A 72,089-nucleotide genomic window follows, 5' to 3' on the forward strand; every position below is an offset into this window, starting at 1 on the left:
GAGATGATTACTAACAAACCAGTCACCATGGCAGCATTCTGTAAAGTGGCAGCCCCCACGGCATGCATTGATTGGCTGGCAGAGCAGAAGCATGGCTGTAAGGTTTGCTGTTCTCTGCAGGAAAAGCTGCAGGACTTGATCACTGTACATCTTTCATAACCCTCACGTACATCGAGAGCACATTTTTACAACCTGCATTGTCTGCACCAGCTTTCCATCTGACAGTTGTTTTCGTGATAGTGGTGTTGCATCGTGAAATCATAATGCGTCATGACCAAATGCCATAAAATGCAAAGATTGGCAGGTAAATACAGTCTGTGTGTAAGCAAGGCAACTCCAAGATCAATCTTGGCGTCATGGCCTTTCAGCAAGAGCATCTGAGTCCACCTTCTCATGCTGCGTTACATAACGGGAAGATAAAAATTGTCTGTTAGCTGCTGTATTAGTATAGAACCTCGTACAGACACTTGAAAAGTGTATTGCCTGAGATGTGGTGTGTAACAATAATAGGTTAACCTGTAAAAAAAGTTGCAAACAAAAGTGCACAAACTTGAAGAAGTAGATGGGACAAGTTCTTGGCTTGAAACGTAGAGTTCTCGAGTATTCTTCCTTTGTCATCTGTACTTGTTCATTTTTGGTTCACTTCTGTGCTGATCACAAACTGAAGTACCTTGATAGGTCTCAAACGTCATAGTGTGCTACTGCGTCGCTGATACCGTTGGCCCCTACATCAGTGGTGCTAGTGCTTCCAAGCGCCAATTGAACCAGACTTAGCTGCTTTAGTCAATCAGTCCACACTGTTTTGGGAGTGTCTCTGTAGAAACTGCAATCCGAGTGTGATCAGCTACATACGACTTCTGATAGCACCCAGACTTCCTGAGGGTGAATTATTGCTGTAATGTACATAAAAAAGCATTCCATTGTTTTGAATGTGTAAATGTTGATCATTTGTCTGTTTTATCATCATCGATATTCATAAACATTAGAGGATGTAATTTTATTTCAGTATTACATTGAACTATCAAAGGAGATTATTGTAGGGTACATATGATGTGCCAGGATGTATTATTGTTCAAGTAGGCTTCACTTGGCCTCCGGGTATATGCTCATGCTTTTTGAACTCCGTGCCTCACAAACGCGGACAGCAGTAGACTGCATTGCATTACTCTTAAAGAACTGTCGAATAAACCTAGCTAGTTTAAGGAGCTTTACTTCGTCTGCAATGGCTTTAATAAAAAATGAGATAGTACAACCTCTTGAAAACTTAAATGTGCTTATATACTAGCAGCGGGTTGCCAGTTCAACATTTAAGAAAAGCTGAACTGTGTGACCTTTGTTTACGCTTCTAATAAATAGTCTGCACGTCACTGCTAAATCAGGAATTTGTAAAGTGTACTTTAGCAGTGTGGACCAGCTGTTTCCTTTGTTTTTTAATGGTTCATTTAAGTTCTTTTTTGTTGCTACATTTATGCTGCCTGTGATTGACAGTGTTGGCTGTCTCGTTGCTGTGTGGTTTGTTAGACCAAAACCACGCTTGTGTTGAATGGTAATTATCTGAGCTGCATGAAAGTCGCTTTGCTTTCAACTTCCTAGATGTAGACACGAGCAGTATTGTTAGAGGTACGGTACCACTTTCTGGCGTTGTTCATGCATTTCGTAGGATCCATATTAAGGGCATAGATCGGGTATTGCATACCAGGGGCATTCCTCTCCTGGGATGAACATTTTTTGGGGTTAGGGTCAGAAAAGTCTTTCCAGTTTCTTCTGACAACTTCATCAACTTTTTCTTTCTCATTCTAATTCAGAACTAAAGTACTTGAATGCCTAAGTTTTAATGTACACTTTGTTTTATGCTTAACTAGATCACTCCATGACATGTTAGTTGAAGTGAGACTTAAAAAAATTCATCAGTTGGCTTAGGCAGTGATTAGACCTCTAAAACAATTGTGCAATAAACAATGTTAAAATTGCAGCACAATTCCACTTACACACAAAATTTAAGTATAAAGGGAGAAAGTCCCTTTTTACCCTTGTGTAATGATTAGTACAAATATGCCCCGTATTTAAGTAACGAGTCTGTTTTCATAATGGTACAATGCGAATGTAAAAGCCCGAAATACAGGAAGTAGACCTATTGTAAACTCAGCGGAGGTTGGGTGACGAGCCTAATAATTTTATACTTGTGCTCGCTGGGGCAGATTGATGTGATGGTTTTGATGTGGCCCGCTCATGTTCGGGCAGGCGACACTAGTAGATGGCCGTCAATGATGTGCAATATGTTATTGCTGTTTTTTATGGCCAAGTTGTGGTTTCTGATTTCTGTGATGTGTAAATATATTACTAGCTTAACTTTTTTACTCTTCACCTATATCGCCGTAAGGCAATACATAGGGGACGTACACATGAGTAATTTCACTACATAGTTTGCAATCGATACAATATATACAACAAATACAACAACACTCGAGATATCTTAAGAAAAAAAAAACACACGAATAATGGTGAGCTACACAAATTAGAAACAGTCACGGTCATACATTTGTAAACACCCAAAGGATTCGAGACAACAAACCAAACGAGATGTTTATGGGCCCCTCTGTAGTTGTGCGCAACATTCCGTCCGGATTGACTGAATAAAAAAATGTACATGCTTGGCAGTCTGTCTTCCTCAGTGCCTTTTCTTAAGGTTTTAGAGTACCATCAAGTTGTGGACTCCTGGAGCTGTATTCTGAGAGGATCGCATCTGGAGGTTTCATCATAACATCACTTTCAGCGCGTGCTGATTGGTTGCTTCAGGAAGGGTGTGAGAGTAGTCGCTTCAGTCATCGGAGAAGCGGGATTCTGTTTTGCCAAGTGGCACTGCCGCCGAAAGCAACTTTCTCGGAATACAGCCACGGTAACACCACAAGTATAATCAATGCCAATGAGACCCACTGTATTCACCATATTTTCTTGCACATAACCCGCTCAACATATGCAGAAAATCGGAGTTACATTCTGGATGTGGTTTATATGTAAATTTTTGTGCACAAGTTAGGTCTATGGCGCTACGTCACATAAGTGCAAGGAAGGCTGCCTCACAGTAGTGCATGGATTTTTAAAGACGATAGTTTTTCTTGGAGACTTCTGTCGCAAAAATTTTGGTCTTTCTGTCTGTCTGTACACTTGTCTGTTTGTCTGCCCTTAACGGTACCTTAAACAGCACCAAAGTGACCAGACGATACACCGAATGGCCGACCCCATCCGCAGCGCCCACCAATATTGCTCAAGGTTCAGCGTTCGTACTTGTGCGATTGTCAATTAAAAAGCAAATATTTTGCATATCTGAGGCACCATAACAACACGTCAATATTATGTATCTGTATTTTTTACTAGAAAAGGCATACATAAGTAATTATAAGGACCGTAGCGTTTATCACGTTGTGCTGACAATGCAACGCTATGCTCGAAAAGGCAAGTGTTTCCAACACTTTGCTAAGACAACACGGTGGTGGCACCTACCCGTGGCCTCGCGTTCTACACATTTATCACCTCAGAGATGGGCGTGCACGCCGTGCGCTTCATTTTTCAGGATAACTGCCAGATAGAGCTCATGTCTCACGTGTGACGTGACTTGATGCCCTCGTTTGCCTCCCCTGCACGCTCGAGGCACTCTAACGCAGCGCCTCCAGAATACCATTCGATTTTCTTGCGCAGAACATCAAATAAACGTTTTCTTCACTCTCTCCAGACTATCGTCCTTTGACGACATTTGCAGTGTAACATGCAGATACGGGGCCAATTTTTTCTTTCTATTTTCCTGCGCTTTGTAGCTGGGATGTGCAGGTTATATGCAGGTGTGGTTTATAAACGAAAAAAAAATATAACTTCTAAAGTACGAGGGGTTTACCTGTGCCTGGAACAGCACCATGTTACCATCATGCAAGAGTGGTTTTGTTTGTGTTTTACCTATGATTTTGGCTACCATTAATTTAGCATGACATGACCAAAAACAACCATTTATTTATCATGACATGACCAAAAATATGGAAGCTTCTTTGTTTGAGAACCATATTTCTCGTACGAGCAGGATATCGGTTCTCTTGAAAGTTCATAATCTTCAAAACTCTACACCAACGTGAGCTCAAAAGAATTGAACTTTCATGTTTCACCATGGTCCACAACGTGAACCCATCACCTTGGAGAAAAAGCGGAAGGTTAACCATATGCATTTTAGTTTTAGGACAAATATCGTAGTCGCACATAATCTTTGATACTCCATCCATTTTTCTGTTTCATAGTGCCGTTCTTCACTTTTGTAAACCTATTGCTGTCTATGTTGGATCCTATTAAAGCATGTCCTAACAAAACTATTCACTTGAATCGTCTGTTCCTCACTTCTCAGTCTTTTATCAATAGACCATGTAGCATTCTTGTTTTTTTTTTCCTTTTACCTTTAAAATGAGACTTTAAATGTTGCAATCTTCCCACTATAAATTTGGTACGTTAGTTCCACTAAATTTCACTCTTATATTTCTGTTTTTGAAGTTGCAGTTTTTAGATACATAATAATGGTGGTGATGAGGGGGGGTGGGACGGCACATCCCTGCAACTTTGACCTATCGGCCCCCCCCCCCCCCCCCTTAATTAACCCCCTAAAAGCAAACGGTCAAAACTTGATGCATAAGTTCTCACTGACCTGAATGACCATCGCTAACACTCACTTTAGAGTAATAAAATATTTTGCATCTAGCACGTGCATCCGGGATTTTTTTTTAATGATGCGATAGTGATGGCAAGTTGCATGGACAACAGCAGTAGCACACTCAACTTTTGCTCCAATAAATACCGCGCTTTGTATTGACTGTGTTTGTGGCTTGGGTAACCAGCAAGTCAAAAGCACGAAGAAGTAGCATTACTTGAGAGAGCATATGCTTAGGTGTATCTGTAATCCACGCAAAACTTTTTCAGCGCAACAGAAAACTCTGAATGAAAACGAATAACATGGACAGAGCACTATGTCCATGTCACTTCGTTCAGCCCTGCCTTGTTTAGTGCACAAAAAAAAAGACTCTTCAGCAGGTCTTTGAGCACTTCACAAGGTGAGACCCAGCGAGCCAGCAACATCAAGCGGAGATCGCCGCTATCTCTGCCGAGTAGCGGCCAGTGCGAAAACAGTAGAGGCCCTCATTAGGGCACGCGAGTCCCCCAACTATAGGCAATAAATAAGTTTGTTTCAATCCAATGTTACAAAGAAATATTTGGCAGTGAGAAGCACCAAAAGATAACAAATCAACTGCTTACATTGTAATGAAAATTAACAATCATTCATATGTGGATGAATCGCATTGAATAAACACACCAAATTTGTCAGCTGGTTTAATGACTGGGAAGCTAGTACCGAGCATACAAAAAAAGTTAAGAAAGCCTGGCATTAGGGGCACCAAGCTTGAAGGAAGTGCAGAGAGTCTTCATTTCTCTTTCCCTTCTAATTTTTTGTCTGTTTACTTCTCAGCACTGCGACTAACAGGGCTTCTCTGAAATAAATCTTTCTGTCTCGCTCTTTTTTTCCATCACTTCTTTGTGCCAATTTCTTTTTCTGCCTGTTTCCTTTATTTCTCTCTTTCTCTGTGCTCTTTATTTAGTTCACCAGAGTTACTATAACATCCCACCTCAAACAAATCAACGCACATGTTCAGAGAGCAAACCAGAGAGGATGGAGTAGAGGGCCAAAAAAAAAAAGCTTGTCCTAAATCACGATAGTTTTTGTTTACGAATAACAGGTCCCTCCGTGCTCAAACAGTTGTGTCATTAAAATACATTCAGAACAATAACAGCTTGTTCGCACAAATGACACCAGGCCACAGATGGCATAACGACACTTAAGACACACACACAGGTGATTAACAAATGCAGTAATATATTTAATTCTGGACGTACAAAATAACTTTTCTTTTTCATTCATAGAGTGAACAACGAATTTCCACCTTGCAGCTAACAAAGCCTCTGTGTCGACGGCCTTGACAACCCAGTCATCACAGTTGCACCTTGGCTTCGACGTTCATCTGTGCTTTGTACGGCTCCAGGGCTGGCATCACCTCCTTCTCGACAAACTCCTTCACCTGCGAAGAATGTAATACTTGTTTTTGCATTGATTACATGAGGCGTCTTCACATTTACAGCATGCCACTCTAGAAGTCACCTACACACACACACACAAACACGCACACCTTAACTACTTCCTATCCTGCTGGAAGTTTTAGTTGTTGCTGTCACTGTTACCTTTCTCGCATTGCGTGAAGCCACCTTGCAGTGAGTACAGTTAAAACCTCCTAACTTGACACAGATTATCTCAAAGAATAGAATAATTCAGACCTATTCCTTGGACCTGGCAGGCCAGTGTATTATTCAATGACATCGAATTCTTGTTACTTCGATCATATTTTGCCGCAACCTGTTTTGTTCGGACGATTCTTGGAATGCACTGAGCGTGAACCGCCCCATGCAGCACAAAAGAATAAACACAACGTTCGTGGATAACCGAACTGAGGCGGCACAGTCTACATCACCATTTGTCGTCAGTGCGAACCATGCATTAGCACTGGTAGCAGCATTTCGGGGTGATTTGGGGCTAATGCATTTCGGGTTAGTTGGGAGAGGGGGTCTTGAGTAGCGTTCACACCGTGAACAAGGTCACGAGTGGCGATACTTTTCCTTATAGGAACTATTAAGTAGGGTATTTATACTTAAATAAAGTGAAAGTACAGTCGAATCTCGATAATTCGAACTCGAAGGGGCCCGACAATTTGTTGGAATTAAAAAAAAGGTTCAAATTAATAAAAGCTAAATAAACGAAGGGCTCTCCATGCAGCAGCGCATGTGCATTGAGCTAGCACACAAGGGGGAAGTTTTAGAAGACTTACATTTATTCACAAATCACAAGACATCCGTTATTATGTGAAGTAATCGGTGATGCACGTCTGCACACATTTGCCTTGCAGCGAGTCAGTTCATTTCGCACGCAGCTTGCAAAGCATTTCTACTTAGGCTTCAGCATTCTCTTTGCAAGAGAAGTTGCGCGCAGAAATGTCTAGCGCCGACACTTTCTAACGATGACGACAAAAACGACTGCGGAGTGGAGCCTCCCGCTCTCCGCTATGCAGCCGAAGCATGGCCAGCATGTCACGAGAAAGGAGGAGCACCTCCACGCGAAGAGAAGCAGATCAACATTTGAGAGAAAACCAACACTTCACGGCAGCTTTTTTGTTTTCTCTCTCTTTGTGCGCGTCGTTGAAAGGAGAAGGGTTATGCGGCAGGAATGGGAAAGAGGGAAGCCTGGCACTGGCGCGTGAGAGACCCCCCCCCCCCCAACCCCCTCAAAGCGCAGACAGAGCCGTGCTCCCGCAAGGGGCAAGGGCTGCAAAAGATAGTTCCTTGTTCCTTCTCTTCAACCACACATTCATTTAACCCAGCGACAGCTTTTTTTTTTCCTCTCTTTCTTCACGCCAGGCGTTGGAAGGAGAAGGGTCTTTAAGTGGCAGGGACAGAAATGAGAGAAGCGTGACACGAGCGTGTCGCAGATCGGCATTTGAGAAAGAGCGAACATTCCACCGCAGCCTTTTCTTTCCTTTTCATTTCCAGGCACTGTGCCGTGCTCCCGACCGGGCTGCAGGAATTAGGTGTTTTTTTTCTCTTCTAACCACTACCACCACCAACATTTCCTTCGCGCGCAGCGTTGAGGTGTCGCAGATGCCACCGCTGGATTGGGCGGGGTGCTGAGAGCATTTTCGGAGCGCGGTATGTTCGAATTAACCGTCGGAAGTGCTTGAGTGTTTAATTACCGGGCGTTTTCGCCCACTGGAATACATATAGCTTTGACGGGACCTTATCGTGAGTTCAAACTAATCGAAAGTTCGAATTAAGCCTGTTTGAATTAATGGGATTCGACTGTATATTGATGTAATACTAGACACTTGTTTATTGTTTTCTTGATAATTTCGATAATTTGAAATTCGGTTTGTTTGTAGACGTTATTCCCCGTCCAATAAAAATCTAATTTAATGAGCTTTTACTGTACTTGGCATATAACTCGCAAGTCAACCTAGAGATGTCGTGAACCACTCTGCCAGGTAACCATCAAATGAATTCAGTATCAATGTTCACAGCCTCAAAAATTGATTGCACTCAAAATTTATTGAATGCAGCCGCAGAAAGTGTTTTATGCATGGTTTATGACCTCTTTAAGCTTGAAACTTTTTTTATCTTTTGCAATTCCTGGATTTTTTCGCAAGGACTATACGGTAACCCTTACACTTACAATTTATCTCGTCACTTGCATTTTCTTAAGTCCTCATCTCCAACTCGTGTGGCACAGCACCAGAATATCGAGGCAAGTGCATGCTTCATGACTCACCTGTTCAGGAGCTCTGCCAATGAACGACGATGGGTGCAGGAGCGAATCTAGCTGCTGATGAATTGGGGCAAAGTAGGGGTCATTCCGAATGCGCTCTACAAGGTCGTTGGCCAGGCCCTTCTCCTTGACCTGGGCGGCCGCCTGGTGCGACAGGACACGGATGCGCTCGTGACAGTCCTGGGAGAAAACAAAATTTGTCAGCTCGCCCCTGCGCCCAAAAAAAGACATTGCACAAACATTGGCGTGAAATTCGCAGCTAGGGGGGGGGGGTGCTCACTTGCCCTGCAAAGTTATTTTTGCCTCATGGCACTTGTACATCCTATGGGCCGACTTCACTTCAAGGCGCTAATGGTGGCATGTTAGCATAGTGCAAGGAATGGTGCTCTGTTCCCACGATGGCGCCACCTGGCAGCGAGGATTCCATGACACGTGCACGTGGATTCCTACTAACAATGAGTCGAATGCCAGGGTCGCCACATTTGTGATACACTGTGTGGCTTACGTTCCTTTGCATCCACCATGTTTTCAGCATTACCAGCGAGATAACGAAATGGCGCGCGGCGGCTCTGATCTCTCACGCGTACTTTGGCACGTGGAGAGGAGAATAGTGGACAATCTCTCTTGCACCCTTATCTCTCAGTGGGGAAGATTATACATCTTGGCTTGCACTGGAACGATTCTGTCGTAGTTACGGGGTGCACAAAGGTCACTGCAATCGTTGCACAGCCTTCGTTTGCGAAAAGGGTGAGCTTTTCTGTATCTGTGAGTACGTTTGGTGGATCATTTGTGTGTGAGAAACTCAGGGCACGTTTCGATCTTCTTGCCATTCTGTGCGTGACCGTCTAATTTGTTGCTATCGCGTTCATTGCTTCGCCTTTGCTGCAAAGCTGTGACTTTCTTTTAATGAGTTATTTGATTTGCGTCTTTCTCGATATTGCAGTCACGGACAAAATGATAATTTTTTGCTCAGAACCAACCATACCAATGCAGGCGCCCACACTCCCGCGAAGCTAACTCTAACGCTATAGCATTAAAATGTCACGCAAAGCTCTATCACAAGACCCAACTGTACCAATATTGTAACAAAAAGGCAAGTTCAGTTTTTTTTTTTTTTTTTTTTTTCAGAACAGCAGCTCACAAAGCTACGCAAGAACAAAAAAATAGATACAGCACTGCTTTTTCTTTTCTCCTGTCATGACTCTTTCCTCTCTTTCTTGTCTCATTGTTTTGTGCACTGTTTTTCTCCAGCAAATAAATAAATAAATAATTGTACCTGCCGGTTGCCACCAGCCTTGACCATGGCCATGATGACGTTCTCGGTGGCCATGAAGGGCAGCTCCTGACGGATGTGGGCTTTGATCACCTCGGGGTAGACGACCAGGCCCTCGCAGATGTTCTGCAGGGTGTTCAGCACCACATCCGCTGTGAGGAAGGCCTCACCCAGGCTGATGCGCCTACGCGAAAGGAAGAAGCGTTCAGGAAAAATGCATGTACTTCAACTGAAACAGGCTCTGGTTGGCTAGAGCCCAGATAAATGATCTTTCAAAGGGACACTACAGGGAAACAAAACTGTCAGAGGTCAATGCTTGAGAGTGCCTAAAATGTCATTATGATATTCATCAGCACTTTCGTAAAGAAGAAACTAAAGGGATACTGAACAGGAATTCGAAACCAGACACCGAAATTCTACCAAAACGGACACCAAAAGTCTACTGGGAAGGCATGATTGTCCCCATAAACAAAGTTCATTTCAACTATTTTCGAATAGTAGGCTGTATTTGTGGAAGATTGAGTGTGTGCGGCGGCTGCATGCTGGGGCGGGCTGTGATGTCTAATCCGGCACTGTTGATGCAGTGTGCTCATTTTCCCTTCCAAAAAAAAGAGCTTTGCCAGAGGGGAAAATGCAAGGGAAGGGAGGGGGGGAGGCAAAAAAACAAAACAAACGAAAGTGAAAACAGGACAAAGATTGTGCATTATAATCATATGACACTGAAGCCACATATGTGGCCCTAGCACTCCCACCAGAGGAGTCAGATGCATTGTCATCAGCGTGACACAATGGCACCTGAGCACATGTCGTTAGTTTGTGTTTTGTATAGGGGCCGTGCGCATCGTATCTGTTTACAGTAAAATGCAGCAAATTCTGATCGCCACTTTCATTATGGAAGTGCACGACAAAGGAAGGTCATTTTGCACACTAAATATAGATGTGTTATGTGTTTTATGTGTGCCTGAGGCTTGTGAGCGTGAGTAGCGTAAACGGAGATCTTCAGGTGCACTTTGTTAAGGAAAAGTTACTGCAGGTTCAAAATAATAGAATATCCATACCTCAAAGAAAAAAGAAAAGTTTGCAGACTTTCACAAGCAACTTGGCGTATATTGACTTTGTCAAGTTAATGGTACGCAATGGAGGCTTATGCAAAAGTGATAGCAAAGCCATTACAGCCTTTCAGAAGGTGAACAGCCAGAAAATTTTATTTTCTTTGAAGGAAGATTCAGCTTGTCTCTCCATGTTCATCTTTTTCTAATCATGAAACCAAGCTCTTGCTACAGTTGTAAAAACAGTAAGGTAAAAACAGGTTTTTACCTTACTATCTAATCAATTGTGCCAAGCATGGCATGCCCAATAGCAACCCTGTGCACAATCGGGAGGCCCTTACTGCACGCGTAATCCAAAAGCAGGCAAGAATTGACATTGTACCCGCTTGCCAGCCTCTGCGGCAATACGCGGCACCCCTGTTTCAACGAGAAGATGTCGACGAGGCGCTGAGTACCATATTTACTCGATTCTACCGCGCCCTCAATTGTAACGCGCACCCGGTTTCCATGATCAAAAAAAAGTAAGACATCGATTGCATCGAGCACCCATTTTTCTCGTTGGCCCGCATGATCACACTACTCGGGAAAAGCGACTCCTTTCGGAAACGTCCTCCATTTAAATATGAAATATGGGGGAAGCTTGTGCCCATCTGACATACAACAGAGCATTGCCGTCACTCTAGTTTTCCCGTGGCCCGATGTCAGCACGCAGACTTGCTTCGCCCCCTTCTTCTCAACGGTTGTGGTGCCAGGCATGTCGAAGTAAAGAGGCGTCTGATCGGCATTTCCGATTTGCCCAAGCAGGCAGCCGTTGTTGTGCCGCAAGTTAAGGACGAACCTCTGAAAGCTGTGAACCTTTTCATCGTACTCCTCCGGAAACTTTTCGCATATGCATGTTCCCCTTCGGAGGGAAAAGCCTTTTCTCTTCATAAAGTTAGTTTGCCAGCACCTGCTCGCTCTAAACTGGCTCTGCATTAGGCCTTTTTCTATGGCTAACTGCATAGCCCGCACTTGGAGCAGTTCTGTCGTCACGGGCCACTGTGCCGCCCGCTGCTCAAGCACATACTCACCGAGCAGCTCTTCAATTTGCGGAAACCGACCCTGCTGTGGTCCACTGAAGCCTTTGCATAAAGCTTCGCTGTCGACAATCTTCTGCTTTTGTTTCCGCCAGTCCCACATGCTCGTTTCGGGAACTCTGAACGACCGTGATGCAGCCTGATTTTCGTCTGTTTTTGCACACGCGATGACTTTTCTTTCAAAAGCGGCATCGTGGTGCACTCTTCGAGTTTTTGGAGTCGGACCTTCCATGCCATCGATGCTAATGCATTACAATATGACGAACTCCTCAGCACACGTACGAAGTGTCGCACATGGGAAACATAGGCAGAAATGGCCAACGCGTCATGCCGACACACGTAGGGGGCGGCCATTTTGGAAATGCCAATGGCAATAAAATGACCGTACTCATTTTTTTTCCGTACTCGATTCTAACGCGCATGCGATTTATGAATTCTCTTAATTGGAAAAAAGATGCGCGTTAGATTCGAGTATTTACGGTATTTAAAGGCTTAAACTTCTTAAGAAAGCTCTTTTTCTCCACACCGAACCGCCAGAGCCAGGAGGCGCCGTCTGGTCGGGAACAATGCGTTAGTTAAAGGAAGGATACACAGACCGCAGACATCCTAAAGGTGAAAAGGAGAAAATGAAGAGAGGGTGGGGGAAGGAAGAGTGAAAGGGGTGCCCGGGAGAGTCCACCTTATATTCTTTTTTTCTTTTTCTCTTTTTTCTTTCTTTTTTCCTCTTTCTTTCTCTCCCCCTCTGATTTAAGATTGTATAAAGCTGAGCACTAACAAACTGTACCCTCAATCCCGATGAAGGCCAGACTCTGGCTGAAACGTCCAAATAATTCACGTTGTGACTGCTCACGGAGGATCTACTTGACTACTTGCAACGCTACGGCCACTCAACCACCATGCCTGCCAATATATATATATATATATACGGGGAAGGATGGGCTAGCGTCCTCTTTCTGTGGAGTAAACATTGCCTCTCCGGCCGGCCGGGGTCGGCTCTGTGCGCGCTTATCTCCTGAGTGAAAAGGGGCAAGGAAGGGAGGCTTATAGCTGCCGCGCTATCGCGGAAATGATCAGCGCACGCGTTGTGCCGCCACAGCAGACGGGAGCTTCTACGGGCTGCACTCTCACCACGAAAAAACGGTGCCAAAAGTGTACATGGACCGGCCGTGTTCTCTTAGTTTTGTAGAGTTACGCAAGATTGGATGCTAGCCTTGCTTTGTGAAACATTCGAATATGCTGCTATCGCATTCACTGCTTCACGCTTTTGGCAAAACTGTGACTTTTTTTTTTCATCTTTCGTTTTCCTTCTCCGTGGTTGCAGCCTAGCACCACTAGACTCTGTTACTTGGAAGTGGCTCCGCATGCGATTTTTGTGGCACTAGAGAGTTTTAGCAAGTTAGAGAAAAATTTGGGGACTCCTAAGCTTTGCCTTTAAGTGTAGAACATCATAGTGATACTCTGTCCACAGTGCGGACTTCAAACACTTGGTGCATGATAGCTGCTCGAACTTGCTATGGGCCCCACTACATCGCCTTAAGGGAATAGGTGCAGTAATGAGTGTGCCTTTTGTAGAGGATGACTGGCTGTAAACAATGAAGACATTACGATAATCACATGTTCCGACACCCGATGGCAATGTACGCTTATATCATGCATTATTACTGCATTATATCATGTTGTACTGTGAAGCATGTATACAGGACATGCGTGTTTGTAAAGCATGAAAGTTAATTTCACTGAATTTGCAAGCAGAGGAAGTTATTTCCACCGTATTCACAAGCAGACGCGTGGCTGTGTGGTAGAACACCTGTTTGTTACACAAACCATACTGATTTTTTATTTTTTATTTTATTTGCATCTTTCTTGATTTTTCCGTCAAGAACTAGATGATGATATGTTAAAGCCTCGTTAATTCAGAGTCTCTGGAGCCATGAGAAAGCTTCAAATTAAGCAGGTTTTCGAATTAACAGAACCTACAAAAAGTGGGATGCAAGAAACTTAGGACTGTACAATGTAATCAGCGCTCGTCTTTTGTTGTGCCAGCTAGCTTGCGGCTCCGACGATTATGTTTTCCAGCAATACCTGGTCTTTATTTTGCCGTGAGCATGAAGGAATGGTGAGAATCCTTGCTGCCACCAGAAAAAAAAAATTGATTGATTTGTGGGGTTTAACGTCTCAAAACCACCATATGATTATGAGAGACGCCGTAGTGGAGGGCTCCGGAAATTTTGACGACCTGGGGTTCTTTAACGTGCACCCAAATCTGAGTACACGGGCCTACAACATTTCCGCCTCCATCGGAAATGCAGCCGCCACAGCCGGTATTTGATCCCGCGACCTGCGGGTCAGCAGCCGAGTGCCTTAGACACTAGACCACTGTGGCGGGGCAGAAAAAAAAAAAAAAGAAAAAGCTATTGTGATCGATCAAAATGAGTGCCTGAAAAAACAAGATATCTTCACTGCAACACAGTAGTGACACGCAAGCATGTCGGCTGCTCCTCGCTGCATTAGCACGTTATGGTGTGACCATTCACACATTCTTTCTGCTGTAATTATGAATTTAATAATGGCCAGTATGACGAAGCTCACTATGTATTTGGGGTGGAAAAAAAATTTTCTTTGAAACTTTCGAACTTAGTTTTCGAAGTAGGTGTTGCTGGAAAGGACTCCGTCAGCTGTGCAAAGGCCCGAATTGCTGGAGCAACCGGAAATCGGAGGTTCGCATACATCGCGATTTTCGCTAGACTGTCCTTCATTAATTTCTTTACAATCCCAGAAAGAATGGGTAAACTATGACCCACTGATGTGAGAAACATGCGATAAGCTGCCCGCATGTCATCACTGTGGTGCAGCGAAGCATGGCTCATTTTCCGCAGGTGCACGTTTCGGTTGACCAGGAGACCGTTTTTTTTTTTCTTCTTTTTTTGCGCTAAACGTAGCGAGGCTGGGGTACTTCAGCTGCCACTCATTAGTATGGCTATGTTGCGTTGCCTTGTAACTATTAAGAGCCATTGTTTCCGCGGATTTGCGGCGAAAACAGGATCTGGAACTGGCACATGGCACCCAAAGCTTTCGAATTAACCGGACTGCTGCCGGCCGCCGCTTCAAATTATCCACTCAAACTTACATTGCAAAATACGGCACCGCAGAAATGCTTCGAATTAAGCGAGATTTCAATATAAACGAGTTCGAGTTAATGGGGTTTTACTGTACTTCGCTCTCAACCAAGGACATCGGCATTCCTGCGAAACGAGCTCTTTAATGCAATCATGTTAATACCCTATGCACATACAATAAGGCAGTACGGTATCATTCCTCCTTTCCCACTTGTGCTTTTGCCATTGCTCATGCCAGTGCGTCTCTCAAACGAACGGTGTCAAGTCAACAATGGCGATTGCCGAAGCGTGACAACCCCACAGTAATTTTTGAAAAGCTTTCATGGTGTCGGGATACCTTCACTAGCAAAAGTTTGTCAACTGGAAAGAAGGAGCGGTATCGTCATATGGTAGCATATTTGCGCACCCTATTTCCGTAACTCGCTGAAACTTTCTACTATACTTGGTTGCCCACAGATTTTACTGGGAGCTTCACCACTATTTCGCTCTGTGGTACATACATGCACTACTGTGAAATATGCATACACACCGGTTGGCGCTGTCGTCAAGGGTGCGCTCCATCCACTGGGTGGCCTGCGTGGCGAGCGGGTCAGACACCAGTGCCATCAGGTGGCGCGAGAGGGCGCAGCACCGCTCGCTCCGCATTGGGTTGCGCTTGTACGGCATCGCGGATGAGCCGATCTGGGTCTTTTCAAAGGGCTCCTCAACTTCCTTCATGTGCGCCAGTAGGCGAAGGTCGGTGCAGATCTGTACGCAAGATTTAAAGCTCGACATAAGACAGAAATTCGTCTGGCTAGGTCGTATAATCAAACAAATAAGATTATAGGCAGTGACAATCAGCCTTGCTCGAAAAATGAGAACAGACCGCCTGAATTAGCCCACGGCACAACCTTGTGAGTCTGCAAGGAAGGTAAATTAAATTATTCTTGGCAGTGGTGGCTAAAAGAAGCACTACTTAGTTGTAGGATGTGAAGTGAATCTTTATCCTTAACCTAAAAAAAAAAATCGAATCCATTGCGCATCTTTCTACCGATAAACAGAGTCCGAAAATTGCCTGCGCGTGAACACTAACCCGAGACCGTGTCGCCAACAGCCTCCCATCAGAAAAGTCAAACACAGTGTCATCACTATCACATAATCACGAAAGACCATGAGTTTGCATAGAATGCCTTCGTGCACGACTGAGCTGTGCGTGTTGTAATTTATTGCCTTGTGAAGTGCAACTAGTGATGTCCTGTTATTACTATGGACGTTGAAGAAAAGTGAAAGTAATTTCACACGGTGAAATCAGCTGTGTTGTTCCCTTATGCGTGCGCAAGCCTGTGACTGCGAGTGTGCCAAAGGCAGGAGATCAGCTGTATGTCGACCAGGAAAAGTTTCCACGAACCGAAAACGTGAAAATATCAGCTTTTCGGGCGGCTGAAGCTACTCTATGTGGATAGAACTCGTCTATGTGGATAGAACTCGAGTTCTATCTCAGGTAAGTATGCACACAATCCCAGATACGTACGTATGACCTCGAATACGTACACACACAATCGAAGCGCATGCAGAAGTGCGTGAACTTCCGAGAGAATACATTTTTAATTCTAAGAAGAGATCCTCTCTCACTCTCTTCTTTTCTAATCATCAACCTAGGGGACGCCAGTTCATATTTTGCTCGCACTCGTGAATATTTGGTCGACGTTTGATTTGAGTGCAGGTGGTTGTTTCTTTTGGACATAATCTGGAAGTCGTCGTAAGATTCAGGGTCAGAGTAAAACTGCATTGTATAACAAAGGTATTTAATACATCGCTTCTATGGGGATTTTGCTGGGTCAAACTAATTTGTCATACTAAAATGCGGGTCGTCGCAAAGGCCGGAAAAATAAACTCGAAGTTCCACTATATGCAGATATCAGTGTGCCATGTACTGTAAGGGGGCCAAATTCCAAAAACATACAAGAGCCGTGTGGAGGAAAACGAACATCAAAGGCACAAGACCTTTAAGTTTACTCCCTGTATGTATGAAGAGAATGCTTGAGAGTTTTCAGACTAATTATTAAAATAACAAAGTAAGCAAATCACAGCAAATCAGAATATTCATAGGCACACACATCGCTCAATGAGCTCAGATTCTTCTACATTATTTACTATGGTGACACTGCAATCATTCTGCCGTCGTAAGAATGACAGGTAGTACACTCAAACCAAATTTTGCATCTGACACGAAAGTATGTTCAATATACCCGAAAATTCGTTATAAAATTCATTAAACTTCCGAAATTGGTTATTATAAATGAAAATTCGTTGCTATATCTATTGCAAGACTATTTTTTATTTACTTCATTATAACCGGTATTTCATTATATTTGGATTTGTTATATCAAGGTTTGAGTGTAGTACATAGATTTGCTTAGTTTTCGTGCTTGTGGCATGCAGTAGTGGCTTTATTTGTTGTTGTGTTTTGGCCTTTGCTTCAAATGGCTCGCAGTGAACCTTGCGAGCCAATTTGAACTGGTGAGCCTAAAAGGGCAGCATTACTTAGTTGGCGGTGCAGTGGGACTGCTGAACCTTTTGAATACTAATTAGTACCACTTTCAAAACTCTGAGAGCGACACAGAGCCAAAAGAACAGAGTTTAGGCGAATCCACGTACTACCGGCCATTCCCGTGAAGGCTGAAGAACCAGACACTCGCTTCAGATTTCTCTCTAGTACATTATTACGAATCTACACATGAAGTGACATCTTTGCATGAGGTTGACTTATATATAGAAGTGGAAAGTCCAAATTTTTCTCAGCGCGCTCACCTTGTGAACCGAGGCACCAAGGCTGGCAAGCGCCGCGAGGCAGTCGATGTCGACCTTGCGACTGTACGTCTGGCCACAAATTATGTACGCCCTGGAAAGCATGCAAAAAAAAAAGTCTGCAACGCTCCAGCGAAAGAGCTCAAAAATCGCCATCAGTGTTTGTGGCACTACCATTTGGTGGAAGAAGAAAGCTATTGGCAGAGAGAGAGAACCATTTTCTAGCAGTCTTGTTTTACCAACGCTCCACGCATCATGAGCTACGCAATGATTGGCCTGTCATGACAGCTCGCTCAGACATCGCAAGGTTTTATGCGCAACATCCCAATATGTTAGGAAAAATAACTTGACAGCGTTACTTTTTGGGTGAGTTGGAACAAGTCGGTCATAGTGGTGTTTGGCGCAAACACTATGAAGAAGAGATGAAGGAGCTGAATCTACATCTTTTCGCTTGTTTTTTATCTAGTATTTACACTAAACACTGGGCTTGTGCAAATATTCAAATGCTTTGAATATTCAAACGAGTATTGCTTTGTCCAAATTTGCTTTCAATTGAAATTGAAATTTTCGAAGTACACTCAAACCTCATTATAACAAAGTTGCATGTTACATGAAATTAGGTTTGTCATATCCAACTATTTGTTATAAAGGTTCGATACTAACACTAAATCTATTGCAAGAATATTTTTCATTTATTTCATTAAAAACCAGCTTTTCGTTATACCTGGGTTCATTATATCAAAGTTTGAGTGTATTCGAAACGAACAAATAAGTGCATTGTAGTCCACATGTACTCCCTGTGAAAGTGGTTTTACTGCAGTGAAGGGGTGCTGAAGCATGAAAACGCCTATTTAAATAAAATCCTCATTGCCGCAAAGGCCCACTTCAATTTAAATGAACATATTAGCCTCCCATTGATTCATCATTTCTTTAAGTTTAAAAGCTCCTTATACATGCTTATATGCTCCAAGCTAATAAATTTTTAAATGCAACATAATTTACAGGTTATCACTAGCGTTCTACTTTACAGTCAAATCCTGCACATTCCACTTTGTTTAAACAACAGGCCTTGTTTGAGTTTAAAAGATATATATACATTGTGTAGGTTAGGTGAAAAATACACCCATTTTTTTTTAAATTTATGTGACAAAATTGATTCGAAAATATTCGACCAAAATTCTTATTCGCTTTCGATTCACTTTGAACCTAAAGTTCACTATTCGCACGAGCCTACCAAAAACCAATATGACCGGTTAGGAAAGCTGGCAGAAGACATAGGCAACTGCATGCAACTGAAACACGGACTTCAATAAGCCACATTGTTAACCACACTGCCTTTTCTCTCTTTCTATCATTACCTCTCCCCCTTCCCCCTTTTTGTAGGCCTTTCACCACTCAAACCGACCAAACAGTGGTCTGCATGCGACAACCTCTAGGCAGCCACATGAGTGTTGCAGCCGACAAGAAGAAACGAAGCTCACACAACAGCTAGCGGGTACCACTTGCCATACCATGCTAGGTCCTTCTCTAATATTAAAGTCTTTCTTAGGATATTTGAACGTAGAAATATTGGTCCGTCTGTCATTCTGTCGGTATGTCAGACAACTCAGCAACACGACAGAACGCCCAGCTACCTTGAACTGGTGGCTGCGTTCATACTTGTGAGCACTTTCGATCAAAAAGCAAATATTATGCATATCTGAGGTGCAACATAAATACACAAGTATTCCGTGGGGTGTTCCTTTACTTAAAAATACACGGATACATAATTCTAAAGACCCCAATGTTTCTTAGCTGTGCTGAAAATGCGATGCTATGCACGAAAGAAGACTAGAAGACGACTGTTGTCTATCGACGACATTTGCAGTGAAGTGCGCAGACAAAGAGCCAATGTTTTGTCCTGTAAGCTTTTCATTTCTTTACGTGCAAAGGTGTGCGGGGTTAGGGTAGTTGGTATTACAGTTCAAGCAGGGTACCATGTTCTAATTTTCTGATGGAACCGCACTTCGATGTATCCAAATTGGTGTCTCTTAAAAAGGGGTTCAACTGCATTTCACAGGATGCATACAGCGCAAAGTCAAGTAGAAGACAGCAAAGAATTAGGAAGTGTCAAAGAGACTGTCCAACACTATTGAAGCGCCGTCTCGTTTGTGGGTTAGACAGAACGATGGCTGTGGATGAATGTAGCATAAGTATTATTTTAATCCCCCAATAAAATCGCTACATTTATGCAGACTACATGAACATGCGGTGTCACTCACTGTAACTATGGCGGGTGCAAATGAGAGAGAAGAAAGCAGGCCTTTGATCGAGTGAATATGACGTCAGAACCGATCATAATAACACATCTAAAAGAGATTATCTTTAATTTTTTTTTCACATGCTTTCCCATTGAACGCTGAATAGACATGGTTGCAACAACAATAAAATATTAGTAGTACGAAACATGACAGGCGTGCTGGCTGCTATTTTGCCTTTAGCTTTTTGCTTGTGTTGATGGGTCATTTATATGAAAGGCTTCTGCAGTTCTTTCTGTTGCTTTTGCACGTTGGCGAGCTGCCTCATTTGGCACATGTGCTTTCCCCCTTCAAGATCGAGGAATCCTTCTTTATAGTACCTTTTATGATAACGCAAAAACATGGTGTTTTAAAATAAGGTTGTTGTGCATCTTGAAAATACGGTAAGGGGTACTGTCTGCTTTATAGGCTGTGACCTCCGGGCATAAAGAAATTCGTGGAAGTTTGTTGTAGCGCAAAAGTTTTTACTGTGGTAACGACACAATCGCTATGCTCAATAGAATAGCAACAACGGGGTCTAAGCTTTTTCTACGTACGACCTTTGAACACGTTCTACTGGCGGAGCCTTGGAACACCAGTGGAGGGTGAATTAACTCTGCAAAAATAGAGTTGAGGGTAGGCATTTTTTCCTCAAGTACTTTGAATTTACCACGAATAACCTCGTACTGTGTACCTTGGCTGTTGCCATTATCACCGCATTAATTTGTCCATCTTTTAGTCTACGCAACTTGCCAGTAAAAAGTGGGGGCTTGAATAGTGTTGGAGGGCCCCCATGAAACCACAGAGATCTCGTCTCTGTCATTGTCATTCTAAGGCGTCCTCCATCTGCTCTCCATGAACATCACTATTCAAGAACTTCAAGCTCTAATCTAAGATCTTCTGAATATTCCTTTTCTCGCACACCTCCACAGACAGGAAGGTGAAAAGGATGCGGCCACGTACTTATCGAATCCGGCCATCTTGGTGACGAGCCTGTCGAGCTCCCGCACCTTGTCGTGGTCGCCCTCGAAGAGCTGCAGGAAGCTCGCCTGGGTGCCCGTGGTGCCCTTGACGCCACGGAAGCGCAGGTCGTCCTGCGCCCGCTTCAGGTTGCGCAGGTCCATCAGCAGGTCCTGCAACCACAGGCACGCCCGCTTGCCTACCGTTGTCAGCTGCGCGGGCCTGTGTGCAAGCCGCAGAGGAAAGAGCCACAAAGTGAAACTTGAGCAACACTGCATCGTTCTGCATTTGTACTATTTGTACAACTCAGCAAAAATAGCCTAGCGACCAGGCACCACCTTACCAGCGCCACATCATGCCCGTCAACACAGTCTTCTCCCATATATATTTTTTTTTTTCAGAGCATCGCTCCGGCGGCATTCCCATGATATGTGACAGTGCATATTATGCATTGCGAAATAACGTAACAATGAAGAAGTGTTTGAATCAAGAACTTGTTACCTCTAGCTCTTCGGCCCAACCAGACTCCCTTGAGGCAGAGTGGACCTTGCTAGCAAAATACATTCAGGAGCACAATTACCACACTTTCCCATTAAGAGCGAAGCTGTTCTTAGGTCGAGGCTTCCAGGTCCGGAGACCGACGTAGATCATAGCTGGACTTACCCATACAAAGTGGGTAAAACCCGCTATGGATATGTGCCACTTCTCCCACCACTCTCGTTACTCGCCAATACGCCCACTACTAACTACTACCACCACTTCCATCCCTCACTTCATCCCACTAGATTCCACTTCATTCAACATGATTGCACACCACCAGCCTCGCTGTTTCATCTGTTTCTGCCAGGCAGTGCTGGCTGGCTGTTTTCAGAGGCGAATCTCCCTAATGTCGAGGCTTGTTCGTTAGCCACACTGGCGCGCGGCGTAGCCGTGGCGACGATTACGTTGAAGACGATGATCACGGATGACTCGCTCGCGCAGTATATGACGTCTCGACATGCTCTACGATGCATTTCGTATGAATGGAAGCAACCGACAACGACCAGGGGAAGGTGCACACACCTTCTCTTTGCCCAACTTCAGGCTAGGTATATGATACGACAAAGTAATAATAGTGAAGGCAAAACAAAATTCTCAGCTCGACACAACATACCAGTTCTGACCAATAAACATTGCAAATAACTGTACTCCACTTTGTCACTCATTTACACGCGCGAGTGTTCAATGTCACAGGTGATTCACGATAACACCGAACGATCCTACTGCATCGCCCATTCATCATTGTTCACTTCGTCGATACGCCGCGGTTTTTTTACACTCGCTCATGTCCGGTCTGTCCAACACAAGTGCTGGCCTTTCGCAAGTGTATATGCACTCGAATATTTGTTTACCGATTCGCCATGCTTCGGAAAAAGCTCTATGAAATAGCTAGAATCACCACACGTACATCTCGAGTGGTCGTCCAATCATCTGGTTCACACGCCACTAATTTTACAACACGCATAGGTGGTGCTGTTTCCGCAAACTGCCGACATGAGAGGCCCTTTTGTGCCCATCTTGTAAAAGCCAGGGCAAAAATATTTTAATAAAGTTAAAATAACCTAAATGAGTTACATACTGGTTATTAAAACATTCTTGAAAGGAATATTTCAATAAATAGTATGTAACTCATTTAGGTTATGTAACTCATTTAGGTTATTTATATAATGAGTGTGCGACTTTATAATTAACAGCCTTTAAAAAGCTAGAGCGAGAGAAAGTGGTCATAGTTAATTCAGTAACACTAAACACACAATTAAACCACTCATGACTTTTTTTTCTTTCACTTATTCGAATAGCTTTCACTTACTGAAAGTGCGTGAACCCGAGCGTCGGAAGCGTGGAGTACTCGGTCGCAAACTTTGAAAGCCGCTGGATACAGCGAGCAAGCTGCGGAAAAACAAAAAGAAGAAAATATGAATTAGTGCAGATACACCTGAAAATCACTCCACAAAATAAATTTAAATTGCGAATTAACAAATGAGTCCCAACGAACAAATTCACATGGTTGTGGTGGTTAATAAATCAGCATAATTTCGCCTTTGTTTCCAAGAAAGCAGTACAGGCTTGCTGCACAGCTTATGAATTGATTGACTGATTGATTTGTTCACCGATTTTTAAATTGCAGAGTACACCACAGCCCCTTTGAGATATTCTTGTAGGGGTCCTAACTTTAACAATGAACATATATTATCATCTGGCATGAGCAAGAAAAACTGCGTGCATGTGTGAGAGAGAGCTAAAAAGAAGCAGTACAATACCAGTACATTCACGAATAGAGTTTAGAGTCTACAAAACATGTCATTCTAATACCCCACAGGCATTCACTCACCTTCGGCATGAGGATTCCAAAGGCTTCCTTCAGTAGGATTAAATCCTGCAGCAGAAGCAAGCACCCAGTTACACATAAGCCACACCGCCGCAAACCACCGCATAATAAAAAAAAGAAATAAAATCGATTCAAGCACGCGTGTACACTGCTACAGCTGGGGATGCTTCATAAGCACCTGAGAGTTCCTGTCTTCTTACAAGCAGCAGCCCTAGCATCTCGTAGTCAATAGAAACATCACACAAGTGCGTATCGTCTAACAAGATCATGTGGACCGCATGATATAGATACAGTTACAATAATAACATTAGGCCAAACACATACACTGTATTATGCTTGCATGAGACATCTCTGGCTTTCTTTAAAAGAAGTACAACCATAAACAGAGCTTGCAACGCATTAATGTTATTAAAGTAGCAGCCCATAATTTGAGCTATTTGTAATATTTATCAACAATGCCATAAATTTTATAAAGTATGCTTTGCAAATACTGTTCAAAGCATTTATATATCTGCTACTACGCGAGCTTTGAAATTCATTTTCAAACTCCATGAAATGCGTCGTCGAAAGGAAGGCGAATGAATGCATTTTGAACGTTGCTGTTAGCATTAACCTGTAAAGTTGTAATGAGATGCATAATATGCACTTCTTTTTTTGTGTATGGTATCTCAATACGCTATGTCGGACCAGTTGGTGCATCGTTACTTGAAAGACGTTGTGCAAGCTTGAAAATGAGAAGAACAAAGAAGAGACGCTATTGGCACTCTTTCTGTACCTTCTTCGTTCTTCTGGATTTCAAGCTTGCGCCACGTCTTTCCAAGTGGTGTCTCAGGTTTGTAGCACACAAGCAAACTTGAAATACCACAAACAAGCAACCTACTCTGCCTCTGTCAGTTTCGCCTGGTTGAGAACTAGTCTGTAAGAACCAGTGTTTGAAGCAAGTACTACTTCACCAGCATCCCAGTTCACCACCGCAACACTATATTCAAAAACATGATGATGACATATGATGCCTTCTTGCTAAAAATTAATTTTCCATGAAGTCTGACCAGACATTTAATAAAAGCGAAAATCTCTGAACACTCACATTTAGTACGGTTGGCAGGTGTGTATTTTCTACATATTTATACTGATACATAAGTAGTAAGACATGGACTAGACAAAAGAAAACCAAATAAATAATGTGTGCAGTCTGCACAAGTGGCACATTGTTGGAACCATCAGCGTTTGACATAGAAAAGCATCGCAAGTACACTCAAACCTTGATATAACGAACCTGGATACAAAAATTGAAATATTCGTAATAACGAAGTAAATAAAATATATAGTTCTGTAAAAAATATAGTGTTATAAATAAACTTTTATAAATAATTTTCGAATATAAGAGACTTATTTTTGTGTCAGATGCAACTTGTTATAATGAGGTTTGAGAGTAACGCCAAGCTTTTGCAAGGGATGCTGCTAAGTTTTTGCTAGTACTACTGCGTATGGCCAGGCTTCACCATTCCTCTGTAGTCTCTATCGACTTCCCACACTACGCTCGTGACACATCGTTTTGGCGGGAACACTTCTCGTGTACAGTTGTGCGATGTTACGCACGCGTTGTGGGTCACGTAAGTGTCATGTTACATTACTTTTAGCACCGCCACTATTTGTTACGCGACATTGAGTGATTTTAGTTCTGTGACTAATTGTCACATGATGTAACGAGACTTTCAATCATAGAAAGGACACATCTTCATACTCGTTGTATTCCATGCCAAACTAATCAGCGCGCATTGAAGCATAAGTTGAAAAGAACATAACGAGCGCACCAATTCATGATGATGATTATTTCTGTTCGCACAACTGCATACAACGAAAAGGCTCAAGAAACACTAAAGAATAAACGATTTTTTGTGTACACTCAAACTTCAATATAACGAAACCAATATAACAAAATATCGGCTATAGTTAAGTAAACAAATAATAGTCTTGCAACACATACAGTGTTAGGATTATACCTTTATAACAAATTTTCATATACAACAAACTTATTTTCGTGTAAGATGCAACTTCGTTATAATGAGGTGTGAGTGTGTTAGTAAAATACAATTTGACAACCCTGAAAACACCGGTTTTAGTGCAACACGAAGCTTAATTAAGCGCGAAAACGCGCGGCTGGAGATGCCACCTCGAGATTTCCACACCAAACAGAGTGACGTCGTAGATCTTGAAAGCATCATCTGGGTCGTACATAGCTTCTAATCGATAAAGATCAAGTACATTTTCATCTGACGATGCCACAAACCTGGAATATGAAGTTTCAGAAAATTTTATTGAGGTAATGTCACAAAAACATGAAAAATACACTTTGAAATTTTTGACATCACGTGTGGAGATTTCAGCGCAAGATTTAAAAATGAAACTTCAACTTTGATTTCTTCTGCTAATTATGAACTTATCATAGTCAAACGTAAATTCCTGCACACAAGAAAACCAATTCTGGGCTATTCCAAGATATGAAGCACCTGCAATGAAATTAGTGCTTCCAATTGAGAATGCAAGGTTGGAGGGTCAAACTGAGATGACAAGCTTGCACACCAGCAACAGTGCGTCACTGACCGTGTTGTCACCAACGTAGCAGGAGGTGGCGCCCAGGTGGATGATGGGCGCCGCTTTGGGGCACTGCTTGGCAAAGACGTGCACATGGGCCATCACGTCGTGGCGCGTCAGCCGTTCTTCGTCGGCCGCTGCCGCGAAATCAATCTCGTCCACGTGCTGCTGCATTTCCTTGATCTGCTCGTCGGTGATGGGGAGACCCAAGGACTGCGCACGAGGGAACCAATCAATCCACTGGGTGATTGGCTCTTTGATCCACCAAACGATAGGTTTCCGGACTTGAAATCTCCATGGGCACTAATTCGTAGTGTCCTGTCTTTGAATGCTATCGATTTCATTTTCCGTTAGGCAAGCTGTTCCTGCTACACTCTTATTTGGCCGTGCACACGAACGACCGATTTTAGCTGCACTTTCAAGTTTTTGGTTTCGTCTATATGTTCAGGTCTCACAGTTAAGTTGTCATTTTTTTTTTTCATTATATTACACATGATCATTGCATACTGTAAACTTGTTTCTCTTGCTTTTGCTATGATCTTATATATCCTGTCCTTGCATGTTGTCCTTCCTGCTATGGTAAGCAAATGATGGGCAGTACTAATACACAAACCTCAACATACCGAACATGGATATAACAAAATATTGGTTATAACGAAGTAAATGAAATATAGTATTGCAGTACATACAGCCTTAGGAATAATTTTTACAACAAATTTTAAGATATAACGAACTTAGTTTCTTTCCTATTACAGTGCAACTTTGTTCTAATGAAATTTGAGTCTAAATGCCAATTTTGGGACTAATATTCGCAATAGGCCATATAAGACCGGGACAACAGCATATGCGCTACTAACTGTGGCTGAATTGTAGCTAATACATAAGTTGCTGTGAAGACAGAAGGTCAGAAAGCCCGAGACCAAAATAGAGAAAAACCACAGGGAATGTCGCAATAAGAAGCAAACACAATGACACATTTGCATGGCATATTTGACAGGGCATCCCAAGATAATTTTTCCCTGTGTGTATTTGGCAATGCATACCAGTCTAATCCAGCATTACACTCAAAGCACGATATAACAAGCCGGGATGTAACAAAATAACGGTTATAATAAAGTAGTGTAACGAAGTATTACGAATAGCCTTGGAATAGATATGGTGTCATAATATACCTTTAAACGAATTTTCGGATATAACAAAGTTATTTTGCTGCAAGATGCAGCTTCGTTGTGATGAGGTTTGAGTGTAAAGCAAGAGAACTGGGTCTGTGAGCATCAACTGGGATATGAAATGTGAAATGTGCAGTCGGTGTTTTTTATTGTGCCTTTTTAAATATACATAGAAATTAAAATTTGACTAAGCACAGAATGTGTGTCCCATGTCTTCATAGAAAAAACTGTATCAACAGCTTAAAACACACGCACCAGCAGATGTTGCCCGTAAGCGTTGCCTGAAAAAATGAAGTACGCCTTCACTATCGCTTCATGTTAAACACAGCCCTGGTTTGAGGGAAATTCACTGTTCTGAGCAGCCCTGGTCATTGCATTTAAGCACAATAGCAAATTATATCATGGTTGGTTGGTACATATCCGTATAAGAAACATAAATCTACAATAGACAAGCAGGGCATTCTGAATTGCACTATCTAACTTCTCTTACTTTGTAGACATAAAGTTTGCCCCCCCCCCCCCAAACCATGAGGAAGAAAAACAAAAATTAAAGGTCATGAAAACCTATGTCATGCAAAAACTAACACACAGTGAACTTGTATTAAGCTTTGTGCTAACAGAACCAAACAAAGGTAAAATGTCTAGAACATATGGAACAGAATTTTATAGGTCAAGCGTCTATCACATCATACAAGGAATTCACTTTCTTGCAGAGCACTTGATTAACACCCAATGATGATGTGCCACGTCAGTTGGGTTTCATTAGCATAAAGCTTGATACTAGTTTACAATGTTATTAGCACTTCAATGATCAACATTATTTTGACTTTTTTTTTTCTTGGTGGTGGCTTGCATTATTCTTCAAGTCACTTCTGTATTGAAGAAGATTTCAGTGCATTTCATTTCTATCAAACTAGTTATAAATTTGCACCCATGGTGACTCTTATCCATGTTTGTGTTGCACAGCCAGTCGTGATTTATGGAACTCATAAAAAAAATTAAGAATCGCAGTTCCACATGCCACAACCATGACATAAGTGAGATTTGCCATAGTTGTACGATAAAGAATTAATTTCATCCACCCGGAGGAAAATTGTGCTCATACTTGAATGCACAATCCATCAAAATTCAGCCATTATGGCTGGGAATCAAACATACACTCTCATATGATAATAAGGCCACAGCTACTGTAATGCCTGATGTTTTAGTTAAGCTTCAGTTAAACAAGTGCATTTAACAGACTGTCATATGCGCAGGCTTGATTCTTAAAGTGTTGGCAGCAAAGATGTTGTGAGAGAGCATACTGCAAATGTTCAGCAGTAAGTGGTGTATGTGACATGTTTATGATTCGCATGGAGTTCAGTTTTGACACAAGCATGTTCACATATATCCGTGCAACCATTATCATCATCAGCCTGACTACGCCCACTGAAGGGCAAAGGCATTTAACGAAAGTATTAAAAGGCATTTATCATGCACGATATATAGCGTGCGCTCTTCACCGCTGTAAAATAACAAGTTCAGTTACGACAAACTTGTCCTTTAAAACGAAAGATTTCTGTACATGTTTTAGTTTCCCTCATTCCGCGATTCTTTATGAAATGTGGACCTCGTTTTTTGGAGTTCTAGCTGAATCACAAATTCCTCGGCGCGTGGGCACCCTGACATTGAAGCTTGCTAAACTTAAGCACGACTTTAACGACTTGGTAGACGTAGGCACTGTTCTGCTTGCGTGTAGCGAGCCCGAGAATCACCACTCACGCAGCGCAGTGAAGAGAACACCGCTCTCCGCAGTGTGCAATCTTATCGGACAATCTGGACAAGCAGCACAAAACAGTCTGCTCATGCAGAGTTCGTCTGCTACGGGATTAGGCGGGCCAGTTACTACACGACTAGCAGTGTTTACCGCTGCCAACACGTTTTGCACGAAAACGTTTTCGCGCGGTTGTACCTTCTCGGCAGTGGCCAGGTAGATCCACAACTTTCTCCAGGTCGAGAACTTCTTCTGGTCGCTCCACAGGAAAGACATCTCCGGGCTGGCATAGCGCGATGACAGCGGAGTCTGGTACTTGGTGTACGCGCTCATGATGGCACGGGTGTGCTTGCAAAAAAAGTTCGGAATGCGCGAATCAACTTTTTGATGTGGACAGGGCGAGATGTTTAGCTCTTCTTCGCCGCTACCTCTTCAGATGACCTTCCGAGGCGTAGCACGCCTCCTTCGTCTTCCTCCTCGCCGGTCTGGCGTTCGGTATCTTATCGCAGCCGCGACATGGCGAGTGTTCCGACGAGTCTGACGACTCCGTCGCTACACAATCCTCAGATTTATTGCCGCCGGCATCCGCTGCTGTAGGAAGCACCTCCGTGCGTCTGTAGCGGCCTTGGTCTATCTGCCGCTGTAATTATAATTTCAATCAGCTACGCTAGGTGCGAGCCCGCTGCGCGGGATTCAAAAGCGGTGCGTGGGTTGACCACTTGAAATAAGGGAAGCGCTCGGGCCGCATGAATAAAATAGGCTGTATTAACAGCTGGACGGATCACCAGTTTCGTACGAGTACTTAAATTTCCTTTCTCTATAACGTGAACTATTAAGTAAAAAAAAAAAACAAGGCGGTCGTGACGTAGTTGTGATGCGTGTGGCGCTTGTTGCAGCATAAAAGAGCATAGCCTTAGTGATTTGTAATTATTACTGAATAAAAAACAAATATTTGCAGACAGTTTAAAAGTTTGATGTTCCATTAAACAATATTTTCAAAAATATTGTTTTCTTTTAACAAATTTTTTAAGTTTTGTAACAATGCTGAAAACGAAACAAAAGGTCGCACCGCATAGCAGTGACGTCGGGGAAGTCCGCCGCCAGAGCTCCGCGTGTGCTGCTTTCCATTCCGAGCCACCCAACATGGCGCAGCTCGATTAGTTTCGAAGTGGGAGTTGTCGCCGAGCCGTTGCAGCTCACTCTCCTGCGCGGGCACCCAGTGTCGTGGCGGCCGTTCAAGCCTCGCCGCGGGTCGACATGACGCTGACAGAAGGCTCGTAAGTCGCTACGTCTCTGCGTTACCGCTGTCTTCTTATCCAAACCTCTTCGCCATCCCTTTTCTATAGTGCTCGTTTCGGGGATCGTCGCAACGCGCGCGTACTCCAGCGCGTCCCGTGTTCCCATACGGTGCTCTCGACTCTTGCCTGCGCGCTTTTAAAGGAAGGGACAGCGCACGTACAAGTACAACGGACTTCGATCATTCGAGATACGGCTGTTCCCTGCGTGCACGCGTCGCCTACGTCATTGAGGCCCCCTCCTTGCACTTGTCACCATGGGCTGTCTTAGCTGATGCGCCGCTGTTTTTATGCTGACAGCGTGTTCGGGAGCACTGTCGCCGCTGCGGCGACCTTCGCGGGGCGCCAGGAAATGTCGTGAGTGAAAACTGACACTCCCTTTCTTTACGGACGGCGAGTTCGGTCGGTGATGGAATCGACATTCTTTTTTTGCTTTTCTTGAGGTTACCCTAGTTTAGCGCGATCGTAGGAGTCGAGGGCCACGCGACAGCTTCGTTCAGCGTTTCGTTTTTGTTTTTTCCCTGTTTATACAGTGGTGACACTCGTAAGGCAAGCCTCTTGGAAGGGTTGCATGCCGTCCTGTGGGCTTGTACAAAAAGGGATATGGAATGGCGGCACCCCGTTGTGATGTACCGTGTCACCCAAGTGCTCAGTAAACTCATCAGCTCAGTTCCATTCGTTTGTTGACGCGTGTCGCGTAGTTTACCGCAGGTTGTGGTCGCAGGCGACTCATACCCACTCGACATATTTCTAGACTGGAAAGTTTATTGCGTCTCCCGCGACTCTCCAGCCTACTCGAGTCTCCCGTCATTGCGTTTTGGGGAAAATGGGAAGCGAAATGCGGCATTTACGTGCTAGGTAAACATAGCGTGTCGATCGGTATAAGTTGAGCCGGTTGTAAAATGTCGCCACGTACACTTGCAAATGTCGCGCGATAACTCACTGAACAAAAGACAGTTTGAATCTGATAACACTGATAAGGGGGTAGTAGGCTGGGTCACTTTCCCATTTGCTAGCGTTTGGTGCCGTCTCGAAGGCTAGAAGCCTGAAGACGGCAACAAACCTCCGATATCACTTTGGCAAACAAGCTTGTCACTTGTCTATGTGCCAGTGATGAGTTTGTGTGCACGAGTGTGAAAGACGCGTGAGCTTTTTGTGCAATGTCATATTATATGTACTGTGCTTGACACATCTTGCTGATGGGCTTTGCAATGCTACTGTTGCGCAATTCCTGACAATCGTGTTGGCAGAATTGTAAGGGAAGGAATCCCAAAGTGTCACTACAGTTGCGAACATTCAAGGGCAATTAAAGTGCATTGTAAGGGAATTATTTCAACCATGCCAATGAAGGTTTCTCTTTATAAGAAGGCTAATAAGCAGTAAAATATGCAAAATGATGCATTGGGCAGCACAGGCTTGGAGCTGCTGCATCACACCATGAGGTTACGATGGTCATATCAGCGAGGCAACGCAGCTTTCAAAGCATTTTTTGTATTTCGTGTCTGTTTGCATATTACGTTGCTGTTTCAGAATAAAATGCAGTGCATGTCTAGGTGTTACAAAAAGAAAGAAAAACTAGAGATGACAGAAACGAAGTTCTTGGTACAGTTAGGTGTTGATGCCGTGAAATCAAGTTGATTTTGCCACCAACTGTTTCTTTCATGGCGTTTTTTTATGGTGAATTACATTGGGAGAACAGAAGCACTTAAAAAAAAGCACGCTGAAAGTGCCAGTCTTCAGTGCTGGCGTGCTTCAGTGGTCGAACAGGAGTAGAAGCACTGTCATCCTCTGGCATAGCAAGAGCACTTTTGGGGCAGAGAAATGGAGAGCAGTTTGTAGTTCTCTCGCCTGAAAAGCGGGGTAGACGCAGTGCAACACTCGCACAACTTTTGAATGTCTTTTCCTTCGCATTTGTTTTCTCCAGCCAGTGAGCATGGCGACAACGGTAGCAACCATGTGTTAGTTCGACAGCACTGATGTTGGCCGTGACAAGTAGAGACGATGACTGCTGTGAAGGGAATACTGTAGCCATGTTTGCTGGATGCATTGTTGCACAAATGTACCATGTAACTGTGAAGCAGGATAATGGCAGAAATGTGACTGACAGATTTCACGCATCTTTTGCTGCTGCTCCACTGGGAATGCAGGGGCTTCGAATGTTTCGGTTGCGCTATATATTTCTCCCCACTTGTCACCCTCACACCAGCTCTCCAGAAGCGTGCCGCATTCGAGTGGCTTTGCTCTCTTTGCTCTGCGTCCACTCATCGCTGCACAGCACCCATACCCGTTTCCTCAGTGGAATTCGCCATTAGTCTTGTATAACAATAATTTTCTGATGCTGCTAAAGTGGGGAGGTTGATTCTCGTGAATGTGGGTGTTCCACCAGCTCAGATTAAGGCTCTGTACCAAGGGTTGACGAGGGATCAGAAGAACATAATTGTCTCGCCTGCCCCGCGGAACATGGCATCCCCAACGCAATGTTGGAAAGAGGAGAGCGCGCACTCGAGCCCTTCTCCGCCCAGTTGTGGATCTCGATGGGGGTGCCTGTTTCGTAGTCTCGGCGCAATATGATGACCAGAGAGACCGATTCACGGTAGTGGCAATCAACCTCAAAGGGGTTACAATTAATGTGGCGTCGGTATGCGCCGAAACTGCCAATGCAGCTGAGCAGGTTGCCATTGCCTTGGCTCTTTTATATCAGTGACATGAACATATATTTAGTGATTCCAGAGTTCCCATTCATGCATTCAGTGTTGGAGCTGTGTGCAAAGAGGCCAAAAACATACTCTGTGAGAAGTCGCTTACAACCCATACCTTTACATGGTTCCCGGCTTATAAGGGAAACATGGACGAAGGGATTATCAATCTTAATGAGTTGGCCCACTCCAGGGTGCGAGGTTTAGCTGTCCGCAGCCACGAAGGACCTTTAGGTCGAACTGGAGATTTCGTAAACAGGGATCCGCCAACTACATACAATGAAATTGCCCAACATTTCGCCATGGATAGAAGAGTCTTTCCCCCTCCACATAGGAAGCTAAATAGAGCGCAGGCACTTGCATTGCGATTACTTCAAACAGAAACGTACCCTAACTCTGCCTTTCTCCACAAGCTTTACCCTGAGGTTTATTTAACCAACTCGTGTACAAAATGAAGCGGTTTAGCCACCTTACATCACATGCTCTGGAAGTGCCCTTCAATACGCGGCACCGATACAGCATCGTCCAGAAAGTGGGACTCCGGAGTCCGGACATAGCATCGCAACTTAGAGCTGTCCAGTGTGCACACGATGCGGCCCTAGGTCTCGGCCTTACTGTCCCATCACGGGAGCGACCCGCGGTGTGCTAGGGCGCATGCCTTCGGACTTTCAAAATAAAGTTTTCCCAAAGCAAAGCCTTCTTATTGAATATTGTCCTGCGACTCAACATCTTTGGTGACATTGATTGTGATGTTATTGTGTCGCTCTGTGTCTGGCGATCAGTGTATTGTGCTGCCATATCAGATTTGTCTTGTAGAGAAATACCTGATAGAAAAAACTGGCAGTAGCAGTTGAAACTTTGCTAATTTGCTTAGGTGTATAATGGAGTACGACATATCAGATGCAAGTGTGGGGAAATGAAAAAGTCTTACCAGAGATTTAATGGTTTTTGTGAAACATTTGTTTAGAGTTTAAGCAACTCGAAGGTCGGACTGTCTAATCATGAAACGGAAGTGCGTAAAACGCCGTGAAACATTTATAATAAAATCTTTAGAGCTGCGCAACATGAAGTCATACCCATAACATGCGGCAAACAGGGAAAATGTGCGCTTGAGGGGATAGTGTGCGTGTGGTGGTGTGCTGCACACAAATAGTGTCGTGTGAATTGTGAATAACTGTTATGTGAGCACTGTCTCCTGCACCTTTTTCAAATTGGCCCCAATGTCACACGAGAGGGGAAGTAGTTCATATTCATTTGACCCACTCAGATTGTCTATTTAGGGGCATTCCCTTGCTTTCAATAACTCCCCTGTTGACCTAAAAAGATTACATGGATGATAACGTGATTTCTTCATTACATGGTCCCTAACAAGTGCCTTTACTTTCTGTGGCACATGTATGCGGCCAGTATGGTCAAAAGTGTACTGGATGCAGGTTCCATAAAAATGTCTCAATTTTAGAACGGAGCCATTCAAAACTCAATGTTTTCGGTCACGAATGAAATTATGAATGGCACTTTTGGAAAACTGTTCTACCTGCCTGCATCCCATAACCAGTACCCCCACCTGGTTTTTTTCAAGGAGGCAGTAGTAATATTCTCGGTTGCATTCACGCATATTCAGGGCTTGGAACATGATGATTGGATATATTTTATTATGGTGTCTAGGTTTCATGTCATGAGCCAGTACTTTATATCTCGGATTTAGTGTCCCGTGTGTGCTTGCGTGCGTTGTTTGCCAAAGGACGTGTGAAAAACTTGATTGAAAAGTTGTGGAACTCGGGTTCCCTCTTTAATGCTCCCTTATGTTAGTGGATGGTGGAAAATTAGTAACACTTGGTGCAGTTCATGGAAAACTCACTGAAAGAATTTAAAATGCCTGTTGCTTTCACACAATCCACCTGCATACAGTTATTGAATTTAACTTGTTTTTTCTGAATGAGTTGCACAGAAAATCTAAAATCAGTTGTTTCACCTGAAGCCACAGCCTATTGATGGATTGCTTTTACACAAGCCACCTGCATGCAGTAATTGAATTTAATTTGTTTCGTCTGAATAAGTAGCACAGAAATTACAAAATCGGATGTTTCACCTGAAGCCACAGCCTAGTGACGGAATGTTTCCTATGAGAAAACATGTGAATCTCTCAGTCTTTGAGGGGCCCTGCAACAATTTCCCTAGTAACCATCGAATGGCTTCACTGAAGTAATTTATCACCTCACAAATCAATCTCCACAGAAATTTTTAGAATCCCTTGAGTGCGAGCACTCTGGAGCTTAAAGATTTGTCGAATGCTGTACTTGCTTTCTTTCTTCTCTTACCCTGACAAATGCATTGGAAGCTGAGCAGGGAGGGGTGCAACGGCAAAAGAAGTGACGTCGCACACACATCGTGACTTCCAAACTTTTGTCTTTCTTCGAACATGCAACTAACCTCCAGCGAGATGACAAGCGAGTGGCGGCCACCTACAGCGGGCACAGTAACTGTGTGGCCCACAATGCTCTAATGAGCCAGTGGCCGTGACTGTGGGCATATGGCGTTGCCATTTAAGTATATGGCAGCCTTTGGCAAATCTTGTCGGTGAATTAGTTGGTGCCTTTTAAAAAAAAAGAAACCTTCAGAGACTCAAATCATCGCAGAAAAATAGGCAAAAGAGTGTCAGTTTTTTAGGAACACATGATCATAAGTTAGGACTCGTTATCCAAGTGTGCTTAGTAAAACTTACTGTTGGGCTGGTTGTTGCATGTTGCAGTGGCTTGTGTCATCTGATTTTCTTATAATGGCATTCTTTCTATAGAGAGAATAGGGCATGATTCATAGCTGTACAAAAGTAAATTCCAAGCCACGTCTCCATCATAGTGATTGGCTCGGGTGTTCTCTAGAGCCTATATGACAGATAGACAGCATTTTCTATGCTGAAGAAGTGTTGCAAGGAACTTTTGAGATGAGGCAGACAGTTAAGGACGTTCATGCCAATGCTTCTGTTTTTCAGCCGCAAGCGTCCCCACCCATGCAACGACGAGAGCTGCGAATTTATGCCCATCTCAAAGAAGATAAACAACCTCAGGATAAGGTAGGCATCGTTCGTTTCTTCTCTTCTTGCCTGGTATGTCAATATTTACGTTACAGGGCCGTAACCACGGTGCGCGGTGCTCAACTGCTAACCTGAAGGTCGCAGCTTCAATCCCGGGCACAGCCGTTCAATTCTAGAAGCCCATGTATTGTGCGGAGGCAGTGCACATCGAAGAACACCGGATGGTTGATCATATTATGGCTCTGGGACAAAACACCTCAGATAATATAATGTCAATCCTCGGCTGACATGACTGCTAAACAGCTGCTTCAAGCACTGACATGCATCGATGGTAGAACACAAAGCTGTCGGTCAGAGTACCTTGGTTCAATTTCGGATCGAACGAAGCTTTCTGTCTTCTTTGGTGTGGTCATGTGAATTTTTGTACTAGACAACTATTTTCACCCTAATCAGCATAATAACTAACTTTTGCTGTATGCTACTATCTAGTGATCATGAGGGTTCTTGCTGCAAGATTTTGGCTGACAGTCTTAGGCTTACAATAAATTACTCTACATTAGCAAATGATCAATAATATGAAAGGGGACAGTACAGAGAAATGTTCTGTCTTTCTTCACTAAAAAAAGCAATTCGGTCTTTTTCTGACATTCTACTTTCGGTAAGTTTCTGCTAGCGTTATTCCTTGCAACAAAAGGTTAATGCCAAATATTGAATCACAGAATTTCACTTCAGAACAACCCACCACATTCGGTTATTACAAGGACTATTGTTATTTGAACCAGCGTACGATGTGCTGACACCCTATTTGCTTCATGTCTCGTGTTAGGATTTTATGTGCTAAAAGTGTCGCTTGAGCGAAAACAAACTGGGGGCTCTAAAGCTTTAGCATCAAGAGATAAACGCATTAGCAATATCCTGTCCCTAGTGCGTACTTAAAGAACTTGTGCACGGAATCTTTTCAAACTTGCTATGCACCCACTACGTGGCCTTAATAGAATAGGCGCAGTAACGTGCACGGCTTTTGTGGTGGGTGACTAGCTTTAATCCATGAAGTCATTTTGATAATCGCATGTCCTTACGTCCAATGGCAATGTATGCTTGTATGACGCATTATTACTGCAATATTTCATGTTGTATTTCGAAGCATTCATACAGGATGCATTTGTCTATAAAGCATGAAAGTTGCTTTGACCGTCTATTCAAGAAGAGAACGGTATTTTCATTGTATTCACTAGTAGACATGTTGCTGTGTGAGAGGACACCCACTTGCCACGCAAACGACCGGGGTTCGATCTTTACTCAGAGCCAGAATTTTTTAATATTTATTTTATTTGCATATTTTTGGATTTTTTGGTCATGCACAAGAGGATAATGTTCCGCTCGCAACCAACAACGGCGACGCCGGAAATTCTGCAAAACAAGCTCTTTAACGCTATCACATTAAAGAAGGGGCGCATGTATGCGTGGCGTGAATAGGGTGCCGTGTCAGTCACATCTGTGCATCAAGTCTGTGCTAGAGGTAAAACGGATGTTTCACATCTGCTGCAGTGACTGTGGGTGGCAAGGGCTGGCACTAATAGGGCAGTTACTATCAGTGATCTTTTACTCTTTTTTATTTGAGTGCTAACGTATTAAACATTGTAACACGTTTTTCTGAAGTCCAGTTTACCCAGTGCCTCATTTTTGGACCTATAACTTATTTTGAATAAATAAATTGTGGGAGGGGGGGGGGTACTACTCGTAAAATATCCTCAATAGTGCATGACACTACCACAGGCAGAACAGCTCAGTCATAAGGGCACCACATGTGCAGTGTGTTTAATGAGGTCCAACTCCTGCAGGCAGCAAGTTATCTTGTTTGGTATATTTTCTCACTATTATTTATATATTTCAGACTTTTTTTGTTATGAAGTCCATTTTCTCTGTACTTCGTCAGCCTTCGGTGTCAATTTCTAGTTGTTGCTACGTCCAATTGCTGCCTGACTACAAACATCTACTGTGGTATTTATGGCATACCTGATATTTCGTAAGAAAATTGCAGCAGTTTGCCACATTGATGAGCACATTGCAGTGGTCTGTTTTGCAATGTCTAGCCACAACTATAACCAGAAGGGCGTGCAGAGCTCAGTGTACATGCACACCTGTGAGCATGTACACCGTGAGCATGTACATAGTTTTGCTCTCTGTGCCGTCTAGTAGCGGGCTGTCTGCAAAAGAGAACATTTCTGGGACAAATTCCACCACAGCAATGCTCTCGACAGTAAACGGCTCGAGACCAGACAGTGTCAGTAGCGATTTCAGCAAACATTTTTATGGTCCGTATACGTCTGCAAGTGTGCGCTTGCATTCTGCAAAATTTCTTGAAACACACTTCAAAAGTAGAATAACAGAAAAACTGCAAGATCAATTTGATAGGGTAGCATTCTCTCAAAACTCTGTTATCTTTTAACGGACGTTTTGAGAAATATCATATCGTAATAAAGAGCTATGAAAATTTTCAACACCATCTCTTCTGGTCTGTCGTTCTAGGGTCAACTCCCATGACACGGTGGACGAAGATGTAAGTGAAATTTTTTGCGTCTTTAAGTGTAATATCTTGACAGAAATGAGTTTGATCCTTGTAAGGGATGATTGCATAACTGTTTGACTGCAAAGGGCTGATCTTTTATGCATTGTGCTAAGGAGAAGAGGTTTGCTGAACGTTAGAAATAGCCATGCTGTGGAGTGCAGTCAAAACATGCACGTTTTGGCTTCAGGTTTTGTTTTGGCTTTTGATTTGGGTTGATTTGATGCAGAGGGCACGAGTCCACGCCAATTGCTACTGATGTGTCATAGCTGGATTCTTACGGGTTGGTTTCCAATAGTATAAGGTCTTTTTCTAGCATAAACGCCTTTTAATCTGTAATTGGAACAGATGTGCTGCTAGAGGATAAAATGTTTGCAAAATTGTTGTACCAGGCCTGGCTACCCTATTTATGGTTCAAGCTGTTCACTGAACAGACACCTAACTTTTCCTGCGCAAGGACAGATCCTGCGACCTTCGAACTTGAGAGCCGCAGCTTCAGTCCCTGGCAGCAGCAAGTTATCTGTTCGTCCCCTTTACTTTCCTCACATTTACATTACAATTACTACTAACAACATTCCACGTACTTTTCTTTCTTGTCTGTTCTAATCAATGTTGTGTCCAACGAAGAAAAACAAGCCCTTAAAATTCTTTCTTTTGTTCAGTGTTACCATGGGATGGTAAACCTCAACTAAACTACAGTCTAGCAATGTTAGAAAGCTTGAACTCTGCAACACATGGAAAGAGAAAGCGAAGCCCAGACAAGATACCATCGGAATAATAGAAAGTTCCAGCAAAGCAAACTGTTTCTTCGATTCCCGCCGCCTGTTGGGCTGGGCAGCAGCTGGTCTGAGAACATGTAAGGCATCGCCATGTTCTCGTTGTAGTCTCATTTATCAGGCATGAACAGCTGCTGCGGTGGGCTGGAGGCTCGCATGTCTGTTGTCACAGAAGGTTGTATTTGACATCTGCTTTTCATCGTTCAGAATGTCTCGGAGCCCCCCCGTCTCCCTCATCTTTATTATCATTTATTATTTTTTCTGTGACTCACTTCACTTTCATTTTTTCGTGAATTCGTTTTAATTCCTTGTGAGGCATCCATTCGGCTTTACATGACGGATATGGTGCTTGGCTGCAGACCCAAAGGTCACAGCCACTGCGATCCCATTTCAGTGGAGGTGAAATGCTAAGGGCTCTTGTACTGTGTAATGCCAGTGCACATACTGTGTGGCGCCAGTGCACATTAAGTAACACAACTTGGTCGAAATTTGAGGAGCCCCTCATAATCATATCATGGTTTTGGGACATAAAACCCCAATGATTGGTGAAGCAGTTGAGTGCCATCAAAGCGTAGGTTGAAAAGTAAGCAGGTTCCTTTCCACAGTTTTAGAGTGTAGCGGCGAGAGAAGGAGACGTGAGATGACGTCGAAGGCGGCCGATGGGGCCGTGCCGATCTCGCCACTTTATTGCAGGCCTGAAGCGGAGCCACGTCGACTACCAGCGTCCAAACCGCCAGGCCAGAAACTCGTTCTAATCCTCGCGCAGCTCGAGCTCGCATCAGCTGCGCGAGAGGCGCGGCGCGGTGATTGAAAAAATGATGATGCTGATCATGCACTACAGGGCTCCCCCCCTAGCGCTTTGCGCGATTTGAAGTGTATATAACAAAGAAAGGGAAAGAGACTATATACATGAACGACAATCCGCAAGGTGTCCGTTTAGGAAGTCCAGTTTGTCAACGTGTAGTGACCATCGGGAACCAGTGGGTCTCTGGTGGGCGACACTGGGAGTTGCGCAGAGGACGAAGGAGGAAGTGCCGGGTCACTGTGGTAGCCGACAAGCGGGTCTCACGGTGACCTGGTCGGACAGGCCGAGAGTGGACCGTGTGTCGCGAGGTCATGACAGGATGGTGGGTGACAATGTTGGCGCTGGGTGCAGAGGACACTATACTACCGCCCGTCGAGATTAGAGGTCCCGACAGGGCCCCATGATGGTGGTGGTGGTGGTGGTGATGGTGGTCATGCGCCAGTATCTGCGGCTGGGTGAACGTCGGTATCTGCACCAGGGATTGGTGCTGGTCTGTCTGGAACGCACCCAGTGTGGGCTGGGCCAGCATGGTCTGCGTGGGCAGCATGGCCTGCAGCTGTTGCAGCGTCAGTGGCTGTCCCGGGACTATGGCAAACGAGGGGGGTGACATCATGCGTGGCGGTGCCAGAAAGATGTTGGGCCTTGGCCCCAGGTTCTGTGGGATGACAAGCGTCGGGGTGCCAGGCCGTCCTGGATGTCCCCCATGGGGCCTGGACCCCCTGTATCTGTCCCAGAGAGCTCTGGGTCTGCCCCGATGCGCCTTGTATCAGAATCGGGCTGTGGCCCAGGCCCGGAATGTACTGGTTTAGCAGGAAAGTGCCGTGCGCAGGTCCAGCCGGAAACATGCCCGGCTGCGCTGCCGCGGGGTTCCCGATGAGCAGCGGACTCCCCGTGTTGAGCCCCATCGCGGCTCCGCGCTGCACCGTGGTCGCAGGCTGCGGCGCTGGTACAGGCGCGGGCCGCGGTGTGGCCTTGTGCTGGGCCGCCCGAGGAGACTGGGACCGGGTGGTCGCCGCTGCCGAAGGCTTCGTCATGTTCGCGCTGCCGCTCGACAGCTTGGGCAGGATCTGTGGCTGTTTCGGCTGGATGAGCCGGGGGGCACCAGAAGTGTGAGGACTGGGGCTGGCCGAAACCACCTGTGCGACGCCGGGTCTCGACGCAGGTGCCTGCTGCGGCGCCACGGGCAGAGGGGCGACGGTGGCAGTTGCTTTGGTGGTTGCCGGTGTCGACGCCGACGATGAGGGCAGGCTCTGGCTCCGCGAAGACACGGCGCTGGGGCCCGTCGTAGACCACGAAACAGAGACAGAGACATGGGCGGGGAGCGGGGACGCCGAGTGTGGTCGGCTGCTGGCCGGGGAGGTGCGAGTGGAATGTGGCGAGGCACCCGGCAGGCCATTGCTGGCACCAGTGGCAGGTGGCGGAGCGGCAGGGGGCACCGTCGAGGAGCTGACCAGCAGCTGCGGCGAGGAGGAGGAGGCCGAGACGTCTGAGCTGGTGGTCGCGGAAACGGCGAGGGCCACGGTGTCACGTGCCGTCGCTTGCGTGCGTACCTTGCTCTGCGACGCCGGGGAAACCTGCCTGGTGCGGGTAAACGGAAGCGGACGGTATGTGTTGCCGCTGCGGGCGAGCACCGCAGTGCAGAGGGCATCGTAAGGCTGCGGGCTGGTGCTTGAAGTGGCAGCGAGATGGCGCAACTCTACCGGGAGGGCGTCGAGAAGAATGGCGTGCATCTGCAGCTGGTCCGTGATGCCATTCACCGCAAGAACGGCGTCGAGCTGCATAAACCATACCTTTGGGTAGGTCGATTGGAACGGCGGCACTGGCGGGCAGAGTTGCGGGAACATGGCAGCGGGCCGTTCGGCGAAGGGCGTGTTCTCCGGGTCACCAATGTAGCGGCGAGAGAAGGAGACGTGAGATGACGTCGAAGGCGGCCGATGGGGCCGTGCCGATCTCGCCACTTTATTGCAGGCCTGAAGCGGAGCCACGTCGACTACCAGCGTCCAAACCGCCAGGCCAGAAACTCGTTCTAATCCTCGCGCAGCTCGAGCTCGCATCAGCTGCGCGAGAGGCGCGGCGCGGTGATTGAAAAAATGATGATGCTGATCATGCACTACAAGAGAGAGTACCTGGTGGGAGCTTCAACTGTGTGAGTGCCTCGTCAGAGGCAATCTCGCATGGCATTCCTTACATTTCATTCGCTTCTTGATGTGAAGCTTTACAACACCGGCGTACCTGAAACAGCGCAAAGTTGAACTAGTTAGCAGTAATTCATAGTTGTCACTTAACATGTGGAAGCAATGACAGAAGAGAACCAGCCGATGCAAATGCTGTCTTATGGTTGGCGCTTGGCACATCAATATTAGAAGTCGACGTGCATGCATGGGGCAGCCTCTGATTGCTGCGCTTTCAGGAAAGAATGACATGCTTGAGAAGTTGCGTGGCTTTAGCACAGACCAGCTGTTGCTGCCATTTTTTACCATGTGTATTAGTTATGCCTTGAATGGGTGACCCTTCAAGTCATTGGTTTGCGTTAGTGTTATCAGATTCTTTCATGTCTGTGGTGATTCAATGATTGTGCAAACATTGTGGAAAAAACGAAATAAGAAGTGACTGATGATGGTTAGCATTTATCTCCAACTTCACACAAATGCCTTTGGTGTGATTACACGTGCTATATATATATTTTTCTGTATTTCTTGCAGTAAATGATTGTTGGCAGCACCAATCCTCATCAGTTCCTTGTTTTGTGTGTCCCTTCTTCACTGTTCAGGCAGTCATAGCGTGAGAATTGTTTCTGTGCATTCCGCCGTTTCCTTATGCTGAGCTTACTTTTCTTTGACAGACAAGCTCTTCGGGCGGCTCCTGTCCTGACCATGCGCCACTGGCATCCATGCTCTCCAACGGCGTCGACAACCCCCACTATGGAGCCATCAACCGGCTTCTCTACGAGGCACACTTGCAGAGGCAGCAGCGACTGCTCAGTGCCTCCCATCAGCGACACCCAGAGCACTGTCCCGGTCCGAGCCGACTGTGACCGCTCCGGCGGTGCCTTTATGGGACGATCGAGGACGCTTAGGGTTTTAAAGCTGCCGATGCAGCAGTTTCACCCTGACAATGCAGCACTGTTTATGTAAAGATGTGATGGCGGGTGAGTCGCAGGGCAAGATACGTGCACTCCCTTCGAAGTCTGCGAGCCGGCCACCTCTCCACATCGCTGCAACCAATCGTGCCGTTCTTCTCAACGTGAGGCGAGCAGTTGTGCTGGCTCCTTCATTCCAAGGGTGTTCCAAGGGTGTTTCCCATCTGCAATTGCCTCATATCTCTCGGTGTTTCTTTTTCCCTGTCTTACCCCCTGCTGCAAGTGAAACCCAAGCTATCACATCGCCTATGTTCATTGAGCAGTACTAATCGTAGACGGCTTACACGTAATGGTGTTATGTTTGCCTGCACAGCAATGCCAGTCATGTTGCACTGCGATTAGAAAGGTGTGCGAAGACTGTGCCGAAGCTAGTGATCTTTGGTGCAACATGTGTGACTGGTTCTCTGCTTGCGCCGAGAAGTCGCTCGCCATCGTTTCGGTTTCAGTGAGTGACTTCGCTGTGTATGTTCATTTTGCGACATAAAACGTCTATGCGCAAGCTTGCAGCTCGTGTTAGAAATGGCATCACCAGTGAAGGACTCTTTGTCCTCTTCAAACGTCGTGTACAGCCAAGCATTTGAGAAACTTTTAGAAGTGTGCCGTGGCTGCGCAATTCGCGAAGATTTTGTGCATGGAGACTTGTGCGCCAGAGTCGCAGCATAAATAACTTAGTGACACTGTGTTTACCGGTCCATTGAACGGCTATGTAGGGTTCGCAACAATGCCGTCTCTCTTGCTGCATCGTATGTCATTATGAGCCAGTCATACGCATTACTGCAAACAATCACTAAACAAATAGTACTGCCCAATGAAGCCAGAGTAACAATATTCTCCTATTCGCCACATTAGCATCAAGTTTTTTATCCGAAGCAACTAGTTCATACTAAGGCGACATTTCTGTTAGTGAAGTCAACTTGTGGCTGCACTTCAGTTCATTGACGGTGCGAGATTGTCATTTGATTTTTAAGCCTTGTATTACAATCCACATGGGACAATTATCAGCGTTTTCATTGTGTGTTATGAGGGCCCTCATGTCTGATGAGGTTGTTAAGGGGGTAGCGTGTGACTTGTCTGCAAAGGTCCTTTTCATGAGCCTTCACACTGACGTAGTGCCATATGGTCAAATTATCTTCTGCAATGGTGCGTACATGTTGCCAGGATGTGTGTAATTCTGTGAAAGAATGACTAACATTCTTTGCGATGTTGCATTCCTGAATAAAATTATTCATTGGGGCAGATGAATAGGCAGATCAATTTAGCAGAAGTGAGTAAAATTAGGTCCGCAACATGGGTGGACCTTCGGGAAATAAATTTTTTAGTTACTATGGGCAAAAAAAAAGTGTTTTGCACTCTCAGTTATGTCAACAGGTGGCACTGACTGATGCTTCCACGTTCAAATGCAGCTGGTGAGCATAGGATATGTTATTCGAAGGTCGCAGGATCGGTCCCTGCAATTGGCAAGTTATCTTTTCGTCCACTTTTCTTTGTGCTTTCTTTGGCGCAAAGAAATTGAAAGAGGAAGCAAGTAAATAATGGAAAGAGAAAGGAAAATATGAAGAACAATTAAAATAAAGAAAAACGAAAGTCGAAAAAAAGAACCAAAAGGAGGAGGATGCTGAGGAAAGGATGAGCTGTCATCTCCATGGCAAAGCCCCTTGCCGACCTTGTCTTTTATTCGAACATTGATCTCCTCCCCTATGATGATAGCATCTGTCCTCGTCTTCTACAGAGTTTTCATTAACCTCCGCGCACCCACAAATGACGCATGATAGTACAGAGCACTAAACACTCACGTTCTCAGCACACTGTTCATGAGCAGTTGTACCAGGTGCAGGTCAGTCAATGAGAGACGAGCCCGGGTTTCTGCACCAAGAACGATGTGGGAAAATCTTTCTGGAGTATTTATTAGCACATTGCATGACACCGTGCAAACATGGTGTACCGTAGGATAGTCCAAACCATAGATTTGCCTAGATATACACTAGAGGGAACTCTGACACTGGTGTTTATGGGAGTTTCAACGCATGGCGCTTCAGGGAGCGTGGGAAGTATGGGTAGTACATGGATTTGCCTAGTCTTCTTGCTTACTTTCTGGCTTCGCGGCTTGAAGCTGCTTTGTCATGAAGCAACAATCGGCAAATGTTTTTCAGTTATGCTTCACCAGCTTCACCTTTTGGAACCACCATTTCAAATCTCTTCAAGAAGTTGAAAACGGTTTGTTCTAGCATTCAGAATGAAATCAAAACACAGCCATAAACGAAGCCACAAGTGCGATTCGCCGCTCGCAAGCATAAAGACTAGGCATATTAATGTTGAAATTCCCATAGTCTCTAAGCGATTGCAGTGCCACAGTTTCCTCTAGTTAATATTAGGAAACTCTATGGTCCAAACTTCCCGCCGGCCTCTGTTCCACTTGCCCCGCCACGGTGGTCTAGTGGCTAAGGTACCCTGCTGCTGACCCCCAGGTCGCGGGATCGAATCCCGGCTGCGACGGCTGCATTCCCGGTGGAGGCGGAAATGCTGAAGGATCGTGTGCTCAGATTTGGATGCACGTTAAAGAACCCCCGGTGGTCAAAATTTCCGGAGTTCTCCACTACGGCGTCTGTCATAATCATATGGTGGTTTTGGGACGTTAAACCCCACATATCAATTAATCTGTTCCACTCTCTATGTCTGCTCCGCACAGAATTTCCAACTGGAAACTAGGAAGTCTGCCAGCTTCACACTTCTTTCGGGGCTGGCACCGCTATAGGCTACCAAGCCTTCCCCAATTTTTTTTTCTTGCACTTAGGGAGGTGGCGTGAAATATTTTGAAAATAGCATGTATTTTTCTTGCGCGTTTCTTCACTAGTGAAGAGGTTAACAAGTCGTTCGTGCCCTCCTCGTTATTAACGAGCTGCAGTGTTTCCGCTGAAGGCAAGGACTTGTTAAGGTCTGTGTCTGCGTCACTGATAATGCGATAGGATTAAAGAGTTCATTTCCCAGGAAATCCGGTGTCAGTGCAGACATCGTTGGTTGTGAGGGAAAAATTGAGAAAGATTCAAATAAAGTATAAACAATAAAGTTTTCCTAATCTGAGTGGGGATTGAGCCCAGGCAGCCTGTGTAGCAAAGAGGTGTTCTTCCGCAGAGACACAATATTTGTTTATACCGCTTTTGAGAAAAATGCATATTTAAAATATATGAATGTCATTAAGTGAAAGGAGGCTCCTTAACACATTATGTATTATGTGGCAGATGTATGCCCCGTCGTGGTGGTCTAGTGGCTAAGGTACTCGGCTGCTGACCCGCAGGTCGCGGGATCATATCCCGGCTGCGGCGGCTGCATTTCCGATGGAGGCGGAAATGTTGTAGGCCCGTGTGCTCAGATTTGGGTGCACAATAAAGAACCCCACGTGGTCTAAATTTCCGGAGCCCTCCACTACGGCGTCTCTCATGATCATATGGTGGTTTTGGGACGTTAAACACCACATACCAATTAATCAATGTGGCAGATGTATGGAATTGCACCAGTTGTCAAAAGATGTCAATACAGCAACAAGTAGGTGTTCTCTAAAAGCCCACTCAATAAGAAGCGCCCACATATTTAATCACCGTCAGCAGCAGAAGTATGAAGGAAGCGAACAACTGCACAGGTTCGCGTGTTGCACTATGGACATGTAGTGGGCCCCAGCTGATTCGCAAAAGGATTAATTATGGCATTGTGGGCACTTATGGTACTTTAAAGCAGTCAATGTTATGCGCACAGGCGTTCGTTCCATAACTGCATGGTCGAGGCATGTATCGAAAACGGAAGCAGGCGAACGAATCGGAAGCCAATGCACGAGAGTCCTGATTATGCTAATGCGATCTGCTCTTGAAGGTGAACTTCAGGGAGACTCCAATTTTTATCAAGTGGTTTTATCACCCCAGTTTAGCTCCACCAAGACGAAACCCCGCTCTTCCAAGTCTATACTTGTAGCTGGTATTCCATACCTGTGACAAGTGTAGCATGCGTGAATCGCTTCCTACAAAAATCTGTGCCTGTATAAATGATGTTCTAAGCACAGAGCGAGTTTTTTGCCTCAACTTATCATCGCACATGTTTGAGCAGAACACTATACGATGTTAAGTCACTGTGATTGTGAGCTTTCATAGATTGTAGTTGTGAAAAATGAAGAGTGCCTAAATTTTTAAGGTCGCCCCATTGCAGTGGATAAAGTACTGCTAAGGGACCCCGGACACCAAATTTGGGAACTCTAAGATGCTTGTGCAAACTTAGCGTATTGTAGCCTAGTCCAAACCATAGAGTTTCCTAGATATACACTAGAGGGAACTCAGGCTATGGGAGCAGCAACGCATGGTGCTTCAGCGAGCACGGGTGTTGCGGACAGTACATGGATTTCCCTAGTCTTTAAGATATTTTTTAATTTGGTTTTAATGTAAGAGTGAGTGCTCATAATGTTTTCAGCACCTCGGGACATCATCATACGTTTGGTGTAAACTGGAGCTCCTTGTGACACCCCCCCCAAAAGCCAGTATTGTCGATGTCACAGAACATTCACGAGGCACACACGAAACCATGAATAGCACCCAACGATTTCCACTCCCAAAGTGTTTTTTTTTTTCCTGGAGGGTACAAGCTGAAAGCACCCACATTGTTTCATTCTTCACAACGCAAGATTTGGAAGCCGCAGGTTTCTCATCGCTGAAGCTTGAGCGCACGTGGTCCCATGTGCTCCTTTGCTGTGGGGCACTAGTTTCTTGGAGAAACTAGCAATAATTTTAGGCGGGTGTTTATAAGTGACTAAATATTTGTTGCAGTTTGTGGTGTTAGCATCAATTATACGATGTGTTTGCACATTTACGATTAAATTGCAATATTACCACACTCAAGGCACAAAAAAAAGAACACAGACCTTGTCAAGCCGTTGTTTGGCTTTTTGTCTGTGTTTCTGTTATCTGTACTATGTATAAATCCGCAATAAAGTTAAAGTTCAAATTACAGCAAAGGAAGAAGTCGCAAACAAAAGTTTTGCTGTCTGGGGTCCCTTAAGAAAAATGTGCATTCGGAAATTTTATACCAGGTACTGCTTTTACCGCAACATTGTGCTTTGCAGTGAAGCTCGTGTTGTATTTTCAGTCTGCCAAGCTTGCCGGTGTGCCCAGTGTTTTGATGATGTTGCAACACTGGAGTCTTGGGCTGTGTATCTCTTCTTGCTGTAATTATACTGGAGAAACCCATGCAACACTTTTTGATGCGCCCATCTTCGCTTATTTCTTTTCCTGTCATTTGGTTTGTGTAGTAGTTGTGTGATTAGATTTACTGATGTTATGAGGTCATAACGAAGGAGGATCGTTGGGTTACACAGTACAAGGCCCGCGAAGGCAGCATAGGCTCTTGTGCAATTACTGTGCTCATCTTTTCTTGTCCTCTTTCATAGGCACATACCCGTTTGTGCATCTGCTCCACTACAGTGGTGATAGTTTAACACTCCTTGCATGATTGCATGCTGTGTGAGCTGTGCTTTGAAGTCTTCAAGGGACTTAGCCCTCTAGTGACCAGCACGCTGTAGCCTTCACACTTGACTCGATTGTACAAATGTCTAGCCGTGCAAGTAGCTAAGACTAAGGAGAGATACCACTGTAGATGAAAGATGCGGAGACTGTCGATTGGCTATCCTCTACTGGGAGTGGGAAAAAGTGGTACCAAAGGTGTGTGATGACACTACCAAGTCGACATCCAAGAAATACATTGCAGTGTATGCTATGCTGAACTGCTGTTAATCATTCAGTCCACTTTAGCAAAGGAATCTCACCAACACTCGCAGAGTGGCTTGTACAGTAAAGGCTCTTCAGTATGGAACTTGTTTGGAAAATGGGATATTGCAGACATATTCTCTGGTCCTGGCTACCATATGCATTGTTCAACAGTGTCGATTTTTTTTAATTTGGTTACATTTGGCAGTGACCTAGTTAATTCAGATAATCGCCAGTGTACAAATAGCTATAAATGTGCAACATTAAGGAATGAAAATGGCATTCGTGAACAGCTGAAATGACCGCAGACTGTCAGAAAAACGTGTTCACCATCTACGATCACGTTGTTGGAAAGTAATAATTTAGGGGTTTAGAGGATAAGAGTCTTGAGCCGCATTCACATTGAGAACTAACTCGCAAATGATGAAATTTGTGGCTTTTGCAATATCCCTGTGTAAAAATAATTACTGGCTCTATGTATTTCTCAAGCAAATGAGAGTGCATTGATGTAGTAGGCATTGATTTATCATTTTCCTGATACTTGCGATCATTTGCCATTCGGTTAATTCATGCAATTTGTGCGGTCACCGAACTTAATGATCCTTCGCTGTATGTATAAGTCAGTGCCCTAGAGTTTTGTTGGATCCACAGGTCCAAGGTAACTTGCCTAGAAAACAAAGTAAAAAATACACAGGACTCGCAGAAAGGGAACACGCATAGTGCTGACTTAAACAATTTGTTAGTGTGAAAACAATGCACTATGGATGTGGAAATGTCTAAGGCCCGTGTACTCGGATTTAGGTGCACGTTAAAGAACCCCAGGTGGTCAAAATTTTCAGAGCCCTGAGCAGCGGCATCATTCATAATCTTGTTGTGATTTTTGGACATTGTACCCCAGGTATTATTAAAACAATGTGCCACCTATAAATACGGAATAGACTCCCAGAATACTACGTAACAGGACACAGCACAGTCTCTCTTCTGTGTGTCCTGTGTCTTTTCCACACTGTTTTCTAAGCATGTATAACTAACAGGCCCATCTCTTTTCACTCTAAAGTGACACGCTTTTTCGATGTGAATACGAGAGGGAGAGAAAAGTTTTTGTAAGTTGTGTGTGGCCATCTGGCAAAAATCTATTGGGATGTTGCCATTTGTGAAAGAAAAAAAAATTTAGCACGTTGCTTGAACACTTCAGAAGGATTTCGTGGTTATATTCATTTCAGGTGCACAAGTTTCGATTGCCACGTCTTGAATGTTGGTTGTCGTAATGAAGTTTGAATACATCAGCTAGCCCTGCAGCAAGTCTTCTCCGATGTTTTGCAGAGTGCCATAAAATGATACTCACCTGCCAAGCCTGAATTTTAGTGCAGAAATATGCAGGCATTGTTTTCTGCTAAAAGTGTTTTTTTATTAATATATTTTTATAAATATAGAGAGTAAGGGGCACCTCAGGTAGTCAAATAGTGGAAAGTTTGTTCTGTAAGTTGTTTGGTAAGGTGGAGATCTTACTGAATGTTATTTTTTTTTTTTAAGGCTCTGCAACACATTTTCAGCATGGTCAGAAAACTGCTGGTCGGTATTCGAGGCTCCAAGGAACCTGCTAGCCAAACGTTATATTGCAGCAGGCAGCCTGAAATTTATAAAAAATTTCGAAAATTGGCCACAAGTTGTTCTCTGGAGGACAAATGATGCCATGAACCCGAATGTTGTGTTGGCAACCCAAAGTCCGCGGCCATTGCTTATTTGAGCACCGTGAGCAGCTTAGTCATTGTGGCCGCCACGTGCCCATTTGTGTGAGCTTGCTATCGCAATAAATGTTAAATAAAAAGCGCTCAGGGTTGTGTCGCCCGCTGACCAAAAATCTCATCTACTTGCCTATCTTGTCACTCGTCTACCTGTGTTGTTTTCAGCATGCTTGCTAGCACGAAAGGAGAAAGTTCTTGAAGTGTGCGAAAACAACACGTGTGTCCCTGTAACTGTAAGTCCCTGTAACTCTGCTCATACCTGGTGGATTCTGAAAATTTTCGCTGCAGTCAGTTGGCAAGGCAATGAGCTATTTTTATGAAGCCAATCAACACTTGCTTGGCGAAAGTGTTGCCGGGCTCTTTTAGGCAAAGCAAAAGTGTGGGATACGATGGGTTATGAGAAGTCTAGAGCCCGAAGTAACAGCTCTGATCTATGAGCCCGTGGTTCCCGGGTCTTAAAAGTGGTGCTGCTGTGCTGTTTCTTGTACAACTTGAGATTGCCATGTCAGATTGCTCTATTGCAGAACTGTAGTATACATTCAGCAGCGCATATGTGGACAACCTGTCCAATATCTTACTGCAATGAATACTTCTCAGGTGCAACCTGCCCATGTTTCTCTCATTGAATTGAATGAAACCACTCTGTCTCTTGTCCTGCAGTTGTGTACAAACACAACACTGAGTATCCATTCGAAAGCAGAATTTGAGAAAATATAACAGCTGGTATGCAGTTGCCCTTTGCTAGGATATATCTAAATCTATGTGCTTGATGACCAACTGGCAACCGCTGAAGCCTAACAAGCTTGGCGTAGTGTGAATTCATTGGCACAACTCTCTGCTGGAGGAAAGCTGTAGCACATTGCTCATGCGAATGCATGGCTGTCGTGCTTTTTAGGCGGCTTACACGTGCAGTTGTGTCTCAATTCTCGGCTCGTGTTTAGCACTTGGCAGCAAGCTGTAGCTTGAAGTGATATTGAGTTGAGTAGCTCTAAGCTGCTCTGTACCGCGAGGCCACATTCCTGTGATACTCTGCTCACAAACCATGACTGTAGTAGACCGTACAAGAAAGAACTATGTTCCCATGCTAGGTTTTTCACAAATGAGCTGCAATGGCTATAGGCTGCACTTCGGCCTGGCAGAGTTGCTCTGGTATAAACTAGACACACACCTGTTGTAACAGTATACGGACCTTTCTGCACATCAAATGTTGAACACTGGCTGCTCTGTTGGAACATGACAATGACCTTGTCCGAGTGCGCCTTATACGCAACAGTTAGTAGCGAACTCTCATCTGGTGGCTAGCGTTTTCATGAAAATGGCTTGTTGCGCACCCATATTGTTGTTAGATGTGTCCATGTTATGCAATGCTAAGTGGGGATGCCTCTTGCCACATTCCAAAGTTGCATTTTATGCAACCTTCCTGGACATCTTCTGAAGGAAAAAGTGTGCGAAGCGAGAATACTGATTACCGTGTATAACTAGGTGACACATGAGAAGGCCTGGTTTCTTGTGTTCTTTTTAGAACACTATTTATTGATGATGTGTTCAGTGCCACTTGTGTTGCGAATACACAAACGGTTCTGTTGTAGTTGTAAAATAAAGTGCATGCACGATGCAGTCCTTGCATTTTGTAGCCTGCCCACTGGTCAAATTGGCAGGTGGTACGTGTGCCATGCAGAAATTTAGCCCCATCTGCGTTTGCTTAGATTCAAGCAGGTAGGTATATGTTAGCGTCACCTTTGTTTTCCCATATTTGTTGGCCTGCAACTTCCTTAGAACAATCAGGTATGTTTAATTGGTATGCAGGCTTACTGAAAGGTTACTAATTTGATGAGTAATGTGGTGCAAGTCTCCCAAAATTAGCAGATTTTCAGCCAGTACCCCCCTTTTAGTACCCCTTCCAGCCCCTTCAAAAAAAGAAACTAAGCATCCTGAATACACCACTTCTCATCACACGATTGCACTCAAACTGGTTTTCAAGTGCCGCAGCAGCCCCATTCTCTTAAAGGGAGACTAAAAGTCAAATGACAATTTGGGAGACGATTTGGACTCCACCAGAAGCTTTGAAGAAACCCGCCGTTTCGAAACCGACTTGGTTCCTTCCTCAGGCGTGACTGCGTAGCAGCGGCGTCTTCGTGGTTGCATCCTTCGAAGAACGATTCGAACGAAAGGTTGCATCCTTCGAAGAACGATTAACTAAAATTGAGCTGTCCATTGCGTCAATTACTGATGTTGCACCACGTGTGTCTGAACTCGAGAAAGCTGTAGCTGACATTCGAGAGATTGTTAGTAAACTGGACCACAAAAACGACGATTTAGAGAATAGGTCCCGTAGAAATAACCTGCTCATCTATGGCTTAACCGAAAACTCTGGGGAAACTTCAGACGAGTTGCTGGAAACAGTAACTGGACTGATTAAATCAAAACTAGATGTTAAGTGTGGCGATATCGAACGATGCCATAGGCTGGGAGTGCGTAAGAGCAGTAGCACTAGCCCAAGACCTGTTATTATTAAGTTGCTGGATTTTAGAACTAAGGTTGCTATTTTAAGCAATGCAATCAAGTTGAAGGGCACGAAAATATATATAAATGAAGACCTCTGAGCGCGTGAGGCAGATAGCAGGAAACTGTGGCAGAATTCAGCCAAGATAAGAAGGGATGCGAAAAAAGCCAGGCTGCACTACGATCATTTGTTGGTGGACAACGTTCGGTATTCTTGGGATGAGAAGAAAAAAGTTATCGTTAACGAAAGCCGTCGGCTGTCTGCTACAAACAATGAATGACGGCTTAGTGCGAAGTCCTTTGCGCTTTTGAATTTAAATGCGAGAAGCGTAGTTAATAAAATTGCAAACCTTAACTGGCTCATTGAGTGTCATAGTCCATCAGCTATCTGTGTGACCGAGACTTGGTTAAATGAATCTATCCTTGATCATGAATTTTTGCCTCCTGGTTACACGGTTCTAAGAAAAGATAGGCCTTCTGGCCGTGGTGGCAGAGTGGCACTTTTTATTAAAAGTGGTATTGAATTTTCTTTACTGCCAGTACTCCCAAATACTGAATCTATATGGTGCAAACTAATGCTTGATGGTCTCGCTATTGTTGTTGGTGCTCTCTATCGTCCTCCTAACTCTGCCTCAGACGTTTTTTCGACTGTCGGTGACTATATTGTGGGACAAAGGCTGGACTGTTCTACACTCGTATTGACCGGTGACTTTAATGCCCCCTCTATAGATGGTAATTTGTTAACATCAACTGGTCGTGACAGAATAATTTGTGATTCTTTAATTAATCTGTCACTAGCTTTCGATCTATCCCAGCTGGTTGATCAGGCTACACGCGAGGATTCTATACTAGATTTTGTTTTTGCCAACCATGAGTTGGTTACGAATGGATATCAGTGCAGGGTTGTCGATGGAATTTCCGACCATATAGCCGTTATTGTTGATTTAAATGTTGCTTGTAAGCCAGTACGACCAACGTTTAAGACTGTGCTGAATTTTGAATGCGCAGACGACACTTCTATTTTTGCTAAACTTGCAACATGCTTTGACGATTTCTTATCGAGTAGTGACCACTGCAGTATTGATACGTTGACTAACCAATTTTACAGTATAATTAATGAATGTATAGCGCAGTTTGTTCCTCACAAGAGCATAAAACGTCATGCCAAACACCCTTGGTATACCAGGTCAATTATACAGCTAAAACGTCGTATTAAGCGACTGAGAAAGCGGCAGAGGGCTCACAATAATGACGGGGAGTCCCAAATTAACTTGCTTAAATCTGAACTAAAAGCTAAAATGAGTGATGTCAGAAAGTTTTACTTTAATACCACGTTAAGCTCTTTTATGAAAAATAATCCCATTAAGTTTTGGAAAACTATCAATCCTACCACGGCCTGTCCGTCGACCTTCCTGATAGATGATGTGTACTGCTCCGATTCATCCAAAATTTCTGAAGCCTTTAATAAGTATTTTCAAACTGTATTTGGAGATGACAATGGAACGACCCCTGACATTCGTAGCAGCCAGGAAATAGATTCGTTTCCAGCAATTGAAATTAGCTACACTGGTGTTCTTAACCTTCTGTTGAATATCGACACTACTAAAGGTGCTGGGCCAGATGGCATACCAAACATGTTTTTGAAGCGTTACGCAGAATGGAATGCTCGTTATTTATCAATAATTTTCGTTAAATCATTAGAAACAGGTATTGTGCCGACCGTTTGGAAAATCGCCAATGTAATTCCTGTGTTTAAATGGGGTAATAAGCAACTCATTTCTAACTACAGGCCTATTTCATTAACGTGTACCTGTTGTAAGCTTTTAGAGCACGTAATTCATAAACATGTACTTCAGCACCTCACTAATAACAACTCATTGTCCCCTAATCAGCATGGTTTCCGCTCTGGTTTTTCTACAACTACACAGCTCATTGAATTCACTCACGACATCGCTTCGGCTCTTAATAATCGAGGACAGGTTGACGCCATATTCATAGATTATAGCAAAGCACTTGATGTAGTATGTCACAAAAAACTTCTTACCAGACTCGGAAGTATTATTAACGATGACAAAATAATAGGCTGGATAGCTGATTGGCTACGTTTGAGGTCACAATTTGTTACGTTTGAGCATGCGCAGTCATCGTCGTGTGCAGTCACTTCCGGGGTTCCACAGGGCTCGGTGCTTGGGCCCCTATTGTTCATTATTTATATTAATGATGTCACACAGGTCATTAGGGACACACCAGTGAAGCTGCGATTGTACGCTGACGACTGCGTTTTATATACTAGCGTAAATAATGCTCATGACCAAGATGTTCTGAACAAAGTATTTTCGTCCTTTTGTGGTTGGAGCACCACGTGGCAAATGAACATTAATTACCAAAAAACTGTTCAAATGACATTTACTAATAAAAAACAGCCGCTAAGGTTTAGTTATAGTTACAATGGGCACTACCTAAACTCTGCTAATACATTCAAATATCTTGGTGTTACCTACACTCAAAACCTAAAGTGGCACCATCACATTGAAACAATTTGCGCTAGAGCACTTCAAAAACTGGGATACATAAAACGAACACTCAAGCACTCTACCAAGGACTGCAAATTAACGGCGTATAAATCGCTCGTCCGACCATTGCTAGAGTACGCCTCAGCGGTATGGTCACCCTATACTGCACTTGACATAAATATGCTCGAGGGCATACAGAAAAAAGCAATACGATTTATATTTGGCCGGTATGACCGCAATTTTTCTCCCTCATTTCAAGCATGCTCATTGTCGTTAGAACCCCTTGGTTTCCTACGCACACTTGACCGTATCACTCTGCTACATAAGATTGTATACAGCCGCAGTTGCATTGAAGCACCGATTACTTTTTGTGATTCAGCACGACGAACCACGCGCCGATCTCACCCACTCAACATTGTTCCCTTCCAGCCATTTGTAAATTGCTTTAAGCATTCTTTTTTTCCAGCCGTTGTTTAGATTTGGAACAACCTAGATGGTTCCCTACGCGAAAAACCAATTGAACTGTTTTTGAAAGAACTGCCTTACCATATTTTGTAATAAGTGTTAAATGCTTTGTATGTTTCTTTGGTATTGCTTAATGTATGTCCGTTCCTTTTCCTAATGTACCCACTCCTGCTATGTCTCGTGTATCGAGACAGCAGTATCTGTAAATAAAAAAATTAAAAAAAAGCACTCGTGGGGCGGATGATGACCCCTCTCGTTTTGCCGTGGAGCGCAGTCCATGTGTATACACGGGGGGAAGGGCTCCGAGAGAGCGGTTGATATTATGGGCTGCCCTCTGCATGTGCCATGACTCGAGTAATAACGTTCTCCTCCAGTTTGGTTCGCTTTCGAGGGTGGCCGTCGCTTTGAAATTTATCCGGTGATCCAACGTCTCGGGATCACCGGATAAATTTCGACGCGACGGCCACCCTTGGTAGAATGGTAGAAACCGTGTCCAGTTTGACACCGCTGTTTTGTACGGATGGCTACGATGAGAGCTGGACGTTTCCCAAATGAGTCATTGCACAAGCATATTAGGTGTCAGGATAATGAAGAATATGTGGCTGACCGATTTCACGCGTATTTTGCTGCTGCCCCACAAAGAATATGCCGGGGCTTGGAATGTTTCAGTCACATGGTCTCCCTACTCGTCACCTCACCTGGCCTCCGGGAGCGCGGCGCATTCCAGCGGCAGGTTGAGTGGCCCTGCTCTGAGTGTTCTGCCGTCCACTCCTGATTGTCGTGCCCCTCTACTCCTGTCCTCTCAATGGAATTCGCCATTAGTATAAAAAACGGGCATATGAACGGACGGACGGTTGGACAACTGGACGTATGCACGGATCGTAGGATGCATGGATGGTAGGATGGACGAACCACAGACGGACGGCGCGGGTGATCATGCGTTGTGCTGTCGTATTGTTCATTGCACATAAAGTCGGTTGTTTACAGATATGTTTTCGTTCTTTGTTGTGCAGGTTCTCAGTTTTGGGTTAGCTTTTGTGGGGCGTGACGGACGCCAACTAGGTCGGCATTAAGGAGCCTCGCCCACAGAGTAATATATAAAAGATAAAAAAGGACACTCTCATGGGCTCCTGCGGCTGACTTGGGTTCGGGATGACAGACAGTGCTACGTGTTATCACTGTGCGAGTCATTGACTCATTGAATAACTCGTAATCTCCCGCAGTAGACGGTATCAACGCTAAAGTGCTTAGAAATACTTAACACGTGTGTAGCCTGTTTTTATGACTCATATTGTTACGGGAAAGATTTATTCACTGAGAGCTGGTCTTGCTAACGGCTTAGAGAGGGCTCAGTCAAGCAGGCCAACGGGAGAAGCTTGAGAGTCTAACCCACTACAACCACGTTGTCGTCTTCTTCATTTGGGTGCCAATTCAGCTGTGTCGGGGCGACAGTTCCATACACGTATCAATACCCCGGCCCGTAAGGCACCGTCTCGGTGCCTGTTAAATGAGCGAGTCAGCGTTGTAGGGCTTGAGACGAGAAACGTAGACCACTTCCGTTCTGGGTGCAGCAGCTGATGAGTTTGTGGTAGCGGCAATCTCGTAGGTCACAGGTGTGATCTGACGAATGACTCGATAGGGCCCAGCGTATCGCGATAGTAGTTTCTCGCAGAGGCCAACACGTCGAGATGGGAGCCACAGGAGAACAAGAGATCCCGCAGAAAAAACGGCATCTCTATGTCGACGGTCATAAAGAGACTTCTGTGCTGTCTGCGACGACGATAACCGAGCAAGCGCTACCGCACGTGCCGTGAGGGCACGGGTGATTGCATCCTGAGCGTACGAGGTGGAGGATGGGTGGTCTGATGAAAGCAGTGTGTCGAAGGGCAGTAAGGGATGACGTCCGTAGAGTAGATAAAAAGGGGAGTAGCCCGCTGTTTCATGACGCGACGAGTTATAGGCGAAGGTTACGAACGGAAGAGCTATGTCCCAATCAGTGTGGTCGGTAGATACGTACATGGAAAGCATGTCCGTCAATGTGCGGTTTAGTCACTCCGTAAGGCCGTTAGTCTGAGGGTGGTAAGATGTGGTGAAGTTGTGACGGGTAGCACAAGATCGGAGTAGATCATCAACCACACGAGATAGAAAGTAGCGACCACGGTCTGTGAGCAGGTGAGTCGGAGCGCCATGCTGGAGAATAATGTCGTACAGCAGGAAGTCGGCAACGTCGGTTGCGCAGCTGGTTGGTAGCGCTCGAGTGATTGCATACCGAGTGGCATAGTCTGTGGCCACTGCAATTCATTTATTTCCAGTTGTAGAAGTAGGAAAAGGGCCTAGCAAGTCCAACCCTACTCGATAAAATGGCTCGGCTGAAACTTCAGTAGGTTGAAGTAGACCGGCAGGGGGAGTCGTAGGCTTCTTTCGGCACTGGCAGAGGTCACAAGATGTGACGTAACGGCGAACAGAGCGGTACAGACCCTTCCAGAATACTCGTCGTCGAATGCGGTCGTAAGTTCTGGAGACTCCTAGATGTCCAGAAGTTGGAGCGTCGTGGAATTGTCGCAGAACGTCCTCTCGCAGGTGATGCGGTACGACGAGTAAAAGTTCCGCGCCGTCGGGGTGTAAGTTGCGGTGGTACAAAACGTTGTCTTGAAGCAGGTATCTGCTAAGAGAAGGGTCAGCATAACGCGATTGAAGGCGGTCAATGATGGTGAGCAGCGATGGATCTTAGCGCTGTTCGTCAGCCACGTTCAGAAAGTCAGTGATGGCTAAAACGCAGGCATCGGATTCCAAACCAGTGGAGCTAGGTGGATCAACAGGGTGCCGGGATAAGCAGTCAGCATCGCTGTGCAGCTTTCCAGATTTGTAAACAACCGAGAACGTGTACTCCTGTAATCGAAGTGCCCATCGGCCGAGTCTGCCTGTAGGGTCCTTAAGCGTCGACAGCCAGCAAAGCGCATGATGGTCCGTGATGACTGCGAACGGACGTCCGTATAAGTACGGACGGAATTTCGCAATAGCCCAAACGAGGGCTAAGCATTCCCGCTCAGTAATGGAATAGTTTTGTTCCGCTTGCGACAAAAGGCGGCTAGCGTAGGCTATCACACGGTTGGTGCCATTCTGTATCTGAGCGAGTATAGCACCAATGCCATGGCCGCTTGCATCGGTGCGAAGCTCTGTTCGAGCCGCTGGATCAAAATGAGCCAACACAGGTGGTGATGTGAGGGCGGTAATTAGCGACGCGAAGGAATGTTCTTGGTCCCTTCCCCAAGAAAATGCCACATTCTTTTTGAGGAGATCCGTGAGGGGCCTAGCAATATCCGCGAAATTGAAGACAAAGCGGCGGAAGTATGAGCAGAGCCCAATAAAACTGCGAACTTCTTGTGTGGAACGCGGAACCGGGAATTCTCGGACTGCGCGGACTTTGTCAGGGTCGGGTTGAACACCAGTGGCGTCAACAAGGTGGCCGAGTAGTTTAATCTGCCGACGTCTAAATGAGCATTTCGACGAATTCAGTTGGAGACCAGCGCAACGAAAAACGTCAAGAATTGCCGAGAGACGAGACAGGTGTCTTTCAAAGGAGGGCGAGAAAACTATTACATCATCCAGATAGCAGAGGCAGGTCGACCATTTGAAACCCCGAAGAAGAGAGTCTATCATACGTTCAAAAGTAGCCGGGGCATTGCACAACCCAAAAGGCATGACCTTGAATTGGTAAAGGCCGTCGGGTGCGATGAATGCCGTCTTCTCGCGGTCGCGGTCGTCGACCGAAATTTGCCAGTATCCGGATCGAAGGTCAAGGGACGAGAAATAGTTGGCGCCGTGGAGGCAGTCGAGCGCATCATCGATTCGAGGTAAAGGATAAACGTCCTTCTTGGTGATCCGATTCAGGTGGCGATAGTCGACGCAAAAACGCCAGGTGTTGTCCTTCTTTTTAACTAAGACCACAGGGGAGGCCCAAGGACGTCTTTACTCAGCATTTTCTCGACCTCCGTCTGTATTACATGGCACTCAGCACGTGACACGCGATAAGGGCGTTTGTGAAGTGGACTGGCGTCGCCGGTGTCGATGCGGTGGGTTACGGCACTTGTGCGACCCAGGGGACGGTCGTCAACGTCAAAGATATCCAGGTAAGAAAATAGAACACCCCGGAGCGCCGCAACTTGGGACGGTAAGAGGTCGCTGGATATCATTTTGTCGAGGAACGCCTTATTTTGCGACGTGATGACAGGTTTCGTCATGGTCTTAGTGTCAGGTGTAAAAGAACAAATCGAACATTCATCAAGGGTGGAAATATCGGCTAAAGTGATGCCTTGGGGAAGCACTTGGGTCGACGTAGAGAAGTTCAGAACTGGAAGTAGCACCGTGTTGTTAGCAACAACCACTATAGTATGTGGTAGTGCGATGTGGTGCGTAAGGGTCAAATCAATGAGGGGAGCTACCAGATAGTCTCCATCAGGAACGGACGGGAAGGGCGACAGAGGAATGTACATAGCAGCCTGGGGCGGTAGCCGTAGAGACTCCACGGATCGTATCCGAGTGCGACTTGGAGGAGTGAAATCGGAGCACAAAGGCAATTCGAGCCGTAAGATACCGGTAGAACAATCGATGAGGGCGGAGTGGGCGGTTAAGAAGTCAATTCCAAGGATGACGTCGTGTGGGCAAGCATCGAGGACTGCGAAGAGAACGGAAGTGTGGTGGCCAGCAACAGTAACGCGGGCAGTGCACATACCAAGCACCGATGTTCGACTTCCGTTGGCAACTCGAACAGTAGAGAACATAGCTGGTGTGAGAACCTTTTTCAGGCGAGATCGAAGTGTAGAACTCATAACAGATACTTGGGAATCAGTGTCAATTAGAGCAGTAACGGCGTGGTCATCAACGAACACCCGAAGTAAATTGCGTCTTGAATTTGTAGCCGGTTGAGGGTTTTCGTTCCGAGTCGTCAACGCAGCGCCACCTCCAGGAGCTGCACTCGTCAGTTTCCCGGGGAATGCGCAGAATAAGCCGGTGACGGAGAGCGGCGGCGTTGAGGGGAGCGTGACGGCCGACCCTGAGGGGACGGCGAGCGGCTAGACCAGTTTCTCTGGGCGACGACGTCAGCGTAGGACGGTTCGGAGCGTGGAAATGAACGGCGAGCTGAAGGGTCCAGAATATGGTCATCCGGAAAACCGGGTTGCGAATAGTGTCCGCGGTCCTGACGGCGATCTACATTACGAAAGTTTGGCCGGAAATACGACCTGTTGCGGCAATGGCGGGAGATGTGCCCAACTCGAGAGCAAGAAAAGCAGATTGGTCGATCATCATGCGTGCACCACTCAGATGGATTTCGGTAGCGTGGTGGAAACCGAGGCGTCGAAGCTAGCGCAGCGACAAGTGGAGCAGAGTGGTGGTCAGCGTTGTGGACGGGAGTGCTCATGGGCTGCGGCATAAGTCTGGCGGGCTGGGGAACCTGGACGCCCAGGTTAGCAAACTCCTGACGTACGACGGCTTGAATAAGCGAGACTGTTACCCAGTTCTCTTGCGCAGGGGGCTGATAGGAAGCGGGTGCCATGGCTTCCAGCTCCTGGCGAACAATCCTTGCGATATTGGCAGGAGGCGCAAGTGAACGGGGCGCTGCAGAATCCTCGCAAGACGAAGTCGCAGCAGTGTTTGGTAGTCTAGCGATGTGGTGGGTGATTCGCCTGCTTTTAGCTTGCTCAAATCGCCGGCATTCAGATATGATGGAGTCGACAGTGGTGCAGTTCTTGCACATTAGTATGTTGAAAGCATCATCAGCAATGCCTTTCAACACGTTGCTGATCTTGTCCGCCTCGGACATGTTTTTGTCAGTCTTCCGGCACAGTGCCAGTACGTCTTGGATGTACGTGACGTACGACTCCGTCGATGATTGAACACGCGACGCGAGTTCTTGCCTGGCTGCCATCTGACGAGCAACTGACCGACCGAACAAATCGCGAAGCTTTTGCTTGCATGTGTCCCAGCTGGTCAATTTTTCTTCATGCGTCTCATACCAGGCGCGTGCCGTACCACGTAGGTAGAACAGAATATTTGCCAGCATAAGCGTTTCGTCCCACCTCTAGTGCTTGCTGACGCGCTCGAATAATGCGAGCCATTCTTCGACGTCTGTGCTGTCCGTCCCGGAAAACGTGCCAGGGTCGAGAAGATGGGGGGAATCACAGGTGATGGAGCCGGCGCGGATGGCGAGGCCTGAGTGCCAGTTTCAGGCATCGCTGCTGGACAAAGCTGGCGTCCACTGCGGAGTTCTAGAGCCAGGTTGTGTGAAGACCCAGCTCCCTCCACCAAAAGATGTTACGGGAAAGATTTATTCACCGAGAGCTGGTCTTGCTAACGGCTTAGAGAGGGCACAGTCAAGCAGGCCAACGGGAGAAGCTTGAGAGTCTAACCCACTACAACCACGTTGTCGTTTTCTTCATTTGGGTGCCAATTCAGCTGTGTCGGGGCGACAGTTCCATACACGTATCAATATTTCAGGAACCACTCGACAGCGGTTCAGTTCCGCATGACTGGTAGGTGGGCAGTCATCCCAGTCTTCAAGACAGAAAGCAGAGCATCGCCGAGTACCTACCGTCTCATTTACTTAACAAGCGTCACTTGTAAAATAATGGAGAATATCATACACATGCATACTGCTGACGTTTTAACATCAGTGAATTTCTTTCACCCAAGTCAGCATGGTTTTCGTAAAAATTACTCCTGTGACACTCAACTTTCTCCTTTTCTGAATGATTTACACATAAATCTATACACCGTAACATTCCGACTGACAAAATATTCTTAGATTTTGAAAAGGCATTCAAAAGGGTTCCCCATGGTCGTCTTTTATTAAAACTATCATTCACCTCTTTGTTTTAAACTGGATTCGAAACTGCTTTAACCAAACGTCACCAATTCATTCATGCCATATCTCATACATCTCTAACACCCATTCTTTCAGGTGTACCGCAAGGTACCGTACTTGGTTCCCTCCTCTTCTTAATATACATTATTGACCTCCCTTCAAACATTTTTTTTCACATCCTTCTCTTCGCCGATGATTGTGTTGTATACCGTGCAATTACTAACCCATCCAATACTATTTCTTATTACAATGGGATCTCACCCGCATACAGAACTGGTGTGAACCTTGGCTCGTGTCCCTCAATGTTTCTAAAACTGTGTTAATGTCTATACACCGTCGCCATCATCACGTTGTTTATAACTACAATATCAATAACAGCAAGATACCTAACCTGGGCATGTCATATTAACCACACCATTAATTCTGCTAATCGTACTCTAGGGTACTTACGCCGTAACCTTTCACTCGCTCCCCCTTTTATTAAAACAATTGCCTTCGAAACCTTTGTCCGACCAAAACTAGAGTATGCGCATGCAATTTTCGATCCTCACCACAAAAAAATCCTTAACACCCTCGAGTCTGCTCAGAACCGTGCAGCGCAATTCATACTATCTGACTATTCATACACCTCAAGCATCTCGGAACTAAAAGCAAAGGTTAACTTATCCGACCTGGCTAAACACCGCAAAATTGCACGTCTTAACCTTTATCATAAATTCTTCCATTCTTTGCCTTTAGATAACCCTTACACCAGAAGAGCCCATCGCATTTCCCGCCACAGTCACTTTAACGCCGTCTATCCAGTGCAAGCCCATGCAGTCACATTTCACCAATTGTTTTTCCTGCGCACAGCCCAAGATTTGAATGACCTGCTCAACGAAGTCGACACCATTATCGACACCCAAGCATTCAAGCGGCTCATCGAAACAAGCCCATCCTAACTGCTCTTCTATTAATAGCCTTTCTATCACCCACTCCCTCATGCAATATCCTAACTGGGACCCTTGAGGTAATAATATGAATGAATGAATTAAACCATTGCCCTTGTTCTTTAGGACTCTCCTCATTATATAGCTGCCGAAGACAACAACTTCCGGCAATGTTAGCACGGCTCGACGACCGGCCGCTTATGGAGCAGTCAATTTTGGTGTGTCGAAATGTTCGACCTTCCAGCCAGAAAGCGGCGAAGCCGCTGATGAAGTTTCTGGGGTCAACCAGACTCGCAAAACGACTGTGACATTCCCGTGCTTGAGAGCGTGCGTATTTTTTTTAACCATCTCTTTCCCTTCTCTTAAAGACGATAGTCTTTCTTGGGGACCTTAGACGCCGAAATTTTGTTCGGTCTGTCTGTACATTTATCTGTTTGTCCGCGGTAACGATACCCCAAACGGCCAACCCCATCCGCAGCGCCCACCAACATTGTTGAAGTTTCAGCACTCATACTTGTGTGATTGTCAATTAAAAAGCAATTATTGCGCATATCTGAGGCCACGTAACAACACGTCGATATTGTGTATCTTTATACTAGAGAAGGCTCACATAAGTAACTCTAAGAACCGTGGCGTTTATCACGCTGCGCTGACAGTCCAACGCGATGCTCAAAAAGGCAAGTGTTTCCAATGCTTTGCCATGACGACACGGTGATGGCACCTGCCCATCGCATTGCGTTCTACACCTTCGCCTCCGAGACAGGCGCATCTTTCTCCGTGGGCGCGCACGCCTTCCTTCGTTTTCGAAGAAAACTGCCAGATGGCGCTCATGTCTAACGTGCTTTTTTTTTCGTAGTGCACGGCTCGAGTTTAGTAATTATCGAGTATAGGGACTATTGGTGTCAGAAAGACATGATTAAAAAGACTGTAAAGTGTTCAGGATGTGGAGTGGGTTTGAAAGTGGACCCAAGCGTAGAAGCGGATGGAGAAGAGGCTGACGTGAAGTGTAGGCAATGTGAGGTCGAGGAAAAATTGGAGAAAATGATGGTTGCCCAAAGTGAACTGCTGGTGAGAATCAATGAGCTCGAGACTGTGTTGGCGACAGAGCAAGAGAAAACGAGGGCAATGGGAGAAAGACTGAAGTCCACCGAGGAAGCACTAGCGAAGCTGAACAAAGAAGCGGCCTACGGAGAGAACAGTAGAGAACCGGCAACCAGAACGGTGGAGAAGGAAGAGCAAGCAAGTTTGGAAAAAACAGGTTTAGCCGGTTCAACTATCGCAAGGCCCAGCTTCAGCGAGGTAGTGGTTGGGCTGGGAGGGGACAAAGCAGCCGGCGTCACAGGTGCAAGTAGCCCCCAGGTGCAGGACGCTCCAGCTGAAAAGTCACAGCATGTGATAATCGCCGGGGACTCGAATTTCAATCGATGCACAGAAGCCATCAAAGAGAGGGTAAGAGGTGACAAGAGGGTTGCAGTAGGAGCGTTCCCAGGACGCAAGCTGGAAGCAGTCATGAGGCAAGCGAGCGCAAAACTCAAAACTACAGCTGATAGACGAAACCTCGTGATAATTTCAGGCGGTTTAAACGATGTCTTAAATGAAGATACAGCAGGACTAGCAGCCACACTGGCGAAAAGCGTCGATGACATGCGCCCCCTTCTCCTAAGGTACAGGTAGTGATATGCATGATACCGGAGGTACCGGTGCGTGATAGCAACCTGCAAAGAGTGGTTGTCAACGCAAACCAAGAGATATGGCGGATGAGTCGAGAGAAAGGCTTTGAGGTGGGGGAAATAAACAGAGAGGTGCATAGGTGAGGTGGTTTTCAACAAGACAGAATTCACTTCGATGGGCGGCTAGGTCATGAGGTGGGTTGGCGACTTGGAGGACGCGCTGTAGCTTTTTGGGGGGACAAGCGAGCCCTTCGGGGTGCAGGATAGCTAGTAACGAGGAAAACAACCAGGGAGACTCTTCAACAGGTGTTATGGACAGATACGATTCCAAAGTGGCACAACTGTCTAAGATAGGTGGAGTCCGGGGCATAAATAGACGTAGCCACGAGCGCCGAGCCCATTCAGACATAGGGTATATTAATATGCAGGGTGGTAGGAACAGGCTGAAGTGGGAAGAGATAGAAGAACAGCTAAGGGAAGAGAGGCCGATGGTATACGGTTTTGTAGAAACACATCTCAGGGACATGGAACAACCTCCGAACAATCTGGACTACGCGTGGGAATATTGTAATAGAACAGAAGGCAGCAGAAAGGGGATAGGTATTGGGGCATTCATTCATAAAAGTACAGACTGGCAAAGGGTCAAGCAGGAGTGCAAGGAACATTTATGGCTAAAAGGGAAAGTGGCAGGTCAAATGACACTCCTTGGTTTCGTGTACTTGTGGACGGGAGCAAAGGCCAGAGAGGAAAACCAGGCAATGGTAGAGTGTATATCAAAGGACATTCAGGAGTTAGGAAGAGAGTGCGAGATAATTATACTAGGAGACATGAATGCGCACATAGAAGATATAGATGGGTATACCGACCCGACAGGCAAAATGATCATGGATATGTGTGAAAGGCTTGATTTGATCATTTGCAGCAGTACCGAGAAGTGTGAAGGGCAAATAACATGGGAGGTAGGAAGGCTGCAGTCGACGATAGATTATGCACTGATGTCACATAGGATGTATGATAAGCCCAGGGGAATGCACATAGATGAAGGTGGCTCCAGAAGTCTGAGTAGTGATCACAAACGTATCAAGCTAAGTTTTGGAAGAGCAGTGAAAGTGGGAAGGAGACAAGATGAGGAACTACAGGAAAATTTTTATTCAGAAAGGCAAATTGAAATAGCCACTAAACAAATTGAGAAAGTAATCACGGAGGGTAATAAGACAGTGTGGACATACACGAATCTAATTAGACTCTTTGAGCTAGAGCTTGCTAAGACGCGTAACAAGTCACCCCGGAAAAAAAGACACAAACCCAAAAGTTGGTGGGATCAGGAAGTTAAGAGAGCCATAGCAAAACGTCAGGAAGCCTCTAGGGAACACAGACATGCTAAGCAGTGGAGTGAACCGACAGATGATGTTGAAAGAAAATGGGAAACCTTTCTAAGCTATAGAAGGGCTGCATCCCTTCTGATCAATGAAAAGATTCGAAGAAAGGGAGCTCAGTGGCTGGCAGAAGTACATAAAAAAGATAGAAAGGTAGCTGCGAAATTTTGGAACCATCTAAACTCCCTAAGAAATGAGACGAGCCTAGAGCAGAGTTTTATAACTACAGCCCAAGGTGCCAGGCTAGAAGGGTACGAAGCTATCGAATATATAAGAACAAGGGTGACAGAAAAATTTCAACAAAGAAGTACTTTATGCACCACAATAGACAAGGATGAATCAAGTGATGCAATGGCTCCATTTTCACAACGAAAGTGGGAAATGGCTGACAAAAGGGTTCCTAGTAGTACATCAACAGGCCCAGATGGCATTCTAATTAGGCTGATAAAGACATTAGGTCCGAAGTCTAAGCAGGCTTTGAGAGAGGCAGTGAGCAAGATAATAATCGATGGTGAAGTTCTCGATGGATGGAAACTTAGCAGGATGAGCATGATCTATAAAGGAAAGGGGGACAAAGCTGACATAAACAACTACCATCCTATAACAGGGACATCAGTAGTCTACAGGCTGGCGATGCAGATTATAAAGGAAAGACTGCAGGCATGGATAGAAGATGAGGGGGTGCTGGGGGAACTGCAGAATGGGTTTCGGAAACACAGGAGGTCGGAAGACAATCTGTTCTCACTGACGCAGTGCATCGAAATAGCAGAAAAGGAACACAGGCCCCTGTGGCTCGCATTCTTGGATATCAAGGGAGCGTACGATAGCGTGGTTCAAGAGGAATTGTGGGGAATACTGGACACACTAGGCGTGAAACATGTAGTCACTAATCTTTTAAAGGGTATCTATAAAGGTAACAAGGTAGTTATAAAGTGGAAAAAACAGGTATCCGAGCCTGCAGAGGTAAAACGGGGGCTTAGGCAGGGGTGCCCCATGTCACCCTTAATATTCATGATGTACCTACAAGGATTAGAGGCAAAATTATAGGGAAGTGGGCTGGGCTTCAACCTCTCTTTAGTCAAACAAGGAAAACTTATTGATCAGGCACTACCAGCATTAATGTACGCAGATGATATAGTGCTAATGGCCAACAACAAGGAAGATATGCAGAGATTGATGGACATCTGCGGTAATGAGGGAGATAGGTTAGATTTTAGATTCAGTAAGGAAAAATCAGCAGTCATGATTTTCAATGACAACGAAGGTACTGAGCTTAGAATACAGGAGGTCACGCTAGAGATAACAGATAAATACATATATCTGGGCGTATGGATAAGCAATGGGACCGAGTACCTGAGGGAACACGAAATATACGTGACGACTAAAGGTAACAGGAATGCAGCAGTGATGAAAAATAGGGCACTGTGGAATTACAATAGGTATGATGTTGTGAGAGGAATATGGAAAGGGGTCATGGTTTCTGGGCTGACGTTCGGCAATGTGGTCTTGTGCATGAGATCAGAAATTCAAGCAAGATTAGAAATTAAGCAACGTGGAATAGGTAGGCTTGCTTTAGGAGCTCACGGGAATACACCAAATCAGGGAGTACAAGGTGATATGGGATGGACATCATTTGAGGGCAGGGAAGCTAGCAGCAAGATAAAATTTGAGAAGCGATTGAGAGAAATGAAGGAGGAGCGTTGGGCTAGGAAGGCTTTCAGCTACTTGTACATGAAGAATGTCGATACAAAATGGAGAAAGCGAACCAGGAAGTTGACTGGTAAATACTTAGAAAACAGCAGGTGGCCAAACCAAAAAAAAATGGCAGCATATCCACGGAGTGAATGATGGAGAGTGGGGCGAAACATTCGTCCGTCCATGCGTCCGTCCGTGTGACCGTCCATGCGTCTGTTTGTGTGCCCGTCCCTGCGTTCTTTCATGCATCCGCCCCTGCGTCCGTTCATGCGTCCATCCATGCATCTGTTTGTATGTCCGTTCGTTCATCTATTCAACACTCCAAGTCCCACCATCTCGCATCTTTTTATCATATATTCCCCATATAGAAGCACCGCCATCCAGCGTACATTCCAATGACTAAACGAGAGGTGGCACACGCACACTTTCTTACGGCCTGCGCTTTGGGTCCACTTTCCACCTTTAACCACCTCGAGTTCATGGTATATTCTAGTTCACTGTGTTCATGGCACTGCGACCAAACGCTCGCTAAACCTTTCGAAAACCAAGGAGGTTACGCCCAGCGAGTATAACGTAGCAACCTTTCCCTGTCAGATAGGGCTCAATTTACATGCCAATGGCTGCTAATGAGAAATGAGAGACGGGAGAATTCGGCTTTTACTTTCTTACGGCTTGCGCTTCGTATCTACTTCTCATTTTTAACCACCTTGAGTTCATTCATGGTATATACAAGTTCATTGTATTCATGGCACTGCGGCTCAACGCTCGCTAAACCTTTCTAAAGCTAAGGAGGTTACACCCAGCGAGTATAATGTAGCATCCCTTTCTTGTCCGATAGTGCTCAATGTACATGCCAATGGCTGCTAATGGGGATCGCAGCGTGCGCGTTGACTAAAAGCCGAATGCTCATGTCTCTCATTCCCCATTAGCAGCCATTGGCATGTACATTGAGCACTATTTTTTATTATTAAACAACGCACAGAAGAAATATCTCACTGGCACCACCTTGGGGGTCAAGTGTTATACCTATTTTGGGTATGTGCCACTGGTGGTTACATACGAGGGACGCCCAAGCCACGCCATAAATTGTGTTTCATTTGGATCTATTGCATCGTTATACCCTTGTATCGTGATATCACATTGAATTTTTGTGTACATGTATGCCAACATAATCATGTATATTAGAGCAAATGTCTTTACTGTAACGTAGTGATGTTAGTCGTGAAATATAGATGTGCCGAAGTGTATGTGCCCTGTTACTGGAATGGTATGAAGCCTTTGTGTTCTGTACATGCTGTAAATAAACTTTTTCTAAACAAGGAGCTTCGCCCCTAAAAGAACTATCGGTTAAGAAGAAAGTGAAGGAAACGCAGACTGGCATGTGGAAAATGGGCATGATTACGAAGTCCGCACTAGAGATCTATCGAACTTTTAAGCAGGAAATTGCCAAGGAAAAGATCTATGATAATACTCGGGGTAGTTCTCTACTGTTTGAGGCAAGGACGGGAATACTGCGAACCAAGACATATCGGGCCAAATACGAAGGGGTAGACACAGTATGCAGTGCGTGTGGCTCTAGAGGAAGAAGAAACTGCCGAACACTTGGTAATGCTCTGTAAAGGGCTTCACCCTATAGTTCAGGATGATGGGGCAGAGTTTTTCAAAGCACTGGGGTTTAGGGACCGAGAGGGCAAAATACACTTTAAGCGGGTAGAATTAACTAGAAGGAGGTTATCTGATTGGTGGTTAAAGTCAAGGCACGAGTGAAAATTAAGCTCTTCACTGCAAAGTACGAATTCTCAAACTCACTTTTTAAGGAAAAAAAAATAAATATAATTTTGAGTTCATTAAGTATTACGGCTTGGTGGCGCTAGCCACCGCCCGATCTAAAGGGTACAGCCATATCCATCCATTCATCCATCGTGTCTTGTGTCTTTCGTGTCCTTCTTGTCTCTGTGTCGTCGTTTTGTTCTCGCGCTATAACTATCATAACACCCCTAGAACGTCGCAAAGTAGTGACGTACGTGGTTACCCGCCAAGGAGGTTATACTAAACTTCTAAGTATAACCTCCTTGTTACCCGCTCGTTTCATTTCTTCTCTTTCTCCCCCGAACTCTCTGAGGCCTCCGCCGCGTCGGCATTGGCCAACTGCTGTCACGTGGGACCACGGAGAGATTTCTTCTGTTTACCATCGCCCCAGACTGCCATCTTTGCTCAGGAGTGCCGGAGCGCTCGTGTCTTTCGTGTCCTTCTTGTCTCTGTGTCGTCGTTTTGTTCTCGCGCTATAACTATCATAACACCCCTAGAACGTCGCAAAGTAGTGACGTACGTGGTTACCCGCCAAGGAGGTTATACTAAACTTCTAAGTATAACCTCCTTGTTACCCGCTCGCCTCATTTCTTCTCTTTCTCCCCCGAACTCTCTGAGGCCTCCGCCGCGTCGGCATTGGCCAACTGCTGTCACGTGGGACCACGGAGAGATTTCTTCTGTTTACCATCGCCCCAGACTGCCATCTTTGCTCAGGGGTGCCGGAGCGTGGTTTTGCTGGCGAGCAGTGCATGTGCTTTCACCTGTGCTTCATGACATGAATACGTGCTTGCCATTCAACTTGCTTTGTGTTCGGAGATACTTAGTGCACAAAGCGAACCTCAGTGTCGGTTGCCACGGGCAGCTGCTGTGCCTTCGGATGCCGCAACAATTCATGCGAATGCAAAACGTTGTTTAAAACTCCATCTGGACAGCGCAACAAGTTGCAAAGAAAGGCTTGAATACACCGAATCGGGATATTGGGAAATATTGGGTAATAAATGGCATACTTCCAGCTTTTTGTATTCAATCATAAATGACAGGACGTGTCTTACTCTGTTCAGCTCCATCACGGCAAGTGAATGCAATACGGGTGTCAGCTTGTATTGCGCTCTAACCTGGTGGCAGACTAAAGGTCATGTTCTCAGCAGGAGTTTAACGTAAGTCATCGTGAGCGAAATGCTGTCGCAGTTTTAGCTTATCGAACGAAGTCCAAGAAACTTGACTGCATTGAGCGGGTAAATCGAAGTGTCCACTTTTGAACTAGCATAATTACGCCAACACCTGTTGCCCATGTGTTTCTTGCACTCCAAAAACACTTGGCACCCTTCGAGGAGTTTTATTTGCTCCTAATGAAAGACAGTCATCTGGCCAGATGGCGTTTCCTTTCGTGATAACTCGGCACTCGCCACTTTCCCACACAAAAGGTACTTTTCAAGCTAATAACACGCATGCAATTTACGACTTCCTTGTACCGCGCGCCCGGCGATAATAGAAGAAAAGACACGTGAGATTGATGGCCCTTATGTGCCGGGATAAAAACACGCCCAAAATACGCCTTTTTTGTTTTTGTTTTGTAAGATTGTTAAAGAGTCCATACGAAAAAGCGAGTGCAAAGATCTCGTGAAAAAAAAAAACGAGTGAGCGAGCCAAATGCCCGTCATTGTTT

The 72,089-nt window shown here is 45.1% G+C and overlaps 2 protein-coding genes across 3 annotated transcripts; one reads left to right on the top strand and one right to left on the bottom strand.

Moving 5' to 3' along the window:
• Positions 1-5,882: 5,882 nt before the first annotated feature.
• Adsl (adenylosuccinate lyase) lies at positions 5,883-29,602 on the bottom strand. Its single transcript, XM_037430624.2, has 10 exons — positions 29,010-29,602; positions 25,899-26,102; positions 23,298-23,342; positions 22,776-22,855; positions 20,930-21,148; positions 17,694-17,784; positions 15,433-15,650; positions 9,666-9,846; positions 8,393-8,569; positions 5,883-6,101 (listed from the first exon to the last, which is right to left on the bottom strand). The coding sequence occupies exons 1-10, from the start codon at positions 29,142-29,144 to the stop codon at positions 6,015-6,017; spliced, it is 1,437 nt and encodes a 478-aa protein (XP_037286521.2). The 5' UTR covers positions 29,145-29,602; the 3' UTR covers positions 5,883-6,014.
• A 324-nt stretch (positions 29,603-29,926) lies between these two features.
• Positions 29,927-43,841, top strand: LOC119180026 (uncharacterized). 2 transcript variants are annotated; one of them, XM_037431158.2, is made up of 4 exons: positions 29,927-30,088; positions 35,792-35,872; positions 38,363-38,393; positions 42,823-43,841. In XM_037431158.2, exons 1-4 carry the CDS (start codon positions 30,069-30,071, stop codon positions 43,012-43,014), a joined length of 324 nt encoding a protein of 107 aa, XP_037287055.2. In that variant the 5' UTR covers positions 29,927-30,068; the 3' UTR covers positions 43,015-43,841. The 2 variants fall into 2 exon arrangements, with proteins under 2 accessions (XP_037287055.2, XP_075725748.1); XM_075869633.1 differs by lacking the exon at positions 29,927-30,088 and adding an exon at positions 30,265-30,463.
• The last annotated feature ends 28,248 nt before the right edge of the window (positions 43,842-72,089 follow it).

The sequence above is a fragment of the Rhipicephalus microplus genome, chromosome 7, assembly GCF_043290135.1.
Source record: "Rhipicephalus microplus isolate Deutch F79 chromosome 7, USDA_Rmic, whole genome shotgun sequence".
In the NCBI taxonomy this organism is placed as follows: domain Eukaryota; kingdom Metazoa; phylum Arthropoda; class Arachnida; order Ixodida; family Ixodidae; genus Rhipicephalus; species Rhipicephalus microplus.

What these genes read in the sequence shown, in the direction of transcription:
- Adsl (XM_037430624.2), bottom strand. Translation starts at nt 29,144, where the DNA reads ATGAGCGCGTACACCAAGTACCAGACTCCGCTGTCATCGCGCTATGCC. An exon ending in TTGGAATCCTCATGCCGAAG is followed by an intron (nt 22,856 to 23,297) that starts GTGAGTGAATGC and finishes GTTTTTCCGCAG; the next exon opens with CTTGCTCGCTGTATCCAGCG. An exon ending in CTCGGGTTCACGCACTTTCA is followed by an intron (nt 21,149 to 22,775) that starts GTAAGTGAAAGC and finishes GCTTGCACACAG; the next exon opens with GCCCGCGCAGCTGACAACGG.
- LOC119180026 (XM_075869633.1), top strand. Translation starts at nt 30,381, where the DNA reads ATGCGCCGCTGTTTTTATGCTGACAGCGTGTTCGGGAGCACTGTCGCC. An exon ending in GCGGGGCGCCAGGAAATGTC is followed by an intron (nt 30,464 to 35,791) that starts GTGAGTGAAAAC and finishes TCTGTTTTTCAG; the next exon opens with CCGCAAGCGTCCCCACCCAT. An exon ending in ATGACACGGTGGACGAAGAT is followed by an intron (nt 38,394 to 42,822) that starts GTAAGTGAAATT and finishes TTTCTTTGACAG; the next exon opens with ACAAGCTCTTCGGGCGGCTC.